The sequence below is a fragment of the Triturus cristatus genome, chromosome 5_1, assembly GCF_964204655.1.
Source record: "Triturus cristatus chromosome 5_1, aTriCri1.1, whole genome shotgun sequence".
Classification (NCBI taxonomy): domain Eukaryota; kingdom Metazoa; phylum Chordata; class Amphibia; order Caudata; family Salamandridae; genus Triturus; species Triturus cristatus.
This window is the reverse complement of record NC_140587.1, coordinates 415,037,828-415,098,775: the sequence shown is the minus strand read 5'-3', so window position 1 is coordinate 415,098,775 and position 60,948 is coordinate 415,037,828. Positions and strand designations below refer to the sequence as shown.

At 42.6% G+C, this 60,948-nt stretch overlaps 1 protein-coding gene across 2 annotated transcripts; it reads right to left on the bottom strand.

The window, feature by feature from the left end:
- Window positions 1-1,916: 1,916 nt before the first annotated feature.
- On the bottom strand, window positions 1,917-50,950 carry ANKRD46 (ankyrin repeat domain 46). 2 transcript variants are annotated; one of them, XM_085605170.1, is made up of 5 exons: window positions 50,748-50,950; window positions 44,728-44,816; window positions 32,639-32,982; window positions 29,900-30,058; window positions 1,917-2,415 (listed from the first exon to the last, which is right to left on the bottom strand). In XM_085605170.1, exons 3-5 carry the CDS (start codon window positions 32,947-32,949, stop codon window positions 2,199-2,201), a joined length of 687 nt encoding a protein of 228 aa, XP_085461296.1. In that variant the 5' UTR covers window positions 32,950-32,982; window positions 44,728-44,816; window positions 50,748-50,950; the 3' UTR covers window positions 1,917-2,198. The 2 variants fall into 2 exon arrangements, with proteins under 2 accessions (XP_085461296.1, XP_085461295.1); XM_085605169.1 differs by having other exon boundaries at window positions 50,742-50,945.
- Window positions 50,951-60,948: the final 9,998 nt, after the last annotated feature.

The following is a 60,948-nucleotide window of genomic DNA, read 5'->3' as shown; positions in this document are numbered from 1 at the left end:
AGAGTCAGGAGCAGGGGGGGCGGCCCCAGGTCCCGTCAGGGCGCGGATGGGCGCAGACGGGCTTGCCTCTGGCGCGCCAGCGGCGCGCCCGCTGTGCGCGCGCGCTGCGCGCTTGCATTGGCCGGAAATATATAGTCCCCGGCAGTCTGCCCAAGCTAAAATGGCGCCCGATGATAGGCCCGGGCTAGGGGGAGGAGTCTCGCAAAGCGAGTGAAGGTTCAAGTTTTAGAGTGCGGGTAAGTGGGCCGTGCGAGTCTTAAAATGCAGTAAATTCAGTTCCAATACAATTAGAATTCAACTATTAAAAAACGGTATATATAGATCACACAAACAAGATTAAAAAGATAGCAGCAGATGGAAAGATAAAAGAGCAATGCAACTCTGAGGCTTCCAACCCTCGAGTCGAGCGAGTTTTCAAACCGGTGCAAGCGTTTAATACAGTGTCTCCTTAGCAAGGATTTCTCTGTAGTGTTTGGAGTGTAATACGCAGATGGGCCCCATCCCATAGGAGTAGGCGCAATTCACTGTCAATATTTTTGAACATTGTGTCTGGAATCTTAGTGTAGGTGTTTTGTAAAACGTAGAGCAACTGAGGGAGAGTAATCATTTTATACATGGCGGCTCTTTCCATAATGGTTAAAGGGAGTCTTAACGTCTTCCTGGAAGTTGCAGAACACCCGGCTAATGTAACGAGCTAGGCTAGGTGCCACATCCGTGGTGATGTAAAGGCCAAGATAGGTAAAGCCCTCTATTGACCAACGCAGGCAACTAGGGTATCTCTGGGGCTCCACCCTCCCCCCCCCCCCCGCCGGGTATAAGGTAGATTTAGTCAAGTTGATTTATATCCTGCATGACCCCCATTTTCCTCAATTACTTGTAGGATTTGGGGGGGGGGGGGGAGCGTCTCCGTCGGGTTTGTCACATATAACAGAATATCAAATAGTTTCATGGTTGATCAATTCTTTACAAATGCTGGAATAGTCCTTGTTTGGATTTGTGGAAGTTTTTTGTGCATTTTTAAAACAGAGCATTATTCACAACATGTGAACTACGGAACAACACTTGACTTTACATGTGTACACATATCTGATGTGGTCTTTGAAAAATATTTTCTATGACCTGTTAAAGTGCTTTTCCTTGGATTATATTAACTAGGTCTCAATTAGGCTGCTGTGCCATCTTGTTCAAAATGCATATTTCACCCTGAAAGTTCACTGTTTATTATTTCTGCTGCACACAGTGAAGCAAAGTCATGTTTGTTTATTTCTGTATTACACTGTTCTTGAGTGTCTTCAGCTGCCTGTTGTATTAAATTCATTCACAATAGTTCACTGTTCTCTTTGTAACTAGTTTGTTCTGCCTCTTTGAATCACTTGAGCTCTCTCTAGCTAAATTAGTAGTCATGTAGTGGGCTAGTGCTTAGGTGGTAAGGAGGTACAACGCTTTAATTTGGCGTGTTCCGATTTGTCAACAATGGTGGTAATTTTGTTCACACCAGGATGAATCTGCAGTTTTCATCCTGTCTTATGAGAAGATTTCCTATCTAACCCCACGAATATGGGGGCTGAGTCAGAGACTTTTTCAGTGCTACTTGGAATGCTGCCCAATTTTATTGATTTTGCTTCTCATTGGGGACTTGAAATATTTTTTGACTTTGCCTATCACTCTGTAATGCCCTATTACTAAGCATTCATGGCAATTACTTTAGGCATCTGCACTTTAAACTTTTGTATTGCACTTTTGTAATACATGTTTCAAAATTTTCCAATTCCACTCAACAAATCACTTTTTGAGTCGGTCTTTACTCAATGCACTGTATTCTCCGTTCTATGACACAATGCTAAATAATGTGGAATGGCAGAAGCTAAATGTTTATTTTGTATGTAGTAAGGACATCAATGAAGCCAAGCAAATAGTTACTAATGTGGACAGCTTTTATTATGTCGCTGCTCCTGTGATGCCTCAGCTCTAGCGTGGACCACAGCTCTTACCATACAAGACATTAACAATGAAAAACAACGTAAGGATGCGTTGATATGCAGTGGACGAATGTTTTAGTAAGATCATACGTGATGATTCATGCAGTAATACTCTAATATGAAAGCATTGTATAAATAGCTATGGAAGTACTGTACAACCAGTTGCAATAATGATGGCAGAAACAGCCACATAAAGTAACAAGAACACCACCACTGGCTTTAATGCACCAACTCTGGTTGGTTTTCTACAAAAGGAAGCACCCCACTGACATAATATGCAATGCCAAGCGAAAGGAGGGCAATGACAACGATTAGAAGCAGAACCCTCCAGAAGCCCAGGTCCTCGACAAACTCTTGCCATGTGGTCCGAAAGCTGGAGAGGACCCCTTCGCCTTGCTGCAGGTTTGGGTTCAGCAGGGAATGGCTTTCCATAGCACTGCAAAGGAATGACAAGGACAATCAAACAAAAAACCATGTGGAGTTTAATCAAAACTTGAGCTTGACAAAGGCATTACTGGTACAATCAACAAAACAATCAGTTTAATCACTGAGCTCATTGGCTGCAGGAAGATTATGCTTCTTGGCCAAAAACAGTAGTACATTGATGTCTTACCCAGACAAACCGCAAACACCAATCTTTTGGATCAACAAGAGTATATTGCAAAAGAATATCTGAAGAGAATAAACTAGCTGATTAAATAAAAAGTCAGATCATACATTTAAAAATAAATGTCTACGTCTTAACATTAAAGTAGTCATCAGGGGTGCAGTATCTGAAACAATATTGTTTACTTCCTAATTTCTCTCCCTCGGTCTATCAACTATGGGTTCTCTATCTTACCAGGATCTCGCTCTTAATCCCCTGGCTGTATTGTTTTGTACTGAAGATGCATTTACGTAGAGCTACAGGCCCATGGCAAGGCGCTGAACAGCTGTTGCCAACTGGAAGCAAAGTACTCTGTGAGAGTGCTCATGATCGAACAGTGTGTATCCGTAATGTAGAGAGAGAGAGAGACTGGAGCCTTAAGCATTAGATGTTGTGTATAGATGGAGAGAAAACTGTGAGAGCAGCCTATGTGGAAGTGTTTTGGTGTAGTACGTGTATGGCAGAGACTACTCAAACCATAACACTAAAAACATAATATGCCTTCACATCGGGTGTAGAAGGTGCTTAATTGGAGCCGATGGTTGCAGGTGGGGCCATGGGCACTTATGTTGGGTTATCGGCACTAATCTTTCATCATCAGACTTTAACCAGGAGCAAGGCAAAGAAAAACACAAAAGGAGGAAGGAAGAGAATGAGGGAAAAACAGCAATATAGGAAAAAAGCAGGGACTAAAAAGAACCTGAAAGAGTGGAATAAAGCAGGAGAGTGAGTATAGTGGTGGATGAAAATGAATTAGGTGGAATGAAGACCATGTTGCCTTGCTATTTATCACTCCTGATATTCAACAGGGCCGGCTGCGGGCTTCTCACCAAAACTTTGGGCTCCCGCACTTATTCTTTTACAAATTATGAACCGAGTATATGAAAAGTGGCAGAAAAACCTCTATTTTGCATGCATTGGGATACATAATATCAGGCAAGGGCTGTATCATACAGTTTAAACCATACAGAATATTGGTAACGGGAGTTCTCAGGTGAAGGAAGAGTACTCTTGGTGAGAGAACTCTTGCATCTACTGTAACATATGCTTGGGAGTTCACAGTGGGGCAACAGAGAAATAACCCCAAGGAATTGCCATTATGCACCCAACCAAGGTTTATGCTCTGAGAAGTCCACGTAGAACCGGAAAATAACAACCCATAGTTGCGGTAACCCAGACCATATACACTTTTGAGACCAACAGGGAGTGACAGAGGAGCAACTCTTATATGAACAACTGAATTGTATGCTTAAGGACACACAACGGTGTGCCCAGGGGCAAGCTCTAGGAATGGGCATAATACAACCAGTTTTAGTACATGCTACGATGAATCACCATGGAGCAACAGAATTAAAACTATTATATAATCAGTGATAGAATATGCCTGAGGTGTCTATCTACATGTGGCTGTGAGCAATGCATAGGCATGGGTATTGAACAATCAGCTACTGCATCTGCTGAGGAAATCACAGAAGAGCAACAGGGAAGAAACCACAGAAACGCACTTTATACACCGAGCCATTATACATGCTCGGATGGCTACACCAAGGAGCAACTGACATACAACCACTCACAGAATATGCCTCAGTAGCCCACCTAGGTAAGGAAGGGAACATTACAGGTATTTTTTTAAAAACCCTAGTAGAGGCTGTGATCAACCACTGGTTTAACTTTGATGAAGACAGAACAGAATGCAAGCTACAGAGGCTACCTCGGAGGAAAGCGGAGATTTTTCTGCTGATTTCAGAGCAGGGAAGACTGCTAGGAACGCATCAGACAAATTAACTTCAGTCGAGACGCATTATGCCTTTTTAATATAAAATAATAGGGATGAAAGCACTGGCCAGGCCGGGTACGCACAAGCCGATCCTCTGGTATTAGAGCTGGGCAGACAGTAGCATTTCTCACTCACCAATGGACACTGAAGCTAAATTGAATTCTAGTGACACAGTCCACAACTGAGGCTATGAACAAACTCAGTCATGGAATCAACTGTTGCGAACAAACTGTTTCCTTGTTGGTGGGGCTCTGAGCTGCAAAAAGGGACACCATGGTGAGACACTCAACCCTGCACAGATATACCAAGTGGGTGTGTACATCAACGAATACACATCGGAACCAACATAACAGAACACTTCTGAATAAAATCTGTAACATTCACCCAAAACAACCAAGAGAGGAGAGCAGATCAATATTCGGGTTGTTCGCCAACTACACCCAGTTAATACACACATCTACTAACAACTAATAATGCATGCAAGTACTCTGGCAAAACATCAGGCCAAAATTAACAGTTGTAACAACACATTAGTTTACCTATAAAATGTCAACTACGTTCACAGTGATGTTTACAAACTAAAATTGATAAACAATCAGACTTTGGTCTTTGATGGAATCCTCTAAACCAGGGCGAGACGTTAACAGACCCCCATTGGCGCCGAGAGGCCATAAAATGGTGAACCATATGCAATACAAATACGTACAACATACCAAACCTCTCTCAGGGCATATAAAGGAGGCCACTACTCACCAACAGCACAACCACAGCAAATGTAGAGAAGGTGTAAAGAGTCTTGGATCTACATGGATTGCCTAAGGGCACGTGCTGGCCCTCGACGTGCCTGGACACCAAACTCCTGACGCAGCGCGCTTTACACTCTGTCTGAACTTGTTGTGCACATGCAACAATGGACAACAGCAGACAACAGTGAAGGGGCCTGTCCACTGACCCAAAGTGAGACCGTTGGTGGACTCACTACCTCATCTAACATAAGCACTCTAGCCTAAACTCACCTCCACATCATATGTATAGTGTCCCTATGGTGCAGGGGGCCCCTACACTCCTACAGGGGCCTTTCGGACATTTATGGGGCCCCATTTAGATATGGGAGATTAATAGGCCCCTCCTCAAATTCTGTAGGAGGGGTCCATCCTTTTCCGTTACACCACTGATTCCACCATCATGGTCCTAATCCTCATCAGTCAGAGCCGCCACATTTGAATGTAACCACTTTGCAGGGCTGGGCCTTGTGGATAGAGTTTCGGCTTGAAAGGCTTTAGCTTGCCTCCTTTTATTGTGCTCGGCTAGGTCTTGTTGTCACTGTTGGACTGGAATGTTCATACTCTAGACCAGTGATTCTTCACCTGTGGTCCAAGGACCGCAAGGCCTACTCCGGGAGTCTGCAACTATTTCACAAAATTAAATGATAGCAATAAATTAAAATTAATAAAGTGTATACAAATAAAGAAACATTGAAAATGTGAACACTTTCTGTATAGGATTGTGAATTAAACAAAATATTCTAATATTTGAGCATTTATTTGTGTGTATACGTGGTTTTGTATTTTTCTGTATTGTTTCGACGGTCAAATTGTAGAAATTGCTTAGGTCATGCGTCCCAAGCTTCCAGCAATGACTCAGTGGGGGTCCTTAGAAGTCACAATGTTAAGAACCACTGCTCTAGACAACCAACTACTCACTGTGCGCCTTTAACCGTTTTCATACCTCATGCTATGATAGCCTATTACACAATTCCTTATCCCCACTTTCATATTATTGACATTTTGTACACCTTTGTGGACATGAATTGCCCTACGCAAACTACTATTACTTTTTGGAGGTTTATCTTAACTGTTTTACCATATGCTTCTTCAATTGTTATTGTAAAGCCTATAGAGCGCTCTGTGACATGGATGGGTAGAGTTTGCGCTTTAGAAAACAATATATTTAAATAAAAAAACTTTCAAACACAAATACATGTGGGGAGTCTTTAATGACCGTAGGTCTATTTTCCAGAATTTCAGTTTCTATACTAGAATATAAATCTATGGCGCGTAAAATGGAGATACATACACAAAACAGTGAATGAGGAAAAAGTAGCACACGGCTTGTGAGCAGCACAGCTGGGACGAGCGCTTTCTCAAAGCAAAGCATGTTCGAGGCAACGCAGCTCATCAGACGCACATGTATGCTCATTAACGAACTTTTCGAGCCTGTTGCGTGTTTAGCACGCCCTCTAGTGTCTTTAAGGAGTAAACATAGTTAACTAATGGAAAACAGCATTCACCCGCTTTACACGGACAGGCCTGGTTCATGTAGCCCCACAGAAGTTGCTATCTTTTGAAAGCATATTTGCACTACGGGCCCCATATTTGTATGAGCAGGTTACATAAATAAAACCTGTCAAAACATTTCAAATCTTAACAGGTTCATTTGTTTCGTAGTCAAAAAAAAGGTGCAAATGTCTTAACTGACGAAATCCTCTAAATCGGAGCTTCAAACGTTTTCTACCCCCCCCCCCCCCCCCTCAAGTCAATACATTCTAAGCCCGCCTTTATGGAGCCTTTCTTCAGAAGTATGGAACGAGTCCGGTAAGTTTCCACACATTAGCGCATACTCGAAATCACTGCCTCAAGCAGCAGCATAATTCCCGTTCTTCCGTTATTTAATTTTTCACAATCCTACAGAACACTGAAAGTGTGGGACGTAGTCTGGATCACATCATTGCTGGCCTTGTCTTGTGTAGATAAGATCATGAAAAAAGGTAAATGGGGTGCAACTGGTCTATGTGCCTGTTTTCACTTTTGAGGCACTCTGGTATTACAGGAGGGGCCACAGTACTCGTGTAGCCTCTTGTGAGGTATGGATCGCGCCTGCACAAGATGTGCACCCGAGTTACCACAAGGGGCGTTCCCTCATTTACATGGGAGTGTGGGCCCATGCACATGAGTGAACACTTTGTAATATGGCAAGGTCCCAATGGCTGACATGGGTGCAATGGTAAAAAAACTGATAGGTGGTGCACAGATTACACACCACATAGAAGGTGGCACACAGCCATGGTTGCCGTGGTCCCTGGGACCTCAGAGGCATCCCCTTGCATGCTGGTGAAGTAACACATTGCACCCGCATGAAGAGGCCCCATTTTCAAACTGAGGCAGGTCTGTCTCCGGTGGAAGACAAAGCGCAGTTTCAAACCAGAGTTTGCACCAGTGCTGTGACAGCACTTTTTTTTATGTAATCGGCTTACTGTCCCAGTCAGCTCAGGGTGTACTGAGTTAAGGGTGTGCTGTGGCTCAAACCAAGGAAGCCAATTATCAAGGGAGGGGACAAGGAGCGACTTTTAAGGAGGTTCAGCACCCACGCTCCTATGTGAACAGTAAATTATCAGACAGGGTGCAGTTCCTCAGACTGGAGGGAGACCCTAGCAAATCAGTCGAGGGTTCTTGTCTAAAGGATCAAGGGGAAGGGGAGATCCGATATATATCAGATCAAAGGGCCCTCACACACCCGGCAGCGCGTCATGCTTCATCATAGGGCACTCCTTGTCGGGTCAGGGCTGAAATGCCTGTCGGGACCCTCAGTGGGGGCTCTTTAGACTAGATCTTAAATCTGTATGATGCGTGCAAGTGAGGGGGTGTGAGTGTAGGGTGGTGCACAGGTGGTTAAGTCTATGAGGATCTCCCAAGACATTTTAATGGGGTGGTGGTTCCCTTGACACATTAAACGCAGGGGAGCTATCATGAGTGTCAATGTACTGTGACAGCTTCAATAAGTGTTAAGTGAGGTCAACTTGTTTCATGCCTGGAAGCCAGGAGCGTTAGTGGCATTTCATCAGGACAAAGTGAGAACCTACCCTACTAGGGAGTGGGGCCACGAAAGTTCACTCAGACCCCAAAATGATTATATTATAAAATTCACCAAATAAATGCATCAGCATAGCTGGGAAAACATATCCAGAAGTTGAAGGGATGAAGCCCCTTAGGGGAGGCCGAAGACCACATCTTACAGTAGGGGGAGTAACTAGCTCGATAAACAATACACCAGAGTTGGATTACGTTGACCCGCTACATCAGTGAGTTTGAATTTGTTGCAGAATATTCAAGACATCAGAAATAAACTTCCTAATGTGAACTACTGCGAGTCTGCCACATGTGCAGATAAAATTCTTAAAGCTGCTGACTCCCAAAGGAGGCAGATTTAGTACAAGAAAAAAATTCTAGAAATCAAGTTCAGGACATCATATCCATTGCAGTTCTTGGGATAGACGACACTCAAACTGTAATCCACCAGCATTTGCCAGGTTCAAGGAAAAAAAGGAAGATGTCCATCAATCAATTAAAAAGCATTATGTGGCTGAATCTGTTCAGCAGACCCCCACTGACAACAAGATGCTCCTGGAGTAGAAAAGTACATCCTAACCCTGATCCACAAGGAACAGCACAAGAAGAGTACAGCCATTCTGAAATTCCATACACCAGGTACCGCCTTCCACAGAGGAGCTGGATGCTGTGATTTCAACAAACCTACAGTTGAAATGACCGCTGTGATTTGCTATGAGCCACCGACTGAGCCAACATCAATTGAAATGGTCCCCTTCAAGAAGCTGTGCAGTATGGAAACGATTCAGATTTTAATATAAAGCGGCATAACAAGTCCTTCTACAATCCATCAATGTTGCAGATGGGTTACAATTTTTGTTGGTTTGTGACAGACACGTTTTTCCTCCTTGGTCTTATGTTTGGATGGCTACTGTAGTGTTCTTTCTTCTAATGTGGTTTATGATGCTAATTACAGCCTTGCTTTTGATGAATTGGAACTTTATTCCTGATGAAATTGTGAAAATCCACAAGAATGTTTCTATCATTATGGTCATAAAAACTACATAACATAGGACTAGTAGCCCCTGAGAAATAAGTCATTATACAAAGTGGGATAATGACAGGGCCTCGCCCATAAATAGTCCCAAAAACTTTCATCCACGGTTCTCTTACTTTAATAGTGTTGACGTGTCAGATGGATCTGCCTTTTGTTATTCTCAAAAAGCAGAGAACCTCTATAAAAGTTTGATAACCAATCACCGATTCATTTAGTCTGGACAGTGCATTTAAACTTTTGCTGTCCAAGGTTATGAGGACTGGAAAGAAACCTTCAACGAGAAAAGGATTTCGAGTACCCAATGCTGGCAAACCTAAACAAGCATTGGCATAGCCAATAGGTCTCGCCTTTGGGACCTTATAAGTGTTTAGCCATGCAACAGTTGATGTTGTTGCACCGAGTAAATTGTGCTGGATAACTAAACACTTCTAAGGTCCCAAAGGCGAGACCTATTGGTTATGTCAATGCTTGTTTCGTTTACTCGTTAGTTATGCGGCACTGCATCAGGGATGCTGGGCAGGCTTGCTAAAAACCATTGGTAAATCTAATATGTCCCAAAGGCGAGACTTGGCTTTGCTAATGCTGGTTTCTGGGGGTGTTCATAGGTGTTCGGAAAGTGCGGCCGCTTTCACACCTGCTTCTCCAAATCCTAGCAACCCATCCGTCTGCTCTCCACCTTCCATCCCCATCCTGTCATAAACAGTGCTGTTGCTGTTTTTCTCTGCATCCTGTGACATTTGCCATCTGGCTTCAATTTTGAGGTTTAATCAGCTGTGGGAGAAGTAGTGCAGAGGCCCCACTTAAATCCAGCTTTCTCAGGTTACAGTTTTTGCACAAGGGGTAGCCTTGATGTCCGTTTTGACTTGATGAGGTGGCACTTTTATTTTGTATGCAAGATTTGTATGTAACCTTGTGTATAGCAACCTGCATATAAAACGTACCGTTTTTAATATACTATTTATCACTGCGGTGTGACCTATGTGGAAGTAAAGACAGAAGGGTGAGAGTGATTTGCCTGAATTGCATTCGGTTAATGGAAACACCCCCAAAAAAGAACTGTACCTCTAAGTTTTGCATTCGATTATTTAGGTACGAGACCGGACAGGCCCCTCATACCAAAGAATATAACGTGTTTTTCATTAATTAATGTGCCTCCGCCTTTATGTCGATACTTGATTTTTAATTGTAGCAGGAACATCAGGGAGGGACGGGAGTTTGGCATTTCCGTTTTGATAAGTCTGAATGTTCGCTCATCGGGACACCAAGGCCCTCATTACGAGTGCCCCAGTAATTGGTGTGACGTTCATTCATCTGATAAAATCTGATCCCTCCGAGTCGGGTGTTGCGAGTTTTTGGGAATAGCATGCAGGTTTTTGCTTGCTGCATCAAACGCCACATGTGCCAGTAAAGCACCAGGCATTTTCTGCTGATGCCGATAAATCATTTAATGTTTGATATCTGTCACAATCCTCGTTATTGCCTTGTGTACAATAATAGAAGTTACCCTACATATTACAGTTAACCGTGCTGCTCCTCGTGGAGACCTCAGACCCACACTGACAGAGCAGTGTTTAGTTGGTCGTGGTAAAACTGCTTGTGGAAATGCAGCAGTGCGTGTTTGTTTTTTATCCATTCCGACTACAGCATGTCGGAAGGTGAGTAATGCAGTTAAACTGCAGGTTTTTTCCTCGTCCCGTACAGCAAACAAGCAAGAAGTGGGATAAGGGAGGGGGTAGGTCACGCCGTCCAAGGGGAGAGAGGCACAGGCTGGCAAATGGTGTGCACTTTCGCGGCCGCTTTGATGTTCTCAGTGGCCGCGCGGCTCACTGAGAACATCAAAGCGGCCGCAAAATGATCACGCAGGCTGCCAAATGGTGCGCGCGCCCGGCGCACATGCACTATAGTTGGCGGCCTGAAAGCACTGGTTTGCACTTCCAAATCCCCCTTTTACAAAAGCTCTCGCGAGAGCAGCGCTAAAGCGCTGGCTCAGGCGAAACCTAAAAAGTACAGAGGCTTTATTCAGAGCTTGAATGGTACCCAGACAATGTTTTTGAACAAAACAATTCAGCAGATGACCTGCACGGGGACTGCTTCCATCAAAGACTTAAAAACATGGTCGATTTCAAAAGTTTATTCAACAATTTTTAGGCTGGCGGTGTAAGGAAAAATTACGAATTCGGAGTTAAACAGGATTCAAAAGTGGGTTCTATAATTTGACTGCATTTAACCCGGATGGAGTGGCCCTATGGCCAACGAACACTAATGTATGCGTGAACAGGTTCCTTTTGAAAACGTTTGGTCCCTTAGCATATATACAATACGCACAGCCATAAACGGCGATTACATTCGTGTGAGTAAATTATGCCAGGGATGGCTCGGACATTCCAGCATAACTGTTGTAACAGAGCACTTGTCGGAAAGGAGTTTTATGGCATCTTACGAGGTCAAAAACTAATGATTTGTGTCCACGTTCATATATGTCATTATTAAAGAAGCACAGGCATATTCAAAACATTAAGCCACAGAGAAATAATGCGAACAGCATTTAAAGTGATTGATAATGGCTTCCAACCACTCTCAAAAACATAGGGGTGGGAGGAACTCGTGGAGTTTTACCCAGCGGAATTTCGCAGAGTTAGTAAAAACGTTCCGAAAGCAGCAGAATTTCAGCACTCTGCGCTGCTCGCCGCTTTGTAACTATAGCAGTACGCCCGTGAACTGGAAGAGGGCTTTCTTTTTTATTTCACTGTAAGCCCTTTGAAAACTCAGAAACCCAGTAGGACTTGGCAACTCACCCACATGACTGGATTTAACTTAAATGAGGCCGTCCAAAATTGTCCCTTTCTTCTTTTTGCTCTCCTGTCCGATATTATTTCCAGTTTCTTAGAACTGTGATTTTCCTGCTGCTTCATTGCGTTACCACGGGACTGTGAGGCCTGCTCAAATAAGTGGTGTAAAAGTTACGACCTAGGTCTAATTTTCAAAGTCCCTGCCATTCATAGTTTGAAAAAACCAAACACCGTGGTAATGGATTCGTATGGTAGTCCTGGTATTTTATATACCCTTCATTTCTGGTGTTCTCACAAAATAAAGAACGTATGCAGTGGTCATTCCTTAGGAAATTGTTCGACATAATGAATGAGAAAGTTTCTTGGTTACTGCACTGCAAAACTACACTCACGAAATGAGGGGGACTAAAAGTCACTGCATCACTTCTGCCATCGGTTAAAAAACCCAGATGGTTTTAACGCCACCCTCAAGATATGGAACCAGTTGGCTTTAAGGTATTTTCGTTTTGTTTTTTTTCTTCGACCCCCTGTCCGTTGTGAACACCAGCCTAACTATTGCATCCTCAAGGTGCTCACCATTATCAGAGAGGACCAGGATCAAATGCTGCTTTTAGATTGTCTGGAGTAAGCAGAAGTGTGTCTGCATTCAATTCCTTGACAGAGCGTGCACCTGGCTCTCAGTTCAAATCCCTCATCCCTGGTACTGCAGTGCACTGCCTGCTGTGAGACAGGTGACGGGTGATAGGCAAGGAAAAGTCCACCGTGCGGTGGTTCACAGAGTTTTTCTGGAACTCCATGCACCAGGTGGAGTGGGCAAAACTCTGCTAACTCCGACGGAGGAGCGGAGTTTACCACCCACCCCTAACAAACAACATCAGCACAATAATGTCATCTGTCATGCATCTTAAAATCTCATTGGGATTCGGGCCTACGTTTTTAGCCTGGATGAAGTTTTTCTACAGGAACCCCAGGGCGCGACTTAAAGTGAATGAAATTCTATCTCGGGAGTTCACAATAAAGAGAGGCACCAGACAGGGCTGCCCCATGCTATTTGCTTTAGTAGTGGAGACCCTGGCGGAATGGATAAGGGTAGATGCCCAGATATGGGGTTGGCGATAGGAATGGACTTGGGAAGAATGGATATCCCTCTATGCAGATTACTTTTTGCTATACCTGGCAGACCCAGATATATTCCCAAAGACAGCTGGGGAGATCTTTGAGTTATACACGAGGTATTTAGGGCTACAAATAAATTGGGGGAGTCTTGGATATTCCAGCAGGGTAGCTGGGTTGTGTCTGGACACCTTCCCATACCTAGGACAGTAGCAGATCAACATAATATCTGGGTCTCTGCATTTCTCGAGAACCAATGGGGACACTATGCAGACAATTTCTCCCAATTGTTCTGCAGATTGGAGATGGATGTGAAACACTGGAGGGCACTACCACTTTCTATTATGGGATGGCCACCCTCTTTAAAATGAGCGCTCTACTGGGTTTTACGTATGTATTGCAGAACATGCCTTTGGCGATGCCCAGCAAGTTCTTCAAGGCTGGTAACAAGTTCCTAAGGCTCGTATTGTGGCAGGATGGCCCACCGAGAATCGCCTTTTCCACCCTCTGCCGTTCAACATATGATGGAGGTATAGTACTACCGAACATCAACAAATATGAAGCCATGCAAGTCAGTGTAGTGAATGAATGGGCACACGCATCGCTCTACGACCCGGCATACAGGCTACATCGGACGACACTGGGAAAGCGCAGCTAATTAATGTGTTATATGATGGTAAGGTGGGGACTGATATCTCGCCAGTGAGGGTGACCGTGATAGCTACTTGGTGTAGGCTTAACAGAGAAATTGGCTGGGATAAGAGACTGACGCCCAGAACACCCCTACGGATGGGGGGAGATCTTGGCCCGGTGCGACAGCTACCCAGGTTTAAACAATGGCATGCCATAGGATTTTTCTCGCTAGAGGATTCTTGGGATGGCAATGGCATTGCACCATTTGAGCACCTATGGTGCCCACGCAAATATTTAAATACCTGCAATAGTGCCATGTGCTACATGCTACCATCCCGCTGGGTACGGAAACCATGGAAGACTCTCCTCTAGAGATTAGATTACTGGAGGGCCACATGACCAAGAAGGCACATATAGCACATTGATGAAAAATACCCATGCTGAGTTGGAATGGTTAAGGGCATGGGGGAGTTAGATGGGGAGGATTGGAGAGAGGCCCTGCAATTCTCATGGGAGGTATCAATTAAAGGATTATTCTACTTACCCATCTGTTCTTTACATGTAGAGCTGTAGATTCACATGCTTTGCATACTCCTGCCACCAAGAAAGCACATATAGCTCATTGATGAAAAATACCCATGCTGAGTTGGAATTGTTAAGGGCGCTCTAACAGGAGGGCATAGGGGAGTTAGATGGGGAGGATTGGAGAGAGGCCCTGCAATTCCCATGGGAGGTACCAATTAAAGGATTATGCTACTTACCCAGTAAGCATCTGTTCTTGGCATGTAGAGCTGTAGATTCGCATGCTTTCATACTCCTACCATCTAGTGTGGGGGCTGGTTGTTTGCAAGTTGTTTTTCTTTGAAGAAGTCCTTCCTAGTCACAGGGTAAAGTGATAGTGCGCATGGGCAGCTACTCCATTGTTAGATTGTTTTCCCGCAAGAGAATGGAGTTATTGTAGCACAGAGATGTTCATATGTATGCAATGTAAATAATGCAAGTTGCAACAACTACCGGTGCCCGTGGAGGTGGGAGGGCGCATGTGAATCTACAGCTCTAAATGCCAATAACAGATGCTTACTGGGTAAGTAGCATAATCCGTTCGAGGCATGTGTGCTCTAGATACACATGCTTTGCATAGACCATATAGCAGTATTCTCCCAAAACGGTGGCTAACCAGTAGATAGCACTACTTGCCCTACATTGGCTTCTTGATGTGCCAACACATCCACACAGTAGTGTTTGGTAAATACGTGTGTTATGGACCATGTTGTTGCCTTACAAATGTCAGCTATAGGAATGTTACCTAAAGAGGCCATAGACGCTCCTATTTTCAAGTGGAATATGCTCTAAGAAGTATAGATAAAGTTCTTTTAGCTTTAACATAGCAGGTATGAATGCATGCAACAGTCCATCTTGCAATACCAGATTTAGAGATCGGGTTGCCTTTGTGAGGTGTAGCAAATACAACAAATAGCTGTTTTGTTTTACAAAAAAATGTTCTTTCAATATAATAAATAACTCTTCTGACATCATGAGTATGAAGAGGTCTTTCTGCTATGGAATCAGGCTGAGGAAAGAACACAGGTAACTCAACTGATTGGTTGATATGAAAAGCAGAAAACATTTTAGTAAGGAATTTTGGGTTGGTGTGAAGAACTACTCTGTCTTTATGAAGCTGAAAGAAAGGTTCTTCTAAGGTTAATGCTTGTAGATCACCAACTCTCCTCAATGAAGTGATCTAATGAGGAAGGCAACTTTCCATGAAAGAAACTGTAGCAGACAGTTGTGTAATGGCTCAAAAGGTGGACCCATGAGACATGTAAGCAAAATGTTCAGATTCCAAACTGATACAGGAGGTACTCTGGGGGGTATTACTCTTTTAAGGCCCTCCATAAAGGCTTTAATTACTGTAATTTTGAACAAAGATAGATGTTGCCTGTTTTGCAAGTATGCAGCTTCTGCCACAAGATGCAAACAAATGGAAGTGTAGGCTAGACCAGCACGCTGTAAATGCAGAAGGTAGCAAATTATATTTTGAATAGAGGAATCTAGTGGATCAATATTGTTGTTGGTATATTATATAAAACATCTTTTCCACTTTCTTGCATAACATGTCCTGGTAGTAGGCTTTCTTGCTTCCTCAAGAAAAGTCACACACTCTGGTGGCAAGTTGAGATAGCCAAACTATGACGTCAGGAACCAAATTGTTAAATTGAGCTCATTGGGGTTTGAGTATCTGACTTCTCCATGGTTCTGAGTGAGAAGGCTGGAACTCAGATGCAGTTTTTGATGTGGAACTACTGATAGTTCTAAGACTGTTGTGAACCACGGTTGACAGGCCCAAGTGGGAGCCACTAGAATCAATGTGAGGGATGTTTGCCTGAGTTTCCGAACCAGAAATGGAAGGAGAGGGAAAGGCGGAAAAAATAGGCAAATATCCCTGACCAACTCATCCATAGGGCATTGCTTTTTGTTTGACGGTGTGGGAACCTGGAGCCAAAGTTTGGGTATTTTGAGTTGTCCACTGTGGCAAACAGATCCATTTGGGGAATCCCCATTGTTAAAAGTATGAAAGAAGAACTTGGGGATGAAGATCTCACTCGTGTATCTGTTGCCGCCTTTTGCTGAGGAGGTCGGCAATCTGATTGTTCACTTCCAGGAAGTACTCTGCCAGAAGATGAACTCGGTTATGAATTGCCAAATGATAAGAGAGGTATTACAGTTACAGATAATGTGTCCACCCCAATTTTTGTACATTGTACATAGCTGTCATATTGTCTGTGTGGTAGGACAAAGTTCTCTATTAGGTAAGACTGGAAAGCTTTCAGTGCTAGATACACAGCTAGAAGCTCTAGATATTTGATGTGAAGGGATTTGTACTTGTTGTCCCATAGACCTTGAATGGTCAAATAGTGAAGATGGGTATCCCAATCTGTGAGAGATGTGTCTGCTGTTAACACAATCTGTGGAAAAGGATAGAGGAAGGGCCACGCTTTTGGTAAGTTTTGTGTGTTCCACCACAGCAGAGAGTGATGGGTGCAGCTGTCTACTAACACTAGATCTGTTAATTGACCCCGAGACTGATTCCACAGACATGCTAAACACTTGTAGGGGATGCATATGTAACCTTGCATGAAGCACTATTGCAATGCATGATGCCATCATTCCTAACAGTTGCATGAAAGTCCTGACAGCAGAGTATTGATTGGTCTGATAACTGTAGTAGCAGAGATTGAATATTTTGAATTCTGGCTGCATCGTGAGAGGCTAGAGCTGTGCAGGTATTTAGGGTCACTCCCAGATAGGACTGCATTTAGGAAGGCTGAAGAGGAGACTTTTGTGCATTGGCCGTGAAACCCAATTGGTGGAGTAGGTCTAATGTAGTCTGAGTGTGTTATAAACACCTTTGGTGTGTGCTGGCTTTGATGAGCCAATCGTCTAGGTATGGGAAGACATACATTTGTTGTCTTCTTAGATGTGTTGCCACTACTGCTAGATATTTTGTGAACACTCTGGGAGCAGTGGTTACTCTGAACGGGCGTACTTTGAACTCATAGTGTTTTCCAGCTATCCCAAATCTGAGATATTTGCGATGTGCTGGGTGAACCGGAATGTGAAAGTATGTGTCTCTTAAGTTCAGTGTGGAAATAAATCGCCTTGTTTTAGCAGTGGAAGCTCTTGTTGAAGCGTGACTATGTGGAAGTGTTCTGACAGTATGTACAGATTTAACATCCTTAGATCCAAAAATCAGACTTAAGGAGCAGTCCTTTTTGGGGATCAGAAAATACAGAGAGTACACCCCTGACCCTTGGCACTGTAACAGGACTGGTTCTATGGCTTCTTTTGTTAAAAGAGCTTGTACCTCTTGTTTGAGGAGCTGCAGATGCTCTGACAAGAGTTTGAGAGTGCGAGGTGGAATATTGGGAAGATGGCTGGTGAGCTCCAGGCAATAACCATGTTGGATAATGTCTAGTACCCATTGGTCCGATGTTCTGAATTGCCAAATGGGGAGAAATTAATGCAGTCTTCCCTAGACTGGTGTTAAATAATCAGGGGGAAGTGTAGGCAAGTCACTGTTTATTGTAGGAAGGGGAGTTACGCATTGGTGTGCTCTTACCCCTACCTTTAAAATGGTTTCCTCTTTCCCCTCCTCTTAGAAACCTCTAGAGGATGAGGGTTACGTGTTGGACTTATATGAGGAAGGGTTAGGGTGTAGTATGATTTTTGGACCTTCCCCTATAAAATGAGCGGCAAAAGTAGACTCTGCTTGATGGAAACTGAAGCGCTCCAATGGATTTTGCCACGTCTGTGTCTTTTTTCAACTTCTCTAAAGCCTCATCCACTTGAAGTCCAAAAAGATGTTGCTTGTCAAAGGGGGCATTTAAAATAGATTGCTGGACTTCTAGTTTAAACCCTAAAATCCTAAGCCAGGCAGGTTGCGGTAAGAGAATACTGATATTAACTTCTCTTGCTGCAGTGTCAGCAGCTTCTAGAGCGTATCTAATAGACAAATTTGTTATAATTTTTCCTTCTTGGACTAGCTCTTGTGCCTTTTTCTTGATGGTAGAGGGGATTGCAAAGTAGGATGGATAGGATTTGTAGCAATGTCCTTCTTCTTCTTAAGAGGAATCTGACTTTCCTGTTGGAAGGAGTTTTAGCTAAAATGTGTCCAGTATCTGGATTAAATGTATAGCTTTTTCTGTTTCACAGCTAATCTGTCCTTCATAACATTTAAAATTGGCTCCGGGGGATCTGGAAGATGTTCTTTTGATTTCAGTACCGAAGGTTTCGGTGCCGAACCGGACTTGTCCTTCGAAGAGGAAGACTTCGGCTCCGACACAGACACGAGGGCGGGGCATCGGAAAGATCATCTCTGTGCAGACCAAGGCCAGGAGGCAGAGGTGCTGCTGAAGCCTTATGTTTAGTGTAAGATAGTTTATGGGGTACATGGGTTTTAGTACTCACGACCACCTGTCCTGCTGGAATATCTTCAGACTCCTATTAATCTCTAGGTCGGAATCAGATTCTACGACAAGAAGGCCTCCTCCTCTTCCGCAGCTGTGGCTTCATGTTTGGATTCTCCCCCGAAGTATGTTGAGTGCTTTGGTGCAGCATTTCTCGTCGTCGAGCCTGATGATCTCGAAGAGTCTTTTTCGATCGGAAGGCCCGACAGTCCTTGCAATCTTCTTCCTTGTGCTCCGGTGAGAGGCACAAGTTGCAGACTTGGTGTAGATCAGTGCGAGGGTACTTGGAGTGGCACCAAGGACAGAATTCAAACGGAGTACGTTCCATCGGCAGAAGGCTGGACGGATGCGGCTAGACCAGAAGGCCGCCTACGATGTTTTTGACCGAAGATGAGAGACTTTCTCTATCAAATGGCTACCCGGAGAGAGAGAAAGGCATGCGATAACAATACCGTCGAGGGTAGTGGATTGCACACTCCGGGGAGCAACCCAAAGGATGGTTTCGAACCGGAGTGCAGCAATACACATTCGAACCAGATGGTGGAAAGAAAACAATCTAACAGTGGAGTTGATGCCCATGTGCATTATCACCGAAAGGAGGAGTCAACTTACTTCGTGACTAGGAAAGACTTCTTCGATGAAAAACAACTTGTAAACATCCGGACCCAACACTAAATGGAAGGAGTATGCAAGGCATGTGTATCTACAGCACACATGCCTTGAACACAAGATATTGCCTGATACAAATGAAAATATTCCACCAAATATACTGCACCAGAGTCCTGTTACATAAAATAGGCACCGCTGGTGAGGAGACATGCCTACATGCTTGTGGGCAAAGGGGTACCTCCCTGTATAAGTTATAGGCATGCCCAGCGCTGCAATAATTCTGGGTGGGAGTACTCAAAGATTAAACGGCGCCACAAGAAAACAAATAGAGGTGCAGGCCCACCTGGTGTTACTAGGAATATGGAGGGAGTCAGATGCAACCTCCTAGCAGAAACTCATCAACCTCGGGCTCCACTGGCCAAAAACAGAAGTGGCAATATACTGGGGAAACAGACTAGGGCCAAAGCTGGAAGACTGGGAGCAAGAGGTGAATATTTGCTACGCCAGGGAAAAAACTATTTACCAGGGTAGAGGGTGCCCCGAAAAGTTCGAGAAGTTATAGGAAGGATGGTACAAAGAGGATTAAGGATAACTTAGGCGAGTGCATGGATTACGGGGGTCAGGGAGGATAAGAACAACAGACAACATGTAGCTGTGATGGACTACCCTGAGGATACGGAGCTGGAAAACAAGACTTAATGTTTCCCATTTGTTTTTCGCGAACATTTTCTCCAAATACTTGCAGGATAGAACTACGGAGGCGTTCCCTGGTGGGAAAGTGAGAAGGGCGAGGAGAAGGGTAGATGTTACGAGTACGAAGCTCATGATGGTTACAATTTTGTTTATTGCAGTTTACTAAAATAGAATTAAAGTGTATTTTAAAAAATAAATTAAAGGAAAGAAAGTTCCTAGACATGTCAAGTTTGAGGCACTGGGAAAGGGAAAAAGGGAGACAGGTGAAGATTCACTTAGAAGTGGGATATAAGCATTGATGTGCACATTACAACGGACTAAGCAATATTAACAAAAAACAAACCTTGAGTCAAAGATGGCTCTGCTATATACACGGTTACCCAGTTAATTATGTATGAAAGGAAAGAAAAGCAAATAGTGTGATGAGAAAATTATCAAAAACAGCATAACATCAGCTGAAATTCTCAATTCTATAGAAATATATTGCTTAACAAATGTATATTGCATATATTTGAAAGACAACCCTATTGTCTTCAATGTTCAACTTGGAAGACAAATATATTAGTCAGCTTAGCAAACATAGAATATGGCACAATCATTCGAGTGAAGTTTCATCTGGTATTATAAAGGAATTCTTCTGTGTGTTCCAAGAAACCATGAGAGTGTCATTATTCTTTCTTGGGACATTATTTAGCACAGCCATAATTACTTGGTAACAGATAAAAAGGAGCAGACACATTGCTTGTGCTTTATTTTGGAGATAAACCAGTGTTTTTTGTTTATAGTCAAACATAATTATTTGATCTTAAACAACTAATCCCAAAATGTATAAATACACCAATACAACCTATTGGTCTACTATCTATGAATCTTGTCCTTTTCCATTCAATCACTCAGCATTTATTTTAGTTGAGACCTTGTGCTCTACTGGCTAAAGGGTTTTTAATTTGTATCTAGTTTTTTTTTTTGTATTGCCTTTTAACGTATATTGTTGACTGAGAACAAGTATGCTTTCAGATCTTTTAGTGTCTTTTAGTCACCATTTCTTTTTGCACTATCCTACAAGTGCTATAAAAATGAGAAGAGATATGTTGTGGTTTGTATTCTTATGTAATGGGTTTGTGACGATGTGATGTTCTATGTCATTAAAAGGTAAGTGTTCAATGTCCGAGTTCCAGCTCAGTACAGTTGCAGCAGCGGAACGGGTCACACCTGTTTCCTGTTGTGGATATTGGATTAACCTTACATTACATATTAATGAACTTGCTGTGTTAATGTGGATACCAACACTCAATATGGCAACGAGCTGGGAAGTGGACTATTACTATGTTGTATCTACATAGTTTGGACATTAACTCATTCACCGAGAAAAAGGAATTATCCGTATCATGACTTCTTGGGAGTCGGGACCTAATTGATGCTCCTGCCTGAATCATCGGCTGGCTGTTGGGAGCATTTCTGGAGCTTACTGGCAGGCACTGGTGCGTGTTTTGAATTCCTGCAATATCGAGTGTTCGTTTCATCTTGTCAGAACATCACCCAGGAAGAGGCAACGTACCTTCAACATCATAAAGAGCCACATAGACGTCATGCAACGTGACCCGGGTGCAGCAATTATTTTTCTTCTCTCTCTTGTTATCTTTATCGGTGGTTAAGGAGGATTGACACGCAGAAGGCATTTGTTTAAGCCTTCAGGTTCTTTTAAGTTTAATCGAAGGTTGTCGTTTACCACACAACAGGAGTCATGAGGTAAAGTGTGATTTAATCCTTTGTGGAATCTGGGGTAATATTTTTTGGGGGGGGTTGTTCTACACAGGAAACCGGTGTAACCTTGGGTTTTTTTTTTTACCATGCTACAAACAATTGGGACTTTTCCCTTTTTCATTACTGGATGCATGTTTTATTCCCTCATTATTTAATTATCTCAGTATTGATTCTTACTCCGATTACACAAGAGGATAGCATTTTATTTTCAAATTAGTCACATTACCTGATTTTTTAGCACTACATTTTGTTCTCTTCGGTAAATCATACTGGAGCAGCTGAATTATAGCACAACTACATATTTCAATGAATCGTCCACATTGAGTCTGGGCTTCAGGATCTGAACCTTCCATGAAATGGGTGGAATGGAAGGAACATTTTGAGAATGATATTACTGCAGTAAAGGAGTTTAAGAAAAAGTCGGCAGAACAGGAAAAAAATAACCTTTTGCATTCATTGGGTTCTGTTGGTTTGAAGATACATAAAGCGCATGCCAAAAGCTCTTGTTAGGGGTGAAGTTAATGTGTTTGTAGCTGCTCTAGAAAATTTGGACAAATATTTTGCAACTAAAGTGTGCATAGGGATTAACAGGTTTAAAAGTTTTGCAAACACAAAGGTGAGGCTATGGATGATAATGTGGTGGAGTTGAAACAAATTGGCTATTTATTGCAAATTTGGTGCCTTCCCAGATGGCTTGATCAGGGACCAATTAGTGATGCATGCCAATAATCCTACGATACAAGAGCGTTTGTGGGTTAATGAATATTTACCTCTGGAAGAAGTGCTCATTATTGTGCGTAAGGCAGAAATGTCTGAAAGGTGTCCCACTGAGTTAAAACAGCCTGACAAGGATCCATCTTGTGTGTATAAAGTAATTCAACGTAAAGGAGAGTATGAAAAGAAGAGAGATATTAAGGACAAACATGCAGCCAATGATAGGAGATGTTATCGCTGAGGCTGTAAGGAGCATCTTGCATATAGCAAAGCATGTCCGTCAATTAAGCAAAAATGCAGCAATTGTGGTACTGTACGGCATTATGCGGAAGTATGCAAAAGGAGGCTGTATAAAGTGAAATGCATTCATGAAGCAAGAAGTTCTAGTGGTAGTGAAAGTGGAGAGGAGGCTACTAAACAGGGAAGTGTTATGAATCTACAAGTAAAATTTGTGCTCAGCATTGACGAAAGTGATACCAAAGGTAAACCTGAATGCAACATATCCATTGGTGGTGTAAGGATAAAAATAATTGCAGATTCAGGATCACCTTTCACGATAGTAAATGAGGAAGAACAAATGTTAGGGTAAAATTGGCGAGCATTTATCTCCATTGGATATTAAACCGGAAAGTTTCACAGGAGAAAAAAATTTACATTCTTGGATTCAGGTGGCTATCCTTTGTGTTTAAGGGGAGACGAGCAAGGGGAAAATTGTACGTGGCAATAAGAGGACCATCTGTTTTAGGCTGGCAGAACCAAGGCAATCTTCAAATTGTGCTAGATCCGAACAGTGTGGACAAAGTATTGGTTGTAGATAATGGAACCACAGTGGAAGAAGAAATGGCGTATAGATATTCAAGTGTTTTCAACACACAATTTTGCAGGTTGGAAGGTTTTGAGCATGACATTGTGTTGAAAAGTGATGCTAAACCTGAAGTTCATAAAATGAGAATGGTACCTATAATGATGAGAGGAAGTGTCGAGGAATTAGAAAGTTTGAAGGAGATGGCTGTCATTGAACCAGTGGAATGCTCGGACTGGATTTCTCCAGTGGTTATTGCTCGCCGTAGTAATGGCAAAATTCGTCTAGGTGTGGACTTACACCATGTGAACAACAACATTCTGATTGACCGTTTTCCACTACCTAAAATCACGAGGATGGTGTCTAGTTTCAAGAGGGCAGCATGGTTCTCAATTATCGATCTGTCTAGTGCACACCACCAGATTTCCCTCTCATAAAAGTCTAGGAAGATAAAAGCTTTCATTACGCCCTTCGGGTGTTTCCAGTTTTAACGCATGTCGTTTGGACTCTTAACGAGGTATTACTCCTAAAGATCTTTACTTGCAACTATTGCGGCATAAACCTAGACCTTGTCAATTTTACTTGCATTGTCCATGCTCATACATTCTTTCCATTTCTATTAAAACTTCTGCTGCTCATGATGCACTGTTCTTATGACGGTCATGGCTTCTGGAACACTGGATTTGTTTCCAGTCCACTGCTCTGATAAGTCACAATATTAATCTCACCTTCTTTCCCCACACATACATATAGAAGAGAACGTACTACCCTCAGGCAAAAGGCAGTTGATGGTTTCTGTTGGTTTTTGTAGGTTACTATTTCTGGAATAACTAACAGGGCATTGTGGATACACTTTTACCTACAATTTATTGCAAGAATTGCTTTTTATAGGCTTGCCAAGTATTTTATTTGGCTACTTACATCCTATTTAATGCACTGGTTTAACTAGAATAGGAAAAGTAAATTGGTCTTGCCTTTTGGCTTTGCCAATGCAAACGTATTGGCTTTGCCAAAGCGATTTGTTGATGCCGTTCAATATCAGAAAAAATAACCACAAAGATAAAAAAATCAACAACATACCAAGCGCAATAGTCATGCAAGCATCATGCAGGCAGGCATATGCGCCTTGGTACTACAGTTGTCCCAGCATGTGACGTATTTGCATGCATGAGTCAGCTCACATACTTCAGCAAGCGATGGCCAATTCTTTTAACTTACCATTTCAATGTAGCGGATGCCCATCTTGGAGCAGTAAATTAAAACAAAATAGTAATGATAAAATGTGTACGAAAGCACAGTTAAAAAACGGAGCAGCCTGGTACCAAAGTGCATAAGTCTTGCTCTTCTAAAACGTAAAAAAATAAGTGAGGGATGGAGAGGAGCAGGAGAATAAGAGAGGCCAAGGGTTTTGAGCAAGCAATTAAACAATGACAAGAGGCACTGGCAAGCTAGAATGAGTGGGGGGAGTATTCATTTAAATAAAAAGGCTGAGTGGGCCAGGTAGGGCTAGGACAAGCAAAAGACAAACAGGGTAGTAGGATAGAAAAATGGAGAGTGCAAGATGGAAGTGTGAAGGGGAAGGGAGAAGCAGCACAAAGGAGAGGGGGGACGAGTGCAAGAACCCACATTGACTCGCAAAGTAGTTCCTTGAATGCAAGTAGTCGGAGGACACGAGTCATCCAGCCAGAAGACAGTGAACGAGAAATGCTACAGAGGTGGGAGCATTCCAAAGGAAAGCCATTAAATAAGAAGCAGAAAAATTAGATAGACAAGAATGCTATCCAATCAAGAGCAAGGAGCTGACCCAAATCCGACTATTACGTTTATATTTTAATGTAAAATTTACTACAGATGTTTGATAATAGATGATGCAGGGGAGACCTAAAAATAGTCTTTTTTAGATCATTGCTTTTTACTGACCAAGGATGAGGGGCTGGTATGGCAACTGTCTAAAAATATCCATTTTATCAGATTGCTGGCATTTATGGAGTGCAGCTCACGCCACTCAATACTGCATTTCTGCTATCAAGACAAAACATAGTTTCTGATTGACAGCTTTTAAAACAGAGCTTGCACTTGTGTTTAATCCAAGTACGGGAAAATATAAAGTCTTTGACTCTAGTTAAACTAAAGACAGCTAATAATTGCTCAACCTTTATCTTGTTGCTTTTTAGCGGTATTTTGCCTGAACAAAAAAATGTGTCTAAGTGGTGATGGTCTTAAAGACAAGGACTTTGAGAAGCTAAGTTCTGGGTAACTGGAAGCCTTGCATAGATGTACGGTTCTAAAATTTATTAGAAAAGATTTTCAGATTTGATGAAACATACAGTGCCTTAAAGTTGACCACTTGCTCAATGATTGACAATGTATGGTCGAAAGACAATGTCGGTATTTAAAAGCTGTAGGTATCACTGCCATAGTTGGGCTTTACATTAAGCAACAACACATTCCTTAATATGGCAATCTGTTTTTTAATAATAGTGCATAATAACAAAAGGTTTTCTGCACTTCATATGCAGAGATCTAGAGCCAAGACACAGATCCCTCTGGCTCTAAATTGAGACTTAGCATTCGTTATATTTTGTTATAATACCCAGTCAGAACTGTAGCTCTCAACGTCAAACACACCACTTACTGTTAACAGAAAAAAACAGTAGCATGTACATCAACAGTCTACATGGCTTTAAGTACTGTCTTTTAATTTTGTGCTGATATGTTTTACAGAAATATCAATTTTGCCCCAGCAATATACAATTTCTTATACTCGTGCCCTCTGAAAAATTTAAAGGACTGTTCAGGCAGGGATGTGGAATTTCTATAGCCTGATGCCCAGGATACATGGTTTAGGGTCAAGGGCAACACGTTTTCGTGTGTATTTTGTCCTTGGGACAAGTAGGCCCACCCCTTACATCACAAACCCTTTGACTGCCACAGTACCACATTATGGATCAAGGAAAGGCATTGTCTGCAGTTAAGGTAATATTTGTGTCCATAATGCTGTTCAAACTTGTACTTATAATTCATTAATGCAAAACCTTTATTATTAGGGTGAGTGCTCTAAGTAAATGTTGTAAGCTCGGACTGCACTACCGACAGTGGTTCCAGTATAAAAATGTGTTCACACATTTTCAAAGTTTAGCAATATGAGGCTATTTATAATGCTCCGAGACTGCTCTCTGATAAGATACAAATATTTGCATAATCTTGAAAGCAAGATTGATGATTCTTTGCTTTAAAAATAAAATGTTCACAAAGAAATGTAAGTAGGATAGAAAACATTTCTCTAAACTACTGTAAAAGTTTAGGTACCATTTCTTTGCAGCATCATTTAGTAAAATATGTTGATCTATGCTAGTATTTCCCAAAAAGATTCATAATGGAAAATCAGTGTAACCAGTTTCAATAAGATTATGGGAAACATAAAAAAAATAACCAAGCATTGGCACAGCCAGTAGGTCTGACATTGGTGGTCAGGCTTTTGGTATGTCAATGCGTGACTTTCTTTAGGATGATTTTTGTAAAACCTTATTGGTGTGGAAGCTGCTGGGCCCTCACCATTATGGCAAACATTGGTAGAAGCAAAAATTGTTTTTGGTCCCAAAAAGCACACATTGCTACAGTAGTTCCTGCCACTGAACAAAACTAGTTTGAGTGCCGATATGCTCCTTGTGAAAGAGCAGAATGCGGTCACTCACAGTGAAGCCAGCCAATACAGGAGAGAGAGAGAGAGAGAGAGAGAGAGAGAGAGAGAGAGAGAATTTTAATAAACACAAACGGTCATGGTTAATGCCAAACCTAGTTAGAAGCCCCATTATTAAAGAAAGTCTCAAATGTGCACCCATGGTTTAAGCCCTTGCATCAAGTGCAGATATACGGCTTTCGTGAATTCACAAGAATTTACAAAAGAAGGCCAAGAAATAGTACTCCTAGAAAATATCTGTGAACTGCATTATAGCATGAGCAAATATGCATGAATAGATTTGCTCATGCGAAAATCTGAGTGTTTGCAAGTTCACTATCCTCCCAACCACTTTTTCCCTACCCTGGAAGTTGTTTTACGTCTGCCATTGTCAGGAGTATATTTTCAACCTTTCTAAGTATGGGACAAGAATCGAGAAGAGTTGGTGAAAACACCTGAAACATGCAGATTAGTAGGTTTGCACCGACTCAAAAGGGCATTCCAACCCTGGAACTATTGCTTACCACTACTTTCTGCCCCAGTATGTAGATCTGTGGAATTGTGGCAACTTTAGGGAACTGCTAGTATTCAAACCCTACTACGGTATGAGCCCTGGCATAACCAGAGGCTCTATATCAGAGCTCTTATATAATGAGATTGCTGCCATAATTTGTTGCCGCATTACATGACACAAACGAGGAAAGTGGATTTTGTTTCAGGACAAGTAGATTTATGGAGCAACTTGCTCCATGGACAAGTAGATATTTTATTAAAGTCTACACCCCTGGTTCAGCTAATTTTTCTTAATCAATCCTTTAGAGTTATTGCGTTTATTGCTCGAGCACGAATGCAGGAATGGTGCAATCAATGAAACATTTTGCTACATATATAAGTAAGACATAGGGAAAGTGAAGAAACAACTGGGGGATGCCGACTTTCCAGTCTTATTTGTTTCTATACTGTACTGAAACTTACAATAATAGGAATTGAGACTGCACTTGTTTCTATTTAAGTTATCCCTTTCCTTAAATGGAAAATATTCTTAAACAGAAAAATATTCACATTAAAGAAAGGAAAACAGCCTTGATATACAAATCCTTCATGAAGCACATGCTTCTTGAGAATACGATATAGAACCTGGGCAAATAAAACCCTAAAACTCTGCTTCAGGGGCTTAAATTGTAAATCACAACCTACAAGTATTTTTTAAGATCACATATTAAAACTTTCTATGAATAAAAAACACTCGTGTATTACTCTGAATTTATTACAGAGCTGCCATTTGATACAATATTAAAAGCGTTGCTACTTAAGCTTCTTGGATAAGTGAAATGCTATGTGTCACATGCAGGGACATAAGAAGACTTGCACCTAAACAATGTTTACCATTTGCAAAAAACACAAATTGGCTTTGAAATGCCTGACAAAACAACCATGATTGAGTTAATTTAGTATGACGTGCCTGACAAATGCTTTATTTTAAATTAAAAAAGAAGACAAATAAATAAAGCAAAAATTCTTGTCCTCCAATGCCAACAAATAATTAATGCAGATTTAGAGCAAGGTACACAATGTGGGACCTCACAAATGGACTGGTAACAGCAAGAAGACTACCTATAAATAATAGTAAGAGAAAGGTGGCTTAAGAGTAGTGGAGATAACACCTTGGTATGAATGTCTAATCCTGTATACATATGTCGAAGGCGCTGATCTGACGCTGGCAAATTAGGCGATTAACGCACATCCATATACTGCTCACATAGAGATAGTTAAAAAAGAGTTGCTATTCCCTACTCTGGAAACTCATATTGAATTGTTAGCCTTTCACCGATCATGAAACAAAAATGACCAAGGCTAGATTATTTTTAGGGAGCTCATTTGTACTTTCAAATAAGCAGTGCAACACAGAGAGATGCAAGACAGTTTGTGAATGCTCTTCAGTGCACAAAGGCTATAATCAAGCCCTCTCAAATCTTTCATTTCAAAAGGAACACATTCAGCACAGATAATTGATCTCTACATCCTTACCTCTAAAACCACTAGTTTTATGTTGATTTAGGCTCTATGTACATAACAGCAATGTTTATAACGGTTTATACCATGGAAGAGAATAGAGTTCACCAGAATATTTAGTCCTCTCTTTTCAAAACTTTGCAATAATTAATTATCTTAACTGCCACAGCTCAAATCCTTTGAAACTTAGGTTTAGTATATAAGCATTCTAAGATATCTACATTTACTTACTATCCAGTGCCTTGCTGTTTCCTATTGGTTAGTTTGCCAACAACAATTTCCAGAGCACTACGCTTTGGCAAACTTGTTCTACCAACAGCATTCCCCCAGACAAAACTCAATGCCAAACAAAACAGAAAAAATAACAAGTGTTTTCTTTAAATTATACTTCTTTCTGATCTCAGGATTCTCTTACAAACTGTATAATTCCTCCATCTTGAGGCGAGCAATAGACATCACTTGTAGAGCCACCAAACGCCAAGCATAGTAACAATCAAGGATATCAAATATGCAGCAAAAAGGCAGGCGGAGTCAAAGATTCCAAACCCCCCACCCCCCACACACACAAGCCATAAAAACAGTAATAAGATAAGACATATGGGGTTGGGTATAGCAAACCCTCGTCTAAAAGACGATCTGAGGATCTTTACAGGACTGAGCTGAAATGTTAAACAATAAGGTACTTTAAAGGAATACATACTATGAAATATGCTATTCAGTGTTGTGACTGAATTATATGTATATTAGTTTAGTAAGAGTGATGAGTAGAACTAAAGCTCTTGCTCCACTGATTTCAAAGGAAGGGAGAGTGTGTCAGTAGATTACTATTCCCAGATGTACCTTTCGCTTTCAGCAGTCTGCATGGTCTCCAGCTTGCAGGGAGCACTTCTATTAAATCCTTTCATCTCTTGCTCTTCTAAAGACTCCAATAATCGGATCACTTCCTTATTCACGCCTCTACGTTTTGCGAGGACAAGCGGTGTTGCACCCTGATGATTACTGATCAACAAGACATGAATATCGAAAAAAAGGATCATTAAAAATATTCTGACGGTCATGATGCTTCACATAACATGAAAAGTAAGCATTTTAATTTAAAGATATAAATCTGGATTTTGATGGTTCAATGCTTTAGGAAAACGTTTTGGAAACATTTAACTCAAGTTAGTAAAAGTGCCCTCCATTTTAAAGCTGATCAGCAGAAACTTCAAGTATATAATACACTAAAATCTAATGACAGTATACACTGATACTCACTGCCTCAAGCTTTAGCTTGCGGTATTGACAATGAGACAGAGCAATGAATCAACGCATACAGACTGAACGTGGGATTCCTTTAGTAAAAGTGGGAGATGATTACAATGCTTTGAATGATATGTGCACAAATGATGGTGTTTAGTCTCCAAAGTAGAGCTTTTTCAAATTGGAAATATTAAAGTGTTTAAGTGTTACCAGGATATCGGAAGGTCGAAAAGCTTTTCAGTAAGGCTTTGGAAGTGTGCTTCTGATTAGACCGCTGAATACAACTAGTCCAGAAACCCAATAAACCTAAATAATAGGATTCCATGCAATCAAACTGACAGCAAAAAATAAATCTTTCTAAAGTGGTTTTATTCACCTACACATACAAATAAGATTTGCTGTTCGTTGTTTAGCTAAGCTGTTATGGCTCTAAATATTTATATGCATTACATAGTAGTCTGTCCCTTGATTATTTGGCACGACAGCAACAAAATACAAACAAGAGTGGAAGCAAACAATACATTTTGAGAGCATGGGAATCAAAATGATCTGCAGTGTCAATGGAGCGATACAATATTTACAGCATTAGAAAAGTGCAAGGGAAATGTGAATCTTTTCCTGGTATCAAATTTTATTCTGGGCGTGCCTTCCATTTCATTTGTTTTCTACTGAACTAAAGACATGATTTTGTGGCACCATTTTTTAAACCGTCTTTAATGAATTTTTCTCTTAGTTGATTGTTTCAAACAGACAAAAAGGAGCAGAAGAAGAGTGATAGTTTTACAACCATGACTCTAAACAATTACAAGACGTCACACTAATTGGATACAGGATGTTTACGGGTGTGTCTTAGTGGTACACAACTGTAAAGCACCTCATCTGTGATTTAATCGCTTAAAGAAGCTATGCTAATAAGCCATCTTATAGAAACAGTATGGAACAGTATTAGAATGTAGTCCAAAAAAGAGAGAAGAAGGTTTGGGACTAGGTTTTTCTGGTTATAAACTTCAACTTTGAACAGAAAACCTAGCTATGGTGAGCAATCGAGTACTTGTGGACCCATTAAGGAGAATGATAGGTCTATACATTTGTATGGGTTATTATGACTGTGAGAATGAAGCATTGAATCAGTTCAATAAAGAGAGGTGCTGGTACAAGGTGGAGGAGAGTAAAGAGGAATTTATCCGATCTATTTGTTATCCCGGAGAAGGCATGTTGGGTGTCCTGCTGAGGAGTGCTTACTAATAGAGTCAATACTTCTATGAAGGTCATGGTCAGTGTGACGATTCTAGGGCAGGCGGGGCACTGGTAAGAGACCGAGGGTGGTCTATGTGAATAGTGTGTCGTCTTTGGGCACCTTCATAAAGATTTCAAGCAGACTGTCCAAATCTTAGGGCATTTACACAAGTCTCTGGCTTCTTGACTGAGCAGGGCCATGCTTTTGGCCCCAACCCATTTAATGGCCCCATGTTTCCATTATACGTCCGCAGGGAAGTTTTGCTTTCCAGTTTGTGGTCATTCTGCACTTGGCTATAAGCAGCGCAAGGTCTACAAACCGAGTGATGATTTTGAGGTGCTAATAAGGAGTTCATGCATATCACACAGACAAAAATTGGAGAGAAAGTCTCACTTCCCCTGCACTTTTCAGTGTGATAAAAAAGCTACATAAAAGTGAATGAACCAACACAATTATACACTAATGCATGGCTAAGACGAATATATATACATTTACATTGCATTTTTAATGTATGTGGTCACACGTGTATTTAACAGAAATTCTCAAACTGAAGAACTACCATTACAATAAAGTTAAGCCTATTCACAACTCGCAAACCTAACTTTGGTAAAGCATTTAACACTGTATCATTACTGTATATCACACTGCCAAATATCAACCGCACACACTGTTCTGATATTCTTGACTTGACCATATTTGATCAATGTATTTATTAATGAATATTTAATTCTTCTTTTGAAACGGAAGGTCAGTATAGACATGGGGTGAGAAAATTTGCCTAGATTTCCTCTGCAGCCATCATAAAGATTTTTCAACTCTGCAACCTTTTTTGAAACCCAAATGTTGAAGTACTATTGGGGGGAAAAAACTGAAGGCAAAAAATCCTGGAAAAAAGAACGTTGTTGGAAATGACCCATGCAAAAAACAATTCAGTCACACACAAAATGTTTTTGTGGGAATATTTTCCTCTGAACATTTTTCTTTTTGCAAAGGGGACAAACTTTGTGACATTTCAAAGTCAGACAAGCCTACAAAATAATGTCAGATTGCTAGCAGAATGACTGGACCTACCAAAAGGAGGGATTGTAAAGCAAGCTTACCATATGTCAATTTTGAGCCCATTTGACACTAGGAACTGGATAGTATCAACATGGCCACACATGTGGAGGGCTGTGTTCCCCTGATAGTCTGTGGCAAGAAGATCAGCACCAAATTTGTGCAGCAGTTGACAGATATCCACATTCCCACGGGCTGCTGCTAGGTGAAGGCCTGTTCGACCTCTTGTGTCACGAATGTTTGGGTCAAAGCCGCTTTCAAGGAGTCGCTTGGAATAGGTAAAGTCTCCATCAATGCAAGCCTGCAGCAGAGGGACGTTTGTCTGGGAAGAATCGTTTACAAATACATAAGACATACTTCTGTCTACAAGGTTATGTATGTAGATCACCTGCAAATAAAAGAGACCGATTAAGCAGAGAAAGTGCTACCCGCACCCACATTTCAAAGGACAGAGCTTAGAGAAAACAAAACGTTAACCTAGCAGAAACTAGGGAGAAGCACTGATCATCAGAATAGGTTTGCTTTAATGTTAGTTACTTTCACAGTACAGAAAACCTGCAGTAGAAGGGAGTTGAATGCTCTAATAAAAGAGGGAGCCATAAACCCATAATCAGCAGCACTCTATGATGAGGAGAATGTACTAGGAGAGACTGTAGGCAGTATGCAGCTCTGCTGGAGATGGGCTATAAATGCTTTTTAAAGTATTTGTAAGGGATATGGCGAGCGGAGAGAACGTAGGACACAACAGTGAACTAGGAGCTATCTATAAATGCACACAGAGAGCAGGGTCTGTGCTGGGGTAGAAGGTTTGGAGTGGAGCCAACAGAGCTTCACACAGGGTGCTTTGGACAACAGGTGCAATTGCTAGTGTTCAGAAGACAGATACAACATAGATGTTTGAAGACTATAAATGAATATGTTTATTTATATAAAAGAGAGGTGAGTTTAGACACACACGGGTATACATATAGTTTATTCACACCCAGCAACTTTTATCATCAGAGCGAAACACCTGGTCCAAAGGAAGAGGCTTGTAATTTTGCATTGCAAGGCAGAGTGACTGCCTGTCCTAATATTTAGGGTAGCAGCCTTACGTGTGAGAATGGAATCAGTGCTTCTTTAATTTTGCTAGTTTATTGTGTGCAGCTAAAAGGTATTTAAACACAACCATTGGCTTAAAATTACAAATCAATGTAAAGTACTTCTTCACTTTACTTTCCATCACGGTTTCTTTAATAATAATTAAAAAAATGTAATGCATAATTTTATTCTTCCAGCACCTTTTCAGACTACAAAACATTTGAGTTTTAGAAGAAACATACAAAAGAAACATCAAATGTTATGAAGTTACATGAGAAACAACTTAATACAGTCTAGTATCTAGATAAAAAACCCAAAGGAATGGTATGCTAAAGCTGAACTTACCAAACTAGGAATGAAAATAAAAGAACAGCAAAAAGTAAAAAATAATAATAATAAAATAAATGACTGAGTGTGGACACATTTATAGTTAAATCACAACACAATTGTGGCAATCATGATACGTTAAGTACAGAATAAGATGCTTAACTTTACACTTCCTAACAATCCGTAACAAACTTTCATTGCTGTTGAACTATACTTTACTTCCTGGATCATTTGTAAATGAAGGTACTTCATCAGTAGCGGAATAGTGTGAGCTGCAGCCTAATTGTCTCGCTCATTTGTTATATATTTAGGTAACCTACCAGTAGTCTGGTCTCGGCCAAAAGATATTGTGGAACGAGGGGCCTGTGATTCGTTTTGAATACTAGTGAGCAATTCTCGTGTATGTGATATCATTCGCACAGCAGGAAATTCTGCGATTAAGGAGTATAAAATATAATGTTAAGTCTTCAGTTACCACCGAAAAACTTAGTTAAGATTTTTGTTGTATCAAATTCGAAGTTTTCTCATGGTCTACGCTCAAAATAGCATCAGTCTTCCCCACACCTTTTAAACTCTTCTATCCTTAAAAACTATGAAACTATGTGGATTTTGTGAGGGTTAAATATTTTTTGATTCTTAATATTTTCAATGTTAAAAGAATTTTCATCTTGTAGGGTACATGTTTAAGACAAAGCTTGTGCTGCTTCTCATGTCTGAACATGGAATTATCTCAGCTTCGTCAAATTGTTAAGTCAGTCATTGTTCATTGTTTTGTTTTTAGTGGACATGATTATATATATATATATTACCTACTGGCGGTCGCCAGTAGGTAGTTATAGTTAGGACCACGTTTCCATAGGAAATCCGCAACATTCTATTTTGAATAACTTTGGCGCCGGTCGACGAATCCTCGCGAATTTTTCAAAATAGGTGGGGCGCTACGCTCCGCTCCTACCCTGAAAGTCTCGGGGGGATTCGTCAAGCGGGGGCTGAGATAAAAGGGGGGTCCCAAAACGCGTTTTTCCCATGCATTTTTCCATAGGACCTTTAGACAGGGCTACAGCCCGAACGGCTGAACAGAATTACTTGAAATTTGGCAGAGAGGTAGTCCTCAGGTCAAGGAAGTGCCTTTTGTAGGTTTGGTGTAAATCTGTTCAGTAGATTCTGAGAAAATAGCCTTTAAATCAATATATATATCTGAGCCAGCTTACGGTGCGCTTACGGTGCGCTTACGGTACGCTTACCGTACGCGTACGGTGGCGTGCGCGAGCGCGATTCTGATTGGCTCTTAGGTCTTAGTAAACATTCGAATCGGCCGAAACCAGGAAGCGGCGGCCGCCATTTTCTCTCTCGCACTGAGAGTGATGATGAAAATACAAAGCACAAAAACATGTAAAGGGGCTGTTTAGACAGCTCCCACACACATAGCCATGTTGAGGGAGTCCCCAAAGATCCCTCAAGGCCAAAAACGGAATTTATTTTTTTTCGCTAATTTCGCCGATTACGCTTACCGTACGCGTACGGTAAAAAATTATATAAAAAAAAAAATTATCCACACTCTCCCCACCCCGTGTGCAATTGGCGGCCGAAGGCCACCAATTGTGCATGGCTTATAACAAATGAGATAAACTATAATATTTAAAAAAAAAAAAATAAAAAAAAAAAATTATCCACACTCTGTCCACCCCGTGTGCAAATGGTGCCCGAAGGTCACCATTTGTGCATGGCTTATAAAAATTACGAAAAATTAAAATATTACCTTTCAAAACGAAGTGCATCATATGTCCTCCATGTGCGCACGGTGCGCGAAGCGCATCGTGCGTACATGGCCCATCTAGCGTAACGTGGGCACGCGGTGCGCGTAGCGCACCGCGTGCCCACCGTGCGTGCACGGTACTAACTGCGTAAAGTGGGCGCGCGGTGCGCGAAGCGCACCGCGTGCTTACTGTGCGCGCACGGTGCGCGAAGCGCACCGTGCGCGCACGGAACGAACTGCGTTAAGTGGGCGCGCACGCCACGAATGGCGTAAAGTAACTTAGCATTTAAAAAACCGTACAAATTCACTGAAAAAACCATAGGTTTCACACACGTTATAGTTATGAATTAGCATTTAAAAAACCTTGCAAATTCACTGAAAAAACCATAGGTTTCACACATGTTATAGTTAGCGGAAATTTTACTGATAAAAAACCAATGAAATTCCCCCGTTATAGTTAGTGCAGGCAACTATAACTCACGCGACCGCAATCTTCTGCTGTTGACATATGTGTCTTTATGAAAAAAAAATATTTGTAATATATGTATAGCTAAAAATGTATGGAAGAAGACATGGGCAAATAAGTGTCTAAATACAGTATTAGCATCAGCAGAGGATTGCGGTCGCGTGAGTCATAGTTGCCTACACTAACTATAACGGGGGAATTTCATTGGTTTTTTATCAGTAAAATTTCCGCTAACTATAACATGTGTGAAACCTATGGTTTTTTCAGTGAATATATATATATATATATATATATATATAACGCAGTTCCAGCAGGATATGGCAAAATATCAACTAAAACGGTCCTTGAAAAATATCTGTGAAATAAATGCAAAGGTAAGGATTGTCTTGTGTTAAAATGTTTACAAGTTGACTTTTTTTTTTTTTTTTAATCTTTTTATTAAAACAAAAAACAGGCTTCAGATACAAGCAAATCCCAATATACATATACAGGTTATGTTGAGTACACAGGCGTCATCAGACAGTGCAATATGGCGTGCAGGTGCATCCGGCGCAGTTCTGGACACAGACAGATATGAGATTGTCTCTTACCCTTCACAGGATATACCATATGACATTCCCCCCCCCCCCCCCCCCGAGCCCCATCAAAGGCCTCTATACAATGTCCAGGCCCCCCATATCCCCATATTTTCTCCCACTTGCGAGGGTATCCACGACTTTGATAAACCACCTGCTTCGCATTATGACACCAGTCCATATAGGTTGGTGGGTGAGGCCTTTCCTAAAAAACCTAATGGTTTTTCACTGAACTAAATCAGTATTTACGGACACATACCTTTCCCTGCTATCTCTGGGGACCAGTTCTTGTTGATTGTTTATACTTATACCTAGGGGAATTGAACTGTTTCTCTTTTTTCTTCCTCGCTCTCTTATTGATTCTTAGAATAGGACCAGTTCACATCACACAGCCATGCTGCTACTGTCGGAGGCTCCGTCGCCCCCCATGCACATGCAATGTTCCTCTGAGACCCCCCAGCTAAGACCAGCCACAGCCGGGCCCACTGTGGCCATGTGATCTCTCCCGTAACCCCAAGGATATGCCACCTGGACTCCTCCACCTGGGACCTGCTCACCCACTACAGCCTCCATTATGTGGAATAAGCCCCTCCAGTACTTCTGAATCCTGGGGCATGCCCAGAGTATATGAAAGAAAGACCCCTTCTCGCCAAAGCTCCTGGCACATAACTCGGAGCCAGTCCCGTTAATACAGGCCTGTGCCATCCTCAAGGCATAGGACCTGTGAAGAATGTGGAGCTGGACAAGCCTAAAACGCGTTCTGATAGCTATTTCTCTGGGGCTCTGAAGGGTCTCCGCCCAGTCATCATCCTCCAACAGTCTCATGTCCGATTCCCAGGCCTCCCTCAGGGAACCCAGATAGTCCGGGGAGTTGTTTACCAGCTTTTTGTACGTGAGCGATACCGCTTTCTCTATCATGGGGTCTAAGAGGAGTCTGTCCTCTAGGGGGAGGGGGGGGGGGGGGGGGGGGGGGAGTTCAGGAATCGTAGTCCCTTCTTCCAAATAGCAATGCAGTGCAGAGCGCAGTTGTCGATACCTAAGGAATTCACCTTCACCCATTTGAAAGCCCTCCCGTAGGATATCGAACGTCACCATTTTTCCACCCTTCCAGACATCCCCAAGCACATCGATACCATACAAGTTGACTTTTGTTAAGATGTCCAGAGGCTTGTTTTTTGTATGCATATGCTGTGTTGGGCTGTTCTCCATCACCAACATTAGTAAGAAAATTTGATTTGAGGGAGCAAATTTTGTATGCTCCAAATTTAATTTTAGCCTAAACTTTAAAGGGGAACTTGCACATAAAAGAAAAAAAAAACAGACAGCCTGTTTGACTGTTTCTGAACCTATACTTCCCACTTATTCAGATGCTGGGGAACAAGCAATGCTATTTAATTATTACTACAAAGCTGTAACAGGAAATTTTGCCTTACAGGGTTCTCAGACACTGAAAAGACTTTTCCATGTACGTTCTGGATGGTACATGATAGAGCATATTGCAGGGGATACTGGAGAGAATTTGAACTTGTGTCCTTCAGAACATTGTTTTTAGCTTTTCTCTAAAGTTTGTTAACAATTGTAGGAAGCTGGCTCCGTATATATTATACCAAAAAGAGGTATAGTGTGTACAGCGTCCAGTGAGTCCCCAAAGGTATAGCAGAGGATAAAGCAGATAATACCTTACATTTAATTTAGTGGTAAATGGGATGAGCAGTTAGGCTTATCAGAGGGTAGTGTGAATGCATTTGTTGTACACACTACTGCAGGACAGAAACACACACTCTATGAATAACTCCAGGCCAATGTTTGCAAAAATACTACTTTAACCTATACGAGCTGGGGATACCTCGAAGAAGGTTGCAGGAAAGTACCAGTGGTTCAGTGATCACAGGCCCTGGGGTTGAGGTCAGCACTGTGGAGCCGCTAAGTAGCACCAAGACTGCACCACCAGCGGCTGCCGGGTGCATGGTGCAAAGGGGGTGTCGGGTGCCCTATAGGAATCAATGGAGATCCTCAGTCGGAGACAAAGGCTGCAGGCTCGGTCCAGAAGAATAGGTGAAGGAATCCAATGACTGGAGATGTGAGTTGGATATTGGGGGGGGGAGATGCTGGGGCACCGTCGGATGGGCACTCCATAGCCTGGGGGCTGCGGGTGCAGGGGTGTCTTGAGGCGTCAGGGTTTCTCTCACTTGATCTAGATACGGCCGGGGGGACCCTTCAGGTGTAATAGGGGGAAGTTCAGAGAGGTCGTCCAACACTGGATCCCAGGTCAGGATCACTGGGGAGCCGCACTTGATTGTTGGGCCACCTGGACTCATGCCGTGGGCAACAGGTATAGAGTGGTGTAAGTGTTGCGGATCCGCCTGGATCCAATGTCCCTGGGTTTGTTTCGTTCTGGACAAATCGGGTGTCCACAGAAGAAAAGAGTCTTTGTCGAAGGCAGCTCAGGTCTTTGGAATTCTTGGAAGTTGCTGGCTGTGAGACACGCCGGTTTCTGCAAGCAGGATCCTTGAAGCGGGAGACAGGCCGGTAGGGCTAGGGCCAAGTTAGCTGTCATCTTTCTCCTGCACTGCTGCACGGCTCTTCGGTCCTTCTTCTTAGGTCGTCGAATCTGAGGAACAAGGTCCAGGGGAGCCCTTAAATGCTAAATTTAAGGGTGTTTCACTCCGTCTCCTTTCTTTTACAAGAAGCCATCCATCACTGGAGTAAAGTAGGCTCTTAGATACTATGCCCATAGTATAGACTACTTTTCCCATCACCGCTAGATGCATCTGCCTTATTTGGTGTGGAGCAATGTTTGAAGGTGTCCCTTGTCACTCCTTTTACTTAACAGTAATGTACGAAAGTGACCCTTTTTACCATGGTCACCCCGCTTTTTGCCACGGTTACTGTTTTTCGACTGTGGTGCACAGCGCCCCTCCTAACCAGGCCCCAGTGCTTTTTCCCTGAAACAAGATAAAATGATCTAATTGTAACAATTGGCACACACCTTGGCCCCCCTGTATGTTCCTATTAAGTGGTACCCCTGGTACCTAGGGCACGGGTACCAAAGAGGGTCCCGAAGGGCTGCAGCATGTATGATGCCACCCTAAGGGACCCCCATACAAACTGCATGGAGCCTGCGATCACAGACTGCGTGTCATGGTGCAAACCAGGAGTGAAAACACCCCATGGCACACTCACTGTGTGCCATTCCAAAGTCACTGCGTGTAATATATGCTAGTCACCCCTACAGCAGGACTTGTAGCACTAAGGCATTGTGCATTATATTTTATGTGAAGACATATCTCCATTAGCAGATATGCCTCTGTGCTGTCTAGTCCAAATACTAGATGGTGCAAGAGTATAGGGAAGCCATCTAAGTATATGTACTGTGCACTGGCCATTAAGAGTTCACCAGCTACATAATGGCTTTACTAAAACCTATGGTGTTTGGTATCAAACACATTGTCTTAATAAATCTGTAGTGTTGCCAGAACAAGATTAATTATGACATGCACCCAGGGGGCACCTTAGTGCTGCCCCCTGACAACCCTATCACTATCTGGTGTACGGGCTGACTGGTATCATCCAGCCTGAAACTACAGACATGTTTCTGACCCGCTGCAGGTGAGAGCGCACACCCTCTGAGGCCAGGAACAATGCCTGCACCAGAGGAAGGTGTTCACACCTCCTCCATCAGGATGGCTGGTGATTTAGCATATCAAGACCAGGGGCTTCAAAGTCCCTGCTGCCTTTGATATGAGACCCCGGCTTCCCCCAGACCTGGGGGATGCCACCCCAAACCCTGTGGCCCATTTGACACCAGGACAGGCGGGAAATTATCAGGCCAGGTGCTGTACCAGGTTTGAATCACGTTAGGACCTGTGAGGTTTTTAATCTGGCATTGTGTTTTTTAGTTCAGTCTTTACTGCCAGTTTTAGCATGGAGTAGTACATTATGTCGTTTTTTTTTTTACTTTTTGCATTTCGATTTCTTTTGGCACCGAATATAGTTGCCGGCAATGTTTTGCAAAGACAATCACTTTACCTTTGATATTGCAGTCTTTTAAGGGCTTTCATTCTTTAGGGGTAGGGGAGAGGATGTGGTTAACGGCTAGGGCAATCAACCTCGAAGCTCGGGACACCGGATTGGAGTTTCGGCAGGGATGCTCAACATCCTGCGATTCTGGGCAAATCACTTAATCTCCACGTGCATAACAAAATGAATGTGTCCATCTGTAAAGCAACTGGTGCTCGCGTAAAACGCTCAGATACCATCAGGTCGAGTTTGCGCTATATAAAACTCCCCCAAAAATTTCATAAATACATGAAAACCTTTATACTTATTCTGTTATCTAATCTGCATAGTGTTGATTTATTAACTTTGCTTCATTTAATTGGACATCTACTATGGTGCTTGTAACTGGACATAAAAGCCTTCGTAAGGCTACGACATTATTTTCAGACCCATTCTTATGATTAAAATATCTAACTAATGCTTCTTTTATTTTTTGAGGATTATGCAATAGTGCATTACTGAGATGTCACCTCTTGATTTGCTCCTAAACTCATATTTAGATGAATTTCAGCACAATCAACTACCATGACATGTCTGGGCATGTCGTCTCTAAATTATATAGCCCAGATGTAGGATTTAGTTAGTAATCTATTCTGTGTGCCATGCCTACACAACACTACCTGTGGCATAGGTAAATCACCCCTTTAGCAGGCCTTATAGCTCTATGGCAGGGTGCACTATACCACAGGTGAGGGCATAGCTGCATGAGCAAGATGCCCCTACAGTGTCTAAGCCTAAGTCCAAGTACGTGAGCTGGGAGTTTGTCATTACAAACTGCACAGCTCCAAGATGGCTTTACTGAATGCTAGGAAGTTTGGTATCCCCTCTCAGCTAGGACCGCCCCTAAGGTGTCTCAAGTTTAAGTGACACCCTCCTTAGAAAATCCTCCATGAAAGGATTTTAGCAAATATGATTAGGGGATGCCCCCTCCCCAAAAGGGAGAGGGCATATTGAAAGGTGTAGTCGCCCTAAACGTAAGTAGCCCATTGGGTACTACCTGTCAGTACCTGTAATGTCCTTAAACTGAGTATTTAGGGGCACCCCTGAACCTTGATCGTCAGATTCCTGCGACCTAAGAAAAAGACGTCATGCTGAGGCCTACTGATTTGGCCCCAGCCCTACTGGCCGGTCTCCCACCTAAAGACTACGCGTAGAAGACGTCGCCTGTCCTGCAGCCAGCGACTTCCAGAAACCCGAGGAAGACTGCCTGCTCTTCAACAAATGCCAGATCTCCAGAGGACAGCGGCCTTGTCCAAAAGAAACTAACTCCAAGGACTCCGGATCCAGCTGGAACCGCGACACCTGCAGACTCTGCACTCAATGCCCATGGCCCGACTCGGAGTGGCTCACCTGTCCAGTGAAGTCTCCCCAGCGGTTTTGACCTCGGAACCATCGGTGGTTGACCGCTCCTGGACTCCACGAAGACGTCTGCAGCCTCATCACGAAGGGTCCCCCTGACCGCAATCAAGTCTGGTAAAGATCTTTCAATGTCTAAAGGCATCCCTGCATCCTCAGTCCCCCAACTAACTGCTCGAACACACTGCCACAAATAGAGCTATTAGCATTATCTACTTAAGCCTCTGGGGATCCACTGGACTCTGTGCACACTAAACCTTACTTTGGTATAGTATATGCAGAGCCAGCTTCTTACACTGGCCCATAAAGTTTGGTACTCCCCAAGGATTTTCCAGGACTGTACTATCACCCATTGCCTCTGCTTTGACTCAAGACTAGATAATTGGTTGCTTCCCTCAGACTTTGCCCAAAACACTCCTCCAATTAGGAGAGAATGCATTTCCTGATGTTTGACAAGCATTGCTACAATTAGGAGGAAATATATAGTTCTTCTAGTGCTTCCATTACTTTCCCAAGTTTTATGGCTGGTAGGAAGAGGCAAGGCTAATCAAAAAGATATGTTGATCATCCCAGGACAACTTCTACTTAGTTTGCCGTGTTGCTAGGCTACCATGTACAACACAAAAAGAAGGGGCAGGGTGGGTTACAGGTGCCTGGGAAGAAAACTGGTATGGAGGGGTATAATGGTGCCCCATGAATGTGCACAGACGCACACAAAAATATAAATGGGTTGTGGCATGGACCTCCTCTCTTTCATCTTGCTTGTGAGAAGTCCTGCTGGAACCTTTGTACACTGTTCGTAAAACACATTTGATCAAAAATACTTTTAATAGGCGGGAAATACGAGAAGAGATGTGGAAAAGGAAGATGGGAGTTGAGGAGATGTGGGATCAACTAAGGTGCAAGATTGATGGGCATGCCTCCCTTTCAAGTACTTTTCTTTGGTGATCACTACATTTTATGATTAGAAAATTGTTACACACTTTTGCGTTGTTTGTTTTGAGTGGCACAGGGTTTTTTGTAACAGATATACACAGGTTTGTTTTTGAGCATGTCCATAGTTATTTTTAGTCACAGTTTGGCTGATTGCCTCTATATGTCCTTGAAGCCCTTTCTTTTCAAGTGCCCCAGTACATTCAAAGGCAACTGGGTTTTGTGCTAGAGGTTCCTTCCGCTTCCTCACGTTTGATGGGTTTGTTAAGAAATCTAGAAGAAAGGGTGGCATTTTGCTAGCATTCTGGATACAATGATTTTTCATTAGGAACCAAATTTGTTTCTTTCTGGTTCACCTATTTCAGAATTTACAAATTCCTCTATTTACAAAAATATAGGAGGTGAAACGTTTTTATCAAAACGTCAGTCACAGACATTTAGATTGTTAGAAACGTTAATGTTCAGCTATTTTAAAAGCTGAAAAGCAGTACAATGTGAATAACCTGTCAAAATGATCTCTTATTTTAGTTATACATGGAAAAAGTTGACTTTGTGCAGAGTGACTGTATTACTGTTTATGGTGTTTTATAGACTCCGCTATACGTGCCATCCCTTTTCCTGAATGTGCTCTTAGCGATTAATTTTTAAGGTTGAGAGTGTCAAGCGCTCTTAAAGAACGATCTACTGTGAACACACTTGCATTACACTAGTCACACTACTCCTCCCAAACAAGTCGAAATGTTGGGATTAGATGTGAAAAAAAACAACTAAATGTGTGTTTTTCTTGGAAGAAAGAGCGAGGAACTAGTGATAGCTAAGGAGTGAGGTAGCGACCAATGTGGTCATATAACCTAACAACACAATTAATGTGCTACTCTATAAATGGTAGCATTCTCGCAATATATTTCTTTCTTTCCAAGACCAACAGTGCAACAACAACATTGGGACCAAATGATGCAAAATTGCAATTTTATCTCAAGTTGGTGGGTAAAAAAGTGAATTGCGTAATGTAATTTGGCCCAAAACCTGCAACTGTTGCAATAAGCATTGGTAATGCATCAGTTTCGTCAATGTAATGAATAAAGAGCTGTTTTCATCAATCATCGCACGGGAGTACCTCCCTTACAGATAACACAGAAGTAGAGAGGATGTGGAGCAGCGGCCAGAGCTGCTGACTCGAGAGCTGGGGATACCGGTTCGAGTCTCGGCAGCGCCACGCAACATCCTGTGATTCTGCGCAAATCACTTAATCTCTCTGGGTGATAAATTGACATATAAATATGCTGCAATAGTACAAGGTAAAACTTCATGAAAACTTCGTTCCGCCAAAGCGGATGTTAACAGTATTTTGGCGGCAGGAATCTGATAAGAGAAGCAGCGAGAAACAAGCATTTGTAAATGAAGGAAAATATGCTACAGCCAATAGAAATGGAGAAAAGGTAAGTGGCATGCACAGGAACCAATGAGAAGCCAGGAAAGCGAGGAGGCGGGATGTAAGTCCCTTTTAATTTTATATCAAAAACAATAGATTTCTCAAGTACAGCGCAAGCACTGTGCAGGTGAAACCTAAAAATCACTCACCTGCTTTTATGTAAATATCAGTTTTTGGTTAGACTTTACAGTACTGTGTAAGATATATTGCCCGAGAAATTTCCTGCATAAGCTATAATCTGTATAAGAAAAAGAAGAAATTAAACATTTAGTTAAGTGGTACCATTTTCAAATGATTTATGCTTGTTTTAGATCATTGGTATTTTACACATACTTCCCTGCAAGGTTTCTAAATTTGTCTTTCAACTTTAATGTATTCCATTAGGTAATATCAGCCATACTTAGTAACGCCGATAGTTTGGGTTCTTTCACTGCAAAAACAGATTCCAAGAGCTTCACTATTACACACGGAACTTGTACTTTATGGACAGCAGCAATGCCAGCACTCCCACATACTGCACAGGTACAACACAGATGCAGCAGTGTAAGCAGTTTTAACATTGGAAGAAGCTGTGAACACTCCTTTACACTCACAAATGCCAGGTAGAGTATGTGTGCTGCTACTCACGCATCTCTGCCTCACACACTGAACACGTACAGTATGGCAGCAGCAGTATATGCTAACTTACATACAAATGTGCGGAATTAGCAACAGCTATTCAAATTTTCTTAATAAGCATAGGTACTAGCAGGCAACAGCACATGGTACACTAGAGACAGCAACAGTGTATACTTCAAGTCACTTAAACACACCTGTGAAGAAACACCACCAGGCAGTAACAGTGCAAGCTTCCCCGGCATACACCGGGCCAGGACTCCATCTACTGGCTTACCTTCTCATCATGGCCTGGGCGTCAGAGGCCTGGTGTTAACTGTGGGGGGATTCCCCCTTCAGCCTCAGGAACACATGAATTCTATGTTTTTAGGGTCAGGCGGTGGGGAAGCTCCACCAACTCAACGAGCCCAGGCAGCATTATGCATTCGCCTGTGACATTCACTGTGACGCAGTGACTAGCCTCAGAGGGAAATAATACAATTGTATTTAAGTATTGTCGTACATAACACAAACTCCAATTGAAAGGTGTTTCAGAGCACTGTACAATCAGGTTACGAAGTTACAATGGCAGCAACGTGAAGCCGAAGAAATCCATCATTCAAGGCATTAGCCGAGACTTAAGAATCCAAAGGTATTAATACCCCTAAAATCGTGAGAAGCAAATACGGAACTACCCGCCCTGAGGAAGCCCCAGGCCGGATGGCCTTGTAGGGGGCGAAACATGTGTTGGCTGTGCCATCCCTTTCTCCATGTCCACTCTTATGAATAAAGTACAAACAAATGACCCATTCCATCGGATCAAACAGTACTGATTTGGAAAATTATTTTCCCCTGAAATATACGACCAATACTCTTGCCCAGACACACTTTCAGAATTCTACTTTAAATTAGGGGGATAGGGGCCTCTCCCCCTGTTATGGTCAAGAACCAGCACAAGAAGGATATATGCTTATTTTACGGCTAGTAAGGGATTGGGACCTTTCTCCCCTCAACTTCCTGAAATTGCCTTCTCATAATGGCCTGGGCGTCAGAGGCCTGGTGTTAACTGTGGGGGGATTCCCCCTTCAGCCTCAGGAACACATGAATTCTATGTTTTTAGGGTCAGGCGGCGGGGAAGCTCCACCAACTCAACGAGCCCAGGCAGCATTATGCATTCGCCTGCGACATTCATTGTGACGCAGTGACTAACCTCAGAGGGAAATAATACAATTGTATTTAAGTATTGTCGTACATAACACAAACTCCAACTGAAAGGTGTTTCAGAGCACTGTACAATCAGGTTACGAAGTTACAATGGCAGCAAGTCTACATGTAGCTACAGAAGCAGAAGGCAGCAAATAGGGAACAGTAGGCCTGTATGATGCAGGGCTAGACAATTTACATTATACGAGTGCAGCAAAGCCGTACAGGGGTCATAATATATCACCGCTGCAGAGCATCAGAAATGGGTAAAATATAAACCAAAACAAAGTGCATAGGTGTAGGTAGAAATAGTGGCATCATAAAATCAAATTTGGTGATCAAAGTTAGCTAGGAGGGTGGCAGGGTTTTGAGGCACTGAAGAGTCAGGGAGAGATAATGAAACAATACTCAACCAGACAGGCTAATAATTATTACAGTCAGCTATGGAAGGCACTAAACAATTTCAATTTAAAGGGTCCATAACAATATGGAATAAGGTCGCAATGTATAGGCTTTTCCAACAGTAGTACGGAAAGCAAAGAGCGGAAATTACAGGGTATGCAGAAGTTGCAATTAGGAATCCAACTGCAGATGTTTTCAATAGGAACATTCTTCATATGAGGGTATTCTAGATTTTTGGGGCACTTCAGGTGAAGGACATGAAAATCGTGACCTTCTTAGAAAGGAGAGCGAAGCAAGACCTTCCTCTTTCCAACGTTTAGTGTGAGAGCCTTCAGCTACAGATAACTTCTGGGAGAGAAATCTAGGCATTTGGAGGTTCAAATCTTTGTACGCGAGAAGTACATTTCACATGGAGCAGTGTGCCTCAACAGGAGCCATTTGAGGTGGACAAGCGCTGGGTTGGTATGATACAGTGTTATTTTTTCTGGTGACAAACCTGGAAGCAACATGAAGTTCAGCTCTTAGTGGGCTAAGTCAGTTTTTCGGGAGGCCAGTGAAGAGGATAGAGCCACAGTTAACCAAGACTTCAACTCCTGTTTCAGATCCTGATGGAAGGAAGCTTGCTTTTAATTTCTGAGTTTATGAAAACTGAATCAGGTCAACATAGCCATAGATTGGATGTGGGTCAGGTTTTGGTCAAGGAGAAAAGACCGAGATGTTGCCATGGTAGCTACTTTAGAAATTATGTCAATAGTCTTGAAAGTTTAAATCCAAAAATATTAGGTTGCTGGGTCAGATTTCGGGCTTTGGAGACGGAATTAATTCTTGAAAGCATTACATTATAGGCACTTTCATTTGATCCATTAGTAAGCGCAATGCAGTGAAAATGCAATCTTGGATATGGAATCAGGAAAGTCATGATGCAGGTAATGTTTGCCAGTGTGTCATCAATGTACTGATGAAATGAAATGTCAAAATCGTCAAGATTTTCTTCCAATTGTTCACCATACCGGTTTAAAACGATGAGTGCTATACTTGAACATGCTGATACTCTGCAAAAAATGGGTGGAGCCAAAAATAGCATCACCAACTTTCAAAACTTTGAGTGCTTTAACAGATAGGAATGCTTCAGCGTAAGCATTTGAAGGTGGTTTCGATGTGTAGTGCACTAAGTTTTCTTTTCAGAAAACCACCATTTACTGGAAAATACCTTTTTCCCCCATAGAGTAGAATTTGCAAATGTGTAGGATCTCCTTTAATGTGTGCTGTGGAAAGTGGTTATAGTGAATCAATCCCAGCAATTAAGCCATGCTGCAACTAAGCAGTGCCTCAGCGTTCACTGAAGTTACTTTTATGCAAGTCTTGTTAAGCTGTTGAAGACATCTAGCAACAAGACAGTTGATTTTTGTGGATGGTACCTCATACATGGCAACATTTCAAAAGAGGGAAAAGGGAAACTTTGAAAAAAAGACAAATGAAAAATCGGGGGAATATATTTCACCCAATGACTTATATTGAAGTATAGGCAATTTTAGGCAGTAGACAGCTAAAATAAAGCAATTTTTGGCTTTAAAAAAACTCTTAAGACACCCACCCGACTTAGGTCTGTAGGCATCTATAGTTAGTAAAGGCATGGCTTCAACTGTATCAATTGTTTATTGGAACTGGCATTTACTGGTGCAGTGGTGTTCATTAACAACAACACTGTGAGAGGCCTAGATTCTGAGTCTGGCATCTGTGTAGTGTTTCTTGAATGGATGACGGGAATACTGAATACATTAGCTTCATCACTGGAGAACAATTTGGACACCTTTTCCCAGTTAAGGTTCTCTTCTACATGCCAAACAATTATATAGTGTATATTTGGACTTCTTGCTGGAGTCTGGGACCTGCAGTGTCACACAGAATGGTGAAGCTTGCCACAGGTCAAGCATCAAAGAAGACTTGCTTGACAACCAGTGGCATGAGGAAGAATTCCATCATTGCATGGGTTCTCCTTTGTGGTGTATTATTCATATAGCATGATTTCCTTCTTATAAAGTGTTCTTCAGGTAACATGCGTTTCCTAGAAGGCTAACACCATATGCCACCCATGGCTTGTCACAGAATCAAGAAATGCTGTCTAGATTCATGGCTCCATGGCATTGAGGGTTGTCACTGATTACCTTCACGGTGGCTGCACTTACATCGGACAACTGAATCACTTTTGCTGGTTCAAGGACATGGGATGGCACGATGATTGGTGCCTGGGCTTTATGGAGATGCAGCCATAGATTGTTAGGGCTAGGATCTCCTGTACAGGTAGCTGAATGTGGTGTCTTAGTCTTGTGTCTCTCTCCCTTTATAGAATGCCTACATGTTACGAGTGTAGTGTTTGAAGCATAAAGCGGATCTGAACTAGCTGTTGGTGTTGAACTTCATTGTGACAAGTACCATATGTGAAACCTATGAGAGTTTGGACTACTTGTTACAGAGGCGCAAGTGTTGTCAGGGTGGCATAGTCAGGCAGCATATGAAGGCTTGTCCTTCCGCCAGACAAGTTGACCCACCTAAAGTCCTTATTGAAACGAGCCAGAAGTATGTTATTGGCACTGTGACTGCCTCCAAATAATCTGAAGTATCACACAGGAGCTCAATGAATGAATATCTTATAAACACCATCTAAATACATTTCTAGTCCTCATATGTTTTTCTTTTTTTCTAACTATACTGTTCACCAATGGTCTAACAATGCATGGACCACGAACAAAGACACAGTTGGCAACACAGCACTGGCTCAGACAGACCCTGCAGCTTCTCCTTTGTCAGCCATGTCGCTAATTGTAAACAACCACACTTTTCATTACAATGTGGCTTATATGAGTTTACAAACTATAACATGTTAATATCTCAAACAATGTTCACATGGCTGCATTGAAAGTGACCTCTGACAACTGTCAGCTGGGTTGGTTAGACAGGTCTTCCATTCATCCCTTAGTGGTCTTGGTGTTCTATAAGTTGGCAACCTGGAAATGCAAAGTGCCAACTTAAATAGTCTGCATATTATCAAGCCCAACTGAATCTAGCGCCCAGCACAAAGCGGCTATCCTGTAATTCCGAGATACAATTATTCCGGGTAAAGCTGTGGCTTAACAAAACTGTGCTGCGAGCCCAAATCACCCTTCCCAATGTTTTGGGTACGCCTTTGAATTTTACTGACGATTAATTATTTACCACGTAATTTTATTAGAGAAATTATATTTTTAAAGGGGATGTTTATCTGAAGGAAACTAGAACAAACTGAAATTGCAAGGGTATTGATACATTTTTCATTACTAGCAAAGCTCTCAGCCTGTCAAAGTTCAAACCACGGTCTTCTGACACTGCAATCGCAGTCCGCAGTGAGTTTTCCACTGAAAAGCACCGAATGTCATATTTTGGACAGTCATGAAAGGAAACCCATATGGTTTTAAACTTTAAATGAGCACAACAGAGAATTAGCCTACAACAAATCACGTTTACACCACTACATCAAATAGACAAGAATGATGTGTTTTTTTGTGTTGCAGTACAGCATTCCTTTGTGTCAGTATGTGAAGGATGCCCTTTAATGTTAAAAAAAACCATCACGCGATACTTCCGTTTCTAGCAGTCAAGTGGCAATATGTTACCTATGTAGGCAAGCGCTTTAACGTCTCGCAAAGGAGTAGTAAGCTCTATAAATATTACAATACAATAGAAAAATACACACTTGTTAAAATTACAACACGTTAAAAGGGGTCTGTCTCTCCATCATGCAGCATAACGCCATCACACTGACCGAATAGAAAAAATGCCGTGTTGATGAAAACAGTTACGTATGAAACTCGGTTCTCACAATCGTGCAGATAGCAGGAACCCAGCAGAGCGGCTACGAGAGGACCAAAACAGAGCGGAGAAAAATACGCCATGGCCGCCACCGCCGCCACCGCCACCCCCGCCTCACCTTTACCTCCGCAGTCCGGCAGGTTCCAGTCCCTCCGTATCCATATCCGAGCAGGGGAGCGACGCTGGGGAACGGCGATCGCTTAAGACAATTTTGTTTACTGTGGGTCGGATACGCGGAAGATTAGGGCCCGCTTTTAGACTTCAGCCACTGCCGTCGACTCTTCTCTGCAGTATGAGGGAGGGGGTGCGCCATCTACAGGGCAAAACAGGGGAGGCCTGCCAGGCTGCCTCAAGTGGAAAAGGGAAAGAAAATAGACTTCGCTTTGTTACCCCCGGGGTACTGCTTGAAGATTATCGCCTCAGGGGTACTCTGGCTTTGCCTGCGGGTTACTCGACGATAGCTTGGATGTACATTTTAGGATTACCCAATGCCGTGCCCCCTGCCCACAAATGCCACAACCCTTCCTCATTTCGTTTTGAGAGCTCTGTGTTGTGTGAGACGAAAACCACCTTACTTCTCCCTGCGTGCCTAATACTACGGAATCTAACAAGCATTTGTAATGCAATAGTTCTCGCATTTACGCGTGTTTAAGCTATTGGCATTCTAAATGACAATGCTTTTTATTTATGTTTTAAAAACGAAAACAAAAATAAAAGGCATTGTTATTTGCAATGTCAATAGCTCAAACTCGCGTAAATGCGAGACCTATTGCATTACAAATGATTGTTAGATTAGTGAGTAGAAACGCTCCCTTTCGGCCTGTGTGGCAAGTTAATTAAATAAACAAGCGCGGCTGCTAAAGTGAAAACGGACCGTGCTGCAAATAATAAAAAAATAGTGCTTACCGACTTATGAAGGAGACCGTGTAACACCACAAGTAAAAGATCCAGTCCTCATGGGAGGTAACAAATGGCGACACGGTGGTAACAAGGAGGGACTAACAAGCCTCATTATCAATCGGAAGCCAGCATTTACCAAGGACAATGACATCAGCAAATCAAAAATATGGGCGTAGAGAAGACGAGGCTTCCACAACGTAACTCGACAACTGCATGCCTCGCAGAGCGAGTAGCGCATGCTCGCTGACGCTAGGCTCGCCCTAATAAAAAACGAAATAGCTTGTCAGTGCCTAAATGCAATACTGACCTTTCTGACAGAATGTGCATGCAGAAAGTGCCATGCTCCTGGACAAAGGTGTCTTTAATTTGCCTACATTGGTTATATTTGTAGGTGTAAATGTGTCGTGTGTTAGTGCTAGTTGCGGAGATTCCCAAGGAGGCCCTCTTTCTTTGGGTAATCATACCTTTTTTTAGTTGAAAATTTGTTTATTGATTTTTTTTATAGAAACATAGGTCATATATTCTGACATACAGGAATTCAATTCTTAGGCGCAGGAACCATTTGAGGGGTCAACCTGACACAATTAGCTCATGACCATAAAATCAAATGAAAACATATAAAATAGAAGAATAAACAACACAACTACAGCGTTATCATGCGTCCTCAGCAGGTGGGGGTGAAAGAACAGCAATAATAGTCATTACATTCCCTATAAGTGGGGTAGGGTGAGGGGGAGAAGAACAGAGGATAGGGCACAACCACTGAGATGACAAGGCGAGTCACACCAAACCATTGAAATGTTAAATGTACAATCTTTTTAGAGGTGTCGTAACTCATAAGTCACGGACTCCAGCACTTCTCACTTGGTCCTTCTGGTCATATACATCCACAGGGCGAGGGTGTACCAGTTGGCTCTGTGAACTCGGCAGGGGTCAACTAGGTAGCAGCCAGCATGGGCAGGATCTCCCTCCGACAATCTGTCATCAGAGTCAGTCTCCCTTTCAGTTTCATGATTGCGTAATTTAGAAATCATACTGCCCCAGATCTCAAGGTCTTGCTCTGCATTGTTATCTGTACGAACTCTCCGGAGTCTGCATTCTTCAGCCACTGTCCACTCAGGCGCGTAGCTAGGGGGGGGCGGTGGGGGCGGACCGCCCCAGGCGGCACTATATTTAGGGCGGCTGCGGCGGCCTTTATAATTTATTTAGGGACACAGTGTCACTAAATAAATTATAAAGTCCGCCGCGGCCGGGCAGCCCACTTTGAGTGCAAGCAGCGCGTTGATGACCGTTAATCTGCCCAGTGGCGTAGCTAGAGCATGTGGCGCCCGGGGCTATCCCACAGATTGCCGCCATGCACTTCAAAGAGGTCCAAGAGACACGTAGTATCGCCGCTAATAGTTACCTTGATCATGCAACTTACATGGACATACATGACACAGTCCAAGGCTACACAGTTGAATACAGCGGTGACTGGCAAAAGAGAACACACAGACTGCATGATCTATCTGGGGACTCAAAAAAACCGCATGTGACATCCATCAGAGAGCTGCGTGAACAATTACCTGGTAATCCCCTCAACACAATGCAAACATGCACATACATGACACTGTTCATGTAACCTTCATCTACAGCTGACATTAAATGACCATACATCTCTTCTTAGTCTTATAAGGACCAGTAAAACTCACTCTTTTCCAAATCTCTTTCTAAATATTATCACTTTCCATGTAATGTTCCTTTGATGAGAAGAGGACCTTGGGCCCCAGCCCCATATCAGGCACCATCGGGCTCCACTTTGCTTTTTCCCGGTAAAAACATTAGTAAAACCACCTTCAAACTTAAAACATTGAATATAGCAGTAAATATAATTAGCATGCACTTTAAAGTATGTTCCACAGTAGCCCTTATGACCCGACTGCTAATTAAATAAACAAAAACAGAAAGGCCCGCGTATACTGTTCCCATCCCAGCCTGCCCCAGGGCCGTCAATCTCGGAGAGCGCGCGCCAGCGCTACCAATGACGGCCCTGGGCTACATTTTTGCCCGGCCCTCGCGATGAGAACGTAGCGGTGACGCGTCACGCGCTTCACCACTACGCACTCTCGTGAGGACCTTGTGGCCTGGGGCAGTCTGCTCTGCTGCGTCTGTGGATAATTCAGTGCAGTAGTAGGTAAGAGAAAGTGTTTTTCTTTTTTTAAAAAATGCGCAGGCCCAGCAGGACACGTACTTCGTGTGCGCTTCGTTTAAATAGTTTTTATCATCATCATGGCCGATGCAGGACAACAATAAGACAATAAAAGATGCCCCAATAACGCTGGTGATTAATGATTCGCTGGAGAGCAATTATTTGTCTGTTAGTAGTTTTTAAATGCAGATGAACTGTATTTTGTGTGGAAGCTCAGTGGGTTGCTGCGCCAGCTGTTCACGCAATGTGGAGCAGCCAGTGCAGGAAATGAGGGGGAGGGGGGAGATGCAGCAGCTATGGTTTAGCCGGCCTTTGATTTTGAAATTTCCATTCCCTAGATGGAGTTATGCATGCACATAAAAATTACAGATGCATCTGTCGTCTTTTGGAGTAATTAAGTTGGGCCCCTCAAAGGTCAGTGGCCATTCGCCAGTCAGCTTTCTACTTCATGTTGAATGCCAACTGAGTCGCCAAACTTAGGCTCCCAAATCAGGCACAGACTCCCATTTTTTCCGATTTGGGAAATGCACGGCCCTAATTATATCCTTATTTTTTTGTGGCAAATTTATTGGCGAAGGTGAGCAGAAAGTTCATTAAAAGAGCATGCTAGCTTCTCAAAATAAGTGAGCCAGCCTCTTCAAAGTAGGCAGAAACTGTTAATGCTGACACTGTTTCCGGAGTGCCAGACTACAATGGAATTTCAATATTTCACATCAGGTGAGCAGAGTCCCCTCAGGATTATGTATGCAAGAGTAGCGCGGCATGCATCCATCATTACAATCGTTTTTTCCACATACTACCCTTCAAAATGCACCCGACACACCATGCATGATGGTCGAATCTTATCTGGACAGCAGGTGGTATGGTCTGCCTAAAACATCTGTATGTAAAAACGTACTACACTTTCAACGACATATCTGGTATAAATAATCAATCCTGCAATATTCAAGAGATAATGTCCTAAGGACATTAGCTTGGTGACGAGAGTGAAAGTGTTTGCTGTTTATATATTTACTCTGAAGTTCATATTGAATCAGTATTCCAGCCATGTGGACAAGTGCCACAGTGCACTAGAGTGGCCACGGACTACAAGTGAGGCCATTATGGCCAGCACCAAATCTATACTAACGCGAGAGATCAAGTTTTATTTTTTTTCTGGTGACCACGTCCTGCTTTAATACACATTGTCATATTGGGATGGGATAGAATGGTGTGAATAATAAAAAGGGAGAGAGCATGTTGTTCCAGTCTGGTACCTCAATAACCCAATCGCCTGTTAGCCTCATAACTTCCCTCTTGTGACTTCCGGTATGATGTAGAACAGACTGGGACAACTGCATGTATACATCTCAGACATCACCCAGGTAGCAGACATTCCAGATTACCATAATTTCTCAATAAGATGTACTAGTCACTAGGCGCCCTCTTCTATCCCGCTTACTTCAACTCCACAGGTAGAATCTGATTCTAGAGAATGTTCTCAGAGGGAAATATCCAACTTCAAGGTTCAGAAATTCCCAGAAAATCTGTGTGAAAGTGAAAGGGTTTCCCCCTCATTCCCCATTTGTCATTTCATTAAGGTTTATGGATGTCAGATGTAGAAGGCAGGGCCCGACGGGGTCGTTGGTCTACCTGGCGGTGAGCAGCACACACAACAATCGGTGTCAGCTCGGCTGGTGGTCACGTGCGGCCCTAGCCCTTTTATTTATACCCTCAGGCCGAGCCCCGCCACGAGGGGTGCCTGCAGACACAAAGTATGGGAGAGGCCAGGTGGCTCTCTACACTAGACACAGACCCAGAGTAATGCTCAATGTAAATAGAAATCACCGATCCCACAGGCTGGTGCTAAAACCCACAGCCACTATGAAGAAGGATAAAATGAACACTGCCCACTCACAAAGGCATTTGGGAGCATGTAAAATAGTTCTCCTGCAGTACTTTTTTTTAACAATACATTTTTATTGAGTTTCTTCCGTACCAATAGGGCGAAGCCCAGCAGGGATAAGACATACACAGGCGTGTAGCTAGGGGGGGGGGGGGGGCGGTGGGGGCGGACTGCCCCAGGCCGCACTATATTTAGGGCGGCTGCGGCGGCCTTTATAATTTATTTAGGGACACAGTGTCACTAAATAAATTATAAAGTCCGCCGCGGCCGCAACGCGCGGCCCACTTTGAGTGCAAGCAGCGCGTTGATGACCGTTAATCTGCCCGCGCAGCGCTGCCCGCGTATACTGTTCCCATCCCAGCCTGCTCCAGGGCCGTCATTGGTAGCGCTGGCGCGCGCTCTCCAGGATTGACGGCCCTGGAGCAGGCTGGGATGGGAACAGTATACGCGGGCGGCGCCACGCGGGCAGATTAACGGTCATCAGCGCGCTGCTTGCACTCACATTTTTGCCCGGCCCTCGCGATGAGAACGTAGCGGTGACGCGTCACGTGCTTCACCACTACGCACTCTCGTGAGGACCTTGTGGCCTGGGGCAGTCTGCTCTGCTGCGTCTGTGGATAATTCAGTGCAGTAGTAGGTAAGAGAAAGTGTTTCTTTTCTTTTAAAAAAAAATGCGCAGGTCCAGCAGGACACGTACTTCGTGTGCGCTTCATTTAAATAGTTTTTATCATTATCATGGCCGATGCAGGACAACAAGAAGACAATAAAAGATGCCCCAATAACGCTGGTGATTAATGATTCGCTGGAGAGCAATTATTTGTCTGTTAGTAGTTTTTAAATGCAGATGAACTGTATTTTGTGTGGAAGCTCAGTGGGTTGCTGCCTCGGCCACAGAGATCCTTGTGTTACTTGCAGTTCAGAAGTTACAATCCTAACATAGGGCAGTGACCAATGAACTGTCACCAAAGAGCTGCATACAAACATGAATGGTATAGATTTGTTTTGTGATATAGTTAGAACTTCCTCAGTCTTTCATCATTCTAATGTTGCTAAAATGAGGATGTTTGGTCAGAGATACATTTTTATCAGTAAAGCTGACCCCATGGAATACTCTTTTAAATCCTAAGGTTGTGTTTCTCCAGACCAAACCTCTCAAAATATACTGCCCACCAGTATGGATGACATGTGATTCCTACACCTTGTAATCCTCATTGGCTTATGTGACATTCCCTGTAGACTGATTTACATACTTGTATGATTCATTGTCTCTGTATAATGTGTTCGTGGTGTAAAGTGCTGACATACTACACTGATATGAGTAGCGCTAAACAACAAATGCATATGAGAGAGGGGCTACGGAGCGATAAGGGGCACTGGTGGAGGGTGGCAGTGAGGAAATCTGAGGAGGAGGTAGTTGGAGGGGCTGTGGAGCGATGAGGGGCACTGGTGGAGGGTGACTGCAGGGCTCGAGTCGGGGTACCAGGCGGGTGGATGGCGTCCCCTCACTTATTTTAACGGGAGCTCGATAAATGGAGCCACACATTTACTCTTTGGCCTCTCTAGGGCGAGATCGAAGCTCATTCAGAACGCTGCTCACGCGCTGGCTTCTCTGATGCAATGGCATCTAAGGGGTGAGCGAGGGGAGGCAATGGGTCTGATGGTGCAAGCCACCTTTCGTGACATCACTTGCTGTTGTGACGTCAGCGTCCCCCCACTTCTTTTTTTAGGACTTGTGCCCTGGGTGACAGTGAGGGAATCCGAGGAAGAGGTCATGGTGTGGAGGGGGAGCTAGGGTGAGATGAGGAGCACTGGTGGAGGGTGCTAGTGAGGGAGTCTGAGGAGGAGGTCATGAGGGGGAGAGGCTACAGAGTGATAAGGGGCACTGATGGATGGTGGCAGTGAGGGAGTCCAAGGAGGAGGTCATGAGGGGGAGGGGCTATGGGGTGATGGGGTGCAGTTGTGGCGTGAGGCAATCTGAGGAGGAGGTCACTAGGGGGGCCATGGAGGGATGAGGGGCACTGTTGGAAGGTGGTAGTAAAGGTATTTACGGAGAAAGAGGTTATTAGTGTGGCGCCAAAAAAGACTTTCGCATCAGCGCTATAGCCGGCCCTGTCATGGCCTTTCTGTTTTTGTTTATTTAATTAGCAGTCGGGTCATAAGGGCTACTGTGGAACATACTTTAAAGTGCATGCTAATTATATTTACTGCTATATTCAATGTTTTAAGTTTGAAGGTGATTTTACTAATGTTTTTACCGGGAAAAAGCAAAGTGGAGCCCGATGGTGCCTGATATGGGGCTGGGGCCCAAGGTCCTCTTCTCATCAAAGGAACATTACATGGAAAGTGATAATATTTAGAAAGAGATTTGGAAAAGAGTGAGTTTTACTGGTCCTTATAAGACTAAGAAGAGATGTATGGTCATTTAATGTCAGCTGTAGATGAAGGTTACATGAACAGTGTCATGTATGTGCATGTTTGCATTGTGTTGAGGGGATTACCAGGTAATTGTTCACGCAGCTCTCTGATGGATGTCACATGCGGTTTTTTTGAGTCCCCAGATAGATCATGCAGTCTGTGTGTTCTCTTTTGCCAGTCACCGCTGTATTCAACTGTGTAGCCTTGGACCGTGTCATGTATGTCCATGTAAGTTGCATGATCAAGGTAACTATTAGCGGCGATACTACGTGTCTCTTGGACCTCTTTGAAGTGCATGCCCCCCCCCCTCCAGGGGGGGGGGGGGCGGCAATCTGTGGGATAGCCCCGGGCGCCACATGCTCTAGCTACGTCACTGTGTCCACTCCAGGAGATCAGATACCCATTTACTCCACATCAGAGGAATCAGGCTAACCCAATGTATAGCTATGTACCTACGGGCTAATACCAACCCCAACTGGGCAAATTTGTACTGCATTTTGTCCCCTTCTTGGGGAGAGGTAACAACCCCAACAGACAATGACGGATTGTCAAGTCTGCATTCACATATGTTACTCTGCGCACCTCACATAGCACTGCATCCCAAAAAGGGCAGAGCAGTTGACATTTCCAAGTGACATGCCTGAAATCAGCCGGGATTACATTACAGCGAATACATCCCACAAGTCTCTCCGGGTAGACCCTGTTCAGGCGCTGCGGTGTCAGGTAAGCTATATATATATATATATATATATATATATATATATATATATATATATATATATATATAGATATCTCACAGCAACTCGCGATATTCACCCGCTTACGCGCGGAAATCACCAGCGTAGACCAACTTTTGCAGCATTATTATTTTATTTCCTCTGTGTCAGGACGCGTTTCGGCCGTCCAAGCGGCCTTGGTCACCTGATCATACGTCACAAAATTGCCCATTTTTAAAGTGCAAGTGCAACATCGTCATTGATAGACATGGAAAACATACTATTACTTATATGTACATAATGTATCATACTTAAAAACTTTTCTTGCGCACATATTAAATTCCCCATATATTGAGGGAATCTAAAACATATGATAAAGGCATGAATGCCCTATATACCTTATATGTATATTGATAATAGTATTACTCAATTTCATTGTAAAAAAGTATGGATTCAGCAATTTATCTGCCTTTCTCATGAATCAATTTGTTGCACAGTATACTGTAATATTAAGTGCTCACCTGGACTATTGAAAAATCAAAGTTTTTCAAAATAAAGTGCTATCATTCAAAGTATATAAAATACTTAGACGCCTAATAAGCTAAAATTCAAAAAAAGTGACAAGTGCATATAAAATCATTGCATAAATACCTTGGACACAAATTTGAAAAAACTACAATTTCAGAGATAAGAGATATAGTTCATCATTATGGAGGTAGAGTGTGTATGATCATAGAGAGTAAAAATACTAAAACAAAGACAGTAACCCAGTGACATGCCTAAAACAATCAATAAAAAGACACATAGATAAAAACTACCCATGAAATTCTTAAAACTAACTGGTTAAAACAACTGTAAAAAACAATGCCCTAGGACTACAGCCCCCGTAAGAAGCAATTATCACTCTATTCCTGTTGTAATATTTGGTACACTACATTCCCAATTTATTTCATAAAAGGGTGTGTAAATCTTCAGTTGTATTCAAACCACCCGGCCACTTACAGTTGAACTCCAATATATAATTGGTCTCAAGCCTTCGTAGGGCGGCCTCCCTATCCCCTCCTCTCTTTGTTATGGGGATGGATTCAATGGCAAAATAATGAAGAAATCGTGGATCACTATTGTGTGTGGTTTCAAAATGCCTTGCAATGGGATAATTCTGATCTTTGTTTGTTATTGCCCTTAAGTGCTGTAGAATTCGCTTGTGGACTGCCAATTTGGTGCTGCCCACATATTTAAGATGGCAGTCACATTCCAGGACATATACACAATATTCAGTTTTACATGTCAGATGTTGTTTGATTTCTCTGTTGATGTCAGAGAAAAATGTCCTGTAGGTTTTGGTGTTGATACCAAATTGGCATGCCCTACAGCTTGAGCATTTATAAAATCCTTTTCTAGCAAGTAGCCAGCTCTCCTTTTTACAAAGCTCCTGGCTATTTTTGGCCAAGACATTGCCCATACTTGTAGGTTTGCGGAAAGCTATGGCTGGGTTAGGGGGCATTATCCCACCTATCACAGGGTCATCTCTGACAAAATGCCAGTTACGTCTTACGATATTTCTCAATTCCTTTTCCTGTCTTGAATAAGTTAAAATTAGGCGAACTGGCTCTACTTTTTCATTTACAATCTCAGTTTTATATTGAAGAAGTTCTTCCCTTAGCTTGAGCTGTGACTTAGTCATAGCTGCTTTAACTACTCTGGGGCTGTTTCCTCTATCTAAAAACCGAACCTGGCTTTCACTTTGTTTTATTTTCATGTCCACTGGGTCACTGCATATGCGTCTGATACGGAGCATCTCCCCATACGGAATACTGTTTATTAAATGTTTGGGGTGTGCACTCGTGGCATGCAGCAGTGTATTGCCTGCGGTTGGTTTTCTAAAAAGGGTAGTTGCCAGCGTATTATTGTACACTAAAACCTGTACATCTAAAAACGTCACTGAGCTTTTACTGATGTTGGAAGTAAAATTTAGGTTAAGATCATTGTGGTTGATACTTTCTACAAATTGTAAAACACTCTCCTCAGTACCTCGCCAAACAATAAAGAAATCATCGATAAAACGCATCCAGGAGACTATATTGCTCTTACAGGTTTGTTCATAATCACGCTTGAGGACCAGCTCCTCCCACCAGCCCATAAACAAACAGGCATAGCTGGGGGAAAAGCTGGCCCCCATAGCCACACCTTGTACCTGTTGATAAAATTGGTCATTAAAAAG

What these genes read in the sequence shown, in the direction of transcription:
- ANKRD46 (XM_085605170.1), bottom strand. Translation starts at nt 32,949, where the DNA reads ATGTCTTATGTATTTGTAAACGATTCTTCCCAGACAAACGTCCCTCTG. An exon ending in GGGCTCAAAATTGACATATG is followed by an intron (nt 30,059 to 32,638) that starts GTAAGCTTGCTT and finishes CTTGTTGATCAG; the next exon opens with TAATCATCAGGGTGCAACAC. An exon ending in CAGACTGCTGAAAGCGAAAG is followed by an intron (nt 2,416 to 29,899) that starts GTACATCTGGGA and finishes ATTCCTTTGCAG; the next exon opens with TGCTATGGAAAGCCATTCCC.